This window comes from Podarcis erhardii, assembly GCF_964252035.2.
Source record: "Podarcis erhardii genome assembly, chromosome: 8".
NCBI lineage: Eukaryota > Metazoa > Chordata > Lepidosauria > Squamata > Lacertidae > Podarcis > Podarcis erhardii.
In genome coordinates this window covers 16,320,108-16,383,758 of record NC_138499.1, presented here as the reverse complement: position 1 = coordinate 16,383,758, position 63,651 = coordinate 16,320,108, and the positions used below count along the sequence as shown (strand labels likewise).

The 63,651-nt window shown below is 45.5% G+C and overlaps 1 protein-coding gene across 1 annotated transcript; it reads left to right on the top strand.

Moving 5' to 3' along the window:
* The first annotated feature begins 27,752 nt into the window (after positions 1–27,752).
* COLEC10 (collectin subfamily member 10) lies at positions 27,753–56,909 on the top strand. Its single transcript, XM_081874740.1, has 6 exons — positions 27,753–28,079; positions 37,161–37,232; positions 40,620–40,691; positions 44,833–44,886; positions 54,860–54,955; positions 55,505–56,909. The coding sequence occupies exons 1-6, from the start codon at positions 27,941–27,943 to the stop codon at positions 55,894–55,896; spliced, it is 825 nt and encodes a 274-aa protein (XP_081730866.1). The 5' UTR covers positions 27,753–27,940; the 3' UTR covers positions 55,897–56,909.
* Positions 56,910–63,651: the final 6,742 nt, after the last annotated feature.

The window sequence follows — 63,651 nt, the reverse complement described above, 5'->3', positions numbered from 1 at the left end:
AAACTCTCAGCTACTGTAGACACTTTCCCAGCACAGAGCAAGGCTATCCTTGTTTCAGAAAGCCTGCAAGCCTCAGGGGGAGAGAAACAGGGTGCCCATAAATCGCTCCACCAACTATTAAATTATAGCCAGCTACCCTTGAGAATAGCCAGGCTGTTCTAGGAACACAAGCAGCTATTATCATGGTGCCAGCAATACCACACAAATGGATGGGAAGGAAATAAAGACGAGCGAGCCCTGGCCTGCTAAAGCAATAAAAGAATTGAGGTGATTTTTCCATAGCGTGATGCTGGCCAGGAGACCAGGACAGACACGGCTATTCTTGCAAGCAGAAGTTGTCTGATCTCCTGTGAAGTGGTTTCGGAGTCAGGATCTCATTTTTCACAACTCACCTGAAAGTCGCCGCCCACCCACGGCAAAGCAAAGCAAAGGAAGCTGCCATTGCTGGGTTCATGTGGTTAGCATCTGAATCACCAACAGCCAGTCCATTAGGGCAAATGAGGCACTGCCACACCAACCTGTCTGCCGTCAGCCAGCCCCCACCTGCCTGACCTCTGACCTACAACCAGTCCAGGGGTTGCATTGCTTGTCAGCACCTTCCTCCTTAGTCTCAGTGTCGCCCCCTGTAGAATTCAGCAAGGAGGAGGAGGGTGGGGACAAAACTAGAATTAGCTGGCTCTGTCTGCAATTGCCTCTGGTGCCACCTACTGGTGGGTTCCTGGTTTTCTGCCCTACCAGACCCAACGAGCAATAGCCACCAATGCCAGCAGCTCTACTTCCTGTAGCACTGTTTTCTAAACCTAGATTAAACCCTTAGCTTAGACCATGTTCCTCAAACTTGGGTCTCCAGCTGTTGTTGGACTACATACATGGGTCAGCAAGGTTTACCTTGCCTGGGCTGGTTCACTCCAGCAGAGATCCCTCCGTGGGCTGGATCGTGCACGCCCCCACGATTTCTGGCGCCTGCGTCTGCACAGACGCGATTTCTGGTGCCACGAAAGCAAGTCCCCATGCTGCACTGCACCGATTTAGCACAGCATGCGGGAACTCACTGAGTGGGCGGCTCAGTTCAGGGGCGGCTTGTGAGCTGGTTAAATGACCCCCATTGGCCAGTGTGGTGTAGTGGTTAAGAGCAATAGACTTGTAATCTGGTGGACCCGGTTCGCGTCTCCGCTCCTCCACATGCAGCTGCTGGGTGACCTTGGGGCAGTCACACTTCTCTGAAGTCTCTCAGCCCCACTCACCTCACAGAGTGTTGTGTGGGAGGAAGGGAAAGGAGAATGTTAGCTGCTTTGAAACTCCTTTGGGATAAAGCGGGATACCAAATCCAAACTCCTCCTCCTCTTCTTCTTCTTCTTCTGTTGCTGACCCCTGGACTACAACCTCCAAAATCCTAAGCTAGCAGGACCAGTGGTCAGGGATGATGGGAGTTGTTGTCCAACAACAGCTAGAGACCCAAGTTTGAGAAACACTGGTCTAGGCCCTTAGTGAATGTGGTCCTCCAGTTCCCATTCAGCTCCAGCCAGCTTAGCTAATGTCCAGGGGTGATGGGTGTTACAAGCCCAACAACATCTGGAAGGAAAAGATTCATTGCCTCCTCCACCAATCCACGTAGACTATTTCAAAATAATGAGCTCCAGCCAGTTCATTCACATTAAATACCCACATCCTTAGGGACGCTTGTCCACATTAACAATGAATGTTTTCTGCTTTTCATACCATATCAGAGCCAAAAACAAGATGTGCCTGAAAGGATGCTAAGAAGCAAGAATGCTTAAGGGAAGGAAACCGGAGGGGAGCCAATGAACTGAAACAAAGGAAAAGAAGGATCTGTAGCCATTTGGAACACATTTGCCAGCATTTATATCTTATAAAATTAGACCTGCGCTGCAAACACTGCAAGTCTTCTGAGAAAGCATCCCTCTTGTGAACAAATTTAATTAGCCGTGCTGTATAAGTACTCCCCAATCATTGAGAAGTCCAAAGATAATTCTGTTGGGCTTCATTTGGATGTAGGAGAGAGAGCTCTGGAACAATGGTGCCTTTGTAATATTTGCTTAATTGGCAAATATATACAAAGAGAGCCTAAAGGGAGCAAGCAGGAAAGAAGCGCCACATTCCCAAAGCAGCTGGGTGGACCTCCTGCAGGGTCTCTGGCTCCTACCAGGCCAGCTAAGTGCTCTCAGCCTCTCCAAGTGCTTACAGTTGACTTTCTAGGCCTCCCTAAAACTCTCTAATGTGTGTTGCATTTTGCACTCTGGAACGAGACTCCACCAAGACCAGGAACATTTCTTTTGTTTTGTTATGTCCTTAAGAAGCCAATGAGAACTTTTGGAAAGGAGCAAACTAAGCCCCATATCTATGCTGGTGTGGGTTGCTATTTTGGAATTGGTTGCAGCTAGAGATGGAAGAGACGAACTTCCGCACAAATTGCATACCCACCCCTCAACTTTCTCAGTTTTATCCTGTTTCTTCATGTGAGAACAGCTGGGGGAGAGGCAGCTGGTGGACTGTTTAGGCAGCACGGAGCCTACACGCCCAAGCCACCGTGTCTCACCATGGCTCGGGCATGCTGCAGACCCTGCGTTGAGTGCCGCCTGACATTTTGTCACCCCCCGGGGTGACCCGCCCCTACCGCACCCCCTTCCTCCATCCCTGCATGAGAGCACAGTAGCCATTTTGGGTGTTGAGATCTTGCACTGTGATCTTGCTCTGAAAAAGCACTTTTAGGGGGGGCCTGTGATCTCATGTGAGTCACACGATTCACGCAGGAACGCGTCCTCAGAAGATGCGTATCCCGGTTTTTCGTTTCGGCATGTTGCAGGGTATGCAAACTGAGATCCTGTTGGAATAAGCAACAGCCTTTAATTGAAACCCACTGCACAAGGAAAGAGACAGACAGACAGACAGACAGACAGACAGACAGACAGAGTGAGTAGCAAACGTTATGAGAGACAAAGTAGTATTTCACTTCCCGATTTTTCTGTATCGTGATACTTCCCATTTAGAACAAAGTCCATTTCTATCATTTTAATGTAAACCCCACCTTTAGGTCTCAAAGATCTTATCTACCTATGGAATTACCCTTTCAGGCAGCTCTAATATTTTGTTCTTCAGAGTAGACAGAATGAACAACCCCCCGCCATTGTAGTCAGGGGCTACCTTGTTAGGGGGTGTCCCAAAGAGGGGACGACTGAGCTCCAGGTTTCATCTACTTGGGTCCCTAAACCTTTCTGGCTCCTTTTTAATTAGCTCACAGGACTGATGAACATGCTGCAAAAACAAAGTAACATGGAGAGACCCCAGCCACTCAGGGACCTTAATTTGTGTGTATACACATAAATTAGCACATGCAAAATTTATGCAACTATGTGCCATGGGCCTGTGTCCCGAGTATTGTCTCTCTCCTTCTGGTGTTGTGATGGATTATCGTGATTTTGCTTATTGCTGGTATGTTTGTGCTTCTGTGTTATTGAGTTTGCCATAGGGTTTTTGTCTTGGGATGTATTGTTCTTTTTCTGATTTTATGCCAGTGCTTTCAAAATGTTCTACGTTGCTTATAGCCTTTCTATGAGTCGAGTGACTAATAAATTGTAACAACCACCACCACCACCACCACCACCACCAACTCTATAATATAGCAGAGCATATCATTCATATCATATCCAGGGTTATAGCATTCTTTCTAGGTCAGGAAGCTGTGGTTAAGGCAAAACAATTGAAAGATAACTATTCACTGAATGAGAAATATCAGCTGGCTGATAGAAACAGGCCTCGGTGAAGCCCAGGCTGTATTGGGCTCCTGCCCGGCTTCTAATCATCTGACATATTCCTCTTCTAGAGGTCCTCTGGGAGCCAGCCTTGCATCAGCAGCAACACACAGTATAACTGGCCTTTCTCTCAGCTGGACAGGAGCCACCTGTCTATGAAAAGCTCCTGTGTACTTGGGCAAAGGTGTAAATAACCCTTCCAAACAGGCAAGGAAGGACTGCCTATTAGGGATGGATGAAACTGTTAAATTCACTTTCTCCTGAACATTTCCAGCATGTTAATGCAAATTTCCCCTACTTTTGACTAACACGTTTCTGCAAGCCACGTTGCCTAATATGCAATGAATATTTGTATGTTGCTTTCGCTAATACATGCATTTTATGCACTTTTTACCCTTACCTACACATTTTTCGTAACACACTGTTTGGTTGGAGAGATGTGAATTTGGAAGAATATTCGAATTCAGGTTCACGTATTCATGTCATGTCATGGTTCCTTATAATGCAAACAGAATTGAATTTCTCCCCCTGGTCCCTACTGGATATTCAGTTATACTGCAAAGCCTCAGGACCGTTCTGTGCCAGGGAGAGCAAATTTGACAAGAAAGACCTGATGTGTATCACTTCCCAGATAACCGACTCCCATGTTTTGGGGAAAACATCTAGGATGTGCTTGCACTAGTAAGATCTGAATGCTCAAATTGCTTAGGACGGAACGTGTACAATTTCAATGCTGTGTTTTAGATTTTGTGGGCTGATGGTTTTTTAAATGAAAACAGGTTTCGGTTATTACTGCAGAAATGTTGCATAACTTGGCGCAGGAACCTGGAGAGGAGCAAGGAAAATGTAACACGAGTAGCTGATCCGTGAAAACGAACCGCCCCCCTCCAGCCCATCGCTTGTGTTAACTGCATTTTACTGAATCCTCTGATCATATTTATTAGGACCCCAAGTTTTAATCAAGCATCGTGTGCAATTAATTAAGGCACCAATGCAACTAAGAGTTGAGCACACTTGACAATCCCATGCTGATATTATGCCATGTATCCAATGTGTGCTCAGCCCAGAAGGTCACACAAGTAGAAAATACAAAAAACAGCACAAAAACGGCAGGCATCTCTGTAAACTTTGCCAGTGCCCACCAATCAGGGACTGAGCCAGCAATGCCACCCACATATGAAGCCAATGAACTCATAAAGACGAGGTACACACCCACCTCCATCACCGCAGAAACACCATGCAAGATGCCAGACTGACTGGTCCCCGTGCTAATCATCTCCAGGCATCTCTCAAGCCAAGGGTTCAATTCCTCTTATGTTGTTCACAGACACTGTTTCAGAAGCATGCAGCACACAAAGGGAAGGAAGGATAGGCCACACAACATGACATTCGTACAGCTCACTGCGCAAGACACCTGCAGAGCGCATGCACACACTGTGATGGCCTGGGACTTGGGCTCAGACTCAGAACCAGAGGTGTCTCAGTCCACACTGGATCCTTTGCCTCAGGCGGCATCTGAACCAAGTCTGGGGCCTGCTTCTGAAGAGCCCCAGTTGCACAGGTTCCCCTGCAACAAGCACCAGCTGAGTCAAGTCAGGGGCCTGAGCCTGCCCTGGCTCCAGATGCTGGGATTACCTCATTGCCTTCAGCTGGGCAATCACTTCCAGCTGCTCCACTACCAGTTGGGTCAGGAGAGGCTGAGGCAGCCTCTGGCTCTAGTAACCCACTGACATCTCCCGAGCTGAAGAGACTCAGTTCTGAGAGAAGGAGAGACCTGAGTACTCGCAGGAGGAGTGCTCACCTTCGGGCGAGACAGGGTGGTGAGTCACCTGGGGATCAGGACCAGCCGTTACCCCGACAAAGATAAAAGGCTGTCGGGCCCCGCCTCAGGTTGCGGGAGTAACGTTGCTGTTTTCTAGAACCTGCCTGAGACCCTGTGCCTGACCTAGCCTAGTTTCCTGCCTTGGCCCGTTGGACTGACTCTTCGTGGAATCCTTGGATTTGGGACTGGACCTGGACTGCTCTGCTCAGGTTAACCCCTGGGCCCAGCACACACACACTTGCTGCCCTCTTAGGTCAAGGGTTCAAGACCCACACAGGGAAGAAAAGGCCAGGACACAAAATGTGAGTTGGAGGGTGCTGAAATCCCAAGGGAGAAGAAAAGACTATTTATGCATGCAACCATGGATGCAAGGATGTTATTGGTCCAGAGATGGAAAGAAGATAAAGCTCCTACCAGAGAAGAATGACAGATCAAGTTGGTGGACTATGCTGAAATGGCTAAAAGGACTGGAAGAATCAGAAATCAGGAAGACCAAAATTTTAATAAGGAATGGGGGAAATTTATAACTTATCTTAAAGACCATTGCAAGCCGTTAAAATTGTGAGTAGGATTGGAATATCGCTTGTACAGTGGTACCTCAGGTTAATAACTTAATTTGTTCTGGAGGTCTGTTCTTAACCTTAAACTGTTCTTAACCTCAAGCACCACTTTAGCCTCCTGCTGCCGCTGCACTACCGCTGCACGATTTCTGTTCTCATCCTGAAGCAAAGTTCTTAACCCGAGGTACTATTTCTGGGTTAGTGTAGTCTTTAACCTGAAGCATATGTAACCCGAGGTACCACTGTAGTTTAATGGTGAATTTTGGACACAATGGAGATGTAAAAGATTTGGATCATCATAAAAGATGCAGGAGGAAATGATTAAAAATAGGACACACAAAGGGGAGGGTGGAAGTCCAGAAGATTCCTTGGAATCTTGCTTTTATGATTTATGTTTGGTATATCTCTGTAAAATTTTAATTTGAAAAACCCAATAAAAATATATATGAGAGTTTGAGCCTCCCTAGAGATGTTGGGATGAGTGCCTACTCTTCGATACACTGCTTCCAGTTGTTGGGTGAAGGGATACAGAGGAATCAGCCTTATACTGTGTCAGACCATTAAAACAGCTGCCTCATACAAACCAGACGCTCAAAAGAAAGGTAAAACCACAAAAGATTTAACACCTGTCCCAAACTGCTCAACCATACCGTCAAAAACTGGTGGGCCTTGCCGAGAAATGAATTCAAAATTTGTGGTTTTGCAATAAGCCTACATTGCCTGCAATGGTGTCTGATGGGTGAAGAAGGACACCATACACCATACATGAGGAGGTTCATGTAATAGCTGCAGACAGTCTGTATCCTGAGCCCAGCCCATTTACGGAAAGAGCATTACTGATCCGATGTCTGATGAAAATTCGCCGTGGCGAAAAGCAAATTTTGAACTCTATAATTTCAAGGAAAAACAAAAGCGAGAGCGAACATCACGCCCCATTCCGTGAAAAGGAGCTTTGATGTCTGTGGAGGCATTTTCCCAAAGGCCAGTTCTTCTTACTTGGAACATCTCTAGGGCTTGCACAGAGACTCTCATCAGACAAAGACCAAATTCAGACACAAGAAAGGAAGGGACCGTCCACATTGCCGTTCCACAGATGATGTGGATTTTCCAAAATGAAGTTTAGAATTACGCTTTCTTTTTCCAGTGAGTTGGTAATGCTCAAATAATAGCAGGGAAGAAGAAACGTTGTGCCTGTCATTCTGGCTGGGAACATTTCAGTTCTTGCTGGGAAAGTTGTTTTTTGGTAAGAGGATTAGCATGAGAATGCATCTCTTGCTGCCAATAGTATATGGGGGTAGTGATTGAATTATAGAGGGGCAGAGCAGGGTATATACCCCACTTTTCACATGTGTCTCAAAGCAGCTTACATCATCCCTGATAACTAACCATGCTAAACTGGGGTTGATGGGATTTGCAGTCCAACAACATCTGAAGGGTTGCAGGTGTTTTTACCAGGTGGTAGGGATGTGGGGCATAGCTGTAAATTTTTCCCTTTTCTTGCAAGGAATCCTATTTGGAATAAGGGAATTTCCCTTTAAAAAAGGGAAACGTTGACAGCTATGATGTGGGGGGAAATCGGTTCAGTGTGTATTTAAAGCACACTATCAAATCTGTGGCTCTGTGGGTTAAACCACAGAGCCTAGGACTTGCCGATCAGAGGGTCGGCGGTTCAAATCCCTGTGATGGGGTGAGCTCCCGTTGCTCGGTCCCTGATCCTGCCAACATAGCAGTTCGAAAGCACGTCAAAGTGCAAGTAGATAAATAGGTACCGCTCCAGCGGGAAGGTAAACGGCGTTTCCGTGCGCTGCTCTGGTTCACCAGAAGTGGCTTAGTCATGCTGGCCACATGATCCAGAAGCTGTACGCCGGCTCCCTCAGCCAATAAAGCAAGATGAGCGCTGCAACCCCAGAGTCGGCCACGACTGGACCTAATGGTCAGGGGTCCCTTTACTTTTACCTATCAAATCTGCACTTTTTGAAACAGTATGAGAAACAAAACACAGTCATCCTTTGAAATCCACCCTTAGCTGAATTTTCCTGAATGAAGTTCTCCAAATAATTTTTACCCCCTCCCATATTAGGGGGCAATGTACACAAAAAACGAACAGATTAGTGAAAATAACATACAAAAATGCATGATATTAGGACAAATCACTAGTAAAAACGTCGACATCAGTCAAAACTGCATACCAAAATGTTTCAGTTAGATTGAATTCACCCTAAAATGCTGAAGAAATTCCATCGAGATTTTTTTTTTTTTTTAAATCAAATTGCTGCAGAAATTTTTTTTTTAAAATAATTTTTATTGATTTTCATAAAACAAAAAACACAAAATTAAACAAACAAACAAACAATACATGACTTCCCCATGCCTCCCCTTCACTGCACCCCTGTGTCCAAAATTTTTAGCAATCCTTCATTCCTTTTCAAAATTTGATTTCCTTCATAATTTTCTTAACTTAAATATTTCCAACTATAATTCTCTATTTCTTAACCCTTGACATTTTATCAGTCCAAAATTTTGCAACAGCTCTTAAGATATGATTTAAATTTTTTCCAGTCCTCTTCCACTGTCTCCTTCCTCTGATCACGGATTCTGCCGGTCATCTCTGCCAGTCCCATAAATTCAGTCACCTTCGTCTGCCATTCTTCCAGAGTAGGTAATTCTTGCATCTTCCAATACTTTGCTAGAAGTATTCTTGCTGCTGTAGTTGCATACATAAAAAAGATCTTATCTTTTTTTGGTACCAATTGGCCGACCATGCCCAAGAGAAAAGCCTCCGGTTTTTTTACAAATGTCCACTTAAGGACTTTCTTAATTTCATTATAGATCATTTCCCAGTAGGCTTTAACCCTTGGGCAGGTCCACCAAAGATGATAGAAAGTTCCTTCACATTCATTACATTTCCAGCATTTGTTACTGGGCAAATGATATATCTTTGCAAGCTTGACTGGAGTCATGTACCATCTATAGATCATTTTCATTATGTTTTCTTTCAAGGCACTACATGCCGTAAATTTAAGGCCTGTGGTCCATAACTGTTCCCAGTCAGCAAACATAATATCATGACCTAAGTCTTGTGCCCATTTAATCATAGCTGATTTAACTGTTTCATCCTGTGTATTCCATTTCAGCAACAAGTTATACATTTTAGACAAATTCTTAGTATTGGTCTCTAACAGTTCTGTTTCCAATTTTGACCTCTCTTTCTGAAATCCTAGTTTCTTGTCCTGCTTAAAAGTCTCATTTATCTGATAGTAATGTAACCAGTCTCGAACTTTGGATTTTAATTTCTCAAAGCTCTGTAATTTAACTTTTTCACCATCATATTCTATAATTTCACTATATTTTGGCCAATTAGAGTCCATGTTAAGTTTTTTTACCGCTCTAGCTTCCATTGGTGACAACCATCTGGGTGTTTTATTTTCCAACAAATCCTTATATCGATTCCAAACATTATATAAAGCTTTCCTGACAATATGATTTTTAAAGCCTTTGTAGATCTTTACAAATTGCTGCAGAAATGTTGATAACTAAATTTAAGACTGGGGAAATGAGATATGGAGAGAACGACAATTAATAGATCCTTTCTGTCAGTTTGCATTTCTTAGTGCAGAAAGATGTGTAGAAATCTTTCCTATTCTAATTAATTCAAGACGGTTCTGGAAGCTTCTCTGTGTGAAAGAAACAAACAGAAGGTTCGTAATGTTTGGGTTATAGCTTTAGAGAAGCTGAGTACAGCTGATTTAAACTGGTGCTCTTATATGCTGACTATAAAAGTAGGGCCAGAAGGAGCCTGGGTTTCACTTTCTCTTTCTATCTCTTTTCCGTCTGGTGTGGTGTTCCGTACATAGTATGCTTAGTGTTAAGATTTAGACTTATTATAAGTCATTGTAAGTTTAAGTTAAGTCTGCTGCAACTGGATTTCTTATGGACAGGGCCAATCCTGATTGTATTGGATTTGTGACCATTACACTCATTTGCCTTCAGTAGCAGTAGAGCTCTGCTGGATGAAATATAAATTTCCTCTGGTCTATTTTTTGGGAATCCTGCAATGTGTTTAGGTTTTTACTCTGCTAACTATACATTGGAATCTGCTTTGGATCAGTACTGAGTAGAATTCAATGACACTTTCATCTCCACCCAGGAGGCATTTGCCGGTATCCCATGAGTGTGCCAAACCCATGCACAAATTTACTGATTCCCCACCCACAATTGCGGATAGATGCTTACACACACTCTTGTTTGGGAATACATTGTTTTTCATAGCAACTGACCTTTGGGACATCTTGTCTGGAGGCCGGCCTACATTTCTGCATTTTCCACTGGCCTCCAGAACTTCTGACCTAAACTTACCTCTGATGCATGTGCTGTGTCATTAAGGACGCTTTTAGAACTTTCTTCTAACTGGGATTCATCCAGATGATTCTCATGGGTCTTAATGTCCTGTTTGCAATAAATTCTTTATTTCTGAAAAGAAAGAGGACACACACACACATTTCAGGCTGGTCCCAGACATTATGCAACAAACTCAGGATTCCTAATGCTGTGTTTTCTACATAATATAAGTGGTTGGTTAGAGTGCAAATACAATATCAGTTGGTTGGAGCAGGGGTCAGCAAACCTTTTCACTGGAGAGCCAGTGTGGTGTAGTGGTTAAGAGCGGTAGTCTCATAATCTGGGGAACCGGGTTCGCTTCCCCGCTCCTCCACATGCAGCTGCTGGGTCACCTTGGACCAGTCACACTTCTCTGAAGTCTCTCAGCCTCACTCACCTCACAGAGTGTTTGTTGTGGGGGAGGAAGGGAAAGGAGAATGTTAGCCGCTTTGAGACTCCTTAGGGTAGTGACCAAATCCAAACTAGTACTCTTCTTCTTCTTCTTCTTCTTCTTCTTCTTCCCTCAGACCTTGTGGAGGGCCAGACTATCTATCTATCTATCTATCTATCTATCTATCTATCTATCTATCATCTATCTATCTATCTATCTATCTATCTATCTATCTATCTATCATCTATCTATCTATCTATCTATCTATCAATCATCTATCTATCTATCTATCTATCTATCTATCTATCTATCTATCTTTGGGGGGGGGGATGAATGAATTCCTATGCCCCACAAGAGATGCATTTTAAATGAAAGGACACATTCTACTCATGTAAAAACACGCTGATTCCTGGACCGACTGCGGGCCGAATTTAGAAGGTGATTGGGCCGAATCTGGCCCCTGGGCCTTAGGTTGCCTATCCATGGGTGCTGATAATACCAAGGTTGCAAGTTTGATCTCTGTATGGGACAGCTGCATATTGCTGCATTGCAGTGAGTCGGACTACTGCAGGGTTCCTTCCAACTGTACAGTTCCATGATTCTATGAAGAGAGGGGCATTTGCAGGGGGAAGGGCAAGACGCTGGGTGCTAAACCTTCTCCCACCAGCAGCTTTTCTCCCATAATTCTCCTTTGAACCATTTTTCTTCTAGCTGGGATACTTCCCAGTCTCAGAGCCAGGATTCGAGGGAGCAGGAGAAAAGCACACAGAGGAAGGGTTTAGGGAGGGGAACGAGCAGGAGGAGTAGAAAGAAGGAAATGTTTGAAACTGGTTTATCTAGCTCAGCATTGTCTTCATCAGGGATGGAGAGCCTGGGGCCTTCTAGATGGACTACAACTCCTACCATCCCCAACGGTTGGCAAAGGTAGCTGGAGTTGAGGCGAACTGGGAGTTCGGCATGATCTGGAAAGCCACAAATTCCCCATCTCTGGTCTATTTTAACTGGCAGAGGGCAGCTTCCCAGGGCCTCGGGCAAAGGCAAACTCGGACCACCAGATGTTTTGGGACTACAATCCCCATGATCCCCAGCTAACAGGACCAGTGGTCAGGGATGATGGGAATTGTAGTCCCAAAACATCTGATGGGCCGAGTGGGCCTATGCCTGCGGTAGATCTTTCTCACTCCTATCTGTATTTTTGTGAAGTGCATTTAAGCTACAATCTTATGTCAATTTAGCTTTCTCAAAGTTTTATGTTTTATCAACCTTAGTTTCAGTTTGCTGAATTTATGCATCAATTTGGAATGTGTGTGTGTGTGTCCTCACAAAAATTCCTGAGAATTTTAGCATGCATTTCCCCTAAAATGCACATTTTGTTATGCAATTTTGCCTAATGGAATGCATTGTCGTATGCAATATTTTCATCATTATCTGTATTTTAAAACTAGCATTCCTCCAATATGCACACTTTTGTACACATTTCTGCACCGGGTAGCTGCATCACGAAAGGAGAGCATCAAATCCACTTCTTAAAAAAAGAACAAAAACCAGACATTGCATAGAGTAACAGTAGGGAGTTTATTGAGGACAGGCAACCTCTTGGTAGTCTTACCACATGAGAGACCCAGTGGAAAACCGAAAGCCACCAATGCAAATAGCTTTGGAACAAGTCGAAAGGGAGAAGTTGCAGCAGTAAGCAAAAATGGTCGGACCTCAGGCCTCCTAACCGAAAAGATAAAGTAGAAACAGACCAGGCCTACTGAGTGTAAGGAGCACGTCTTTCACCATCATAATGTGTTTCAGTGGTTTCCAAACAAGGCCATTTAGAGAATATTTTTTTCTATGAAAGAGTTGATTCTTAAATGATGGTGATGTTATTGCTGGATGCTGAAGCCTACCAAGCCCTTGCTCAGCTGGCATAAGCTTTGGACAAATCTCAAACAGACAGTGAGGAGCTTCAAAAGCATCTCTCTAAAATGGGAAACAGAAAAGAGAGCGAGGCTCACATATGCTCCAAATGAATGTCTCCATCTGCTAGGGTCAGTCCACTTATTCGGCATTGTACTCGTCTAGCTTTTGCTCAGAGTAGACCCATTGAAATGAATGAACATGGCTAAGCGCTCATCCAAACTCACGTTGTGCAGATGCTTGATTATCATCTACCAAAGCAACTGCTCTATTCCAAACTTAAAAATGGAAAGTGTAATGCTGGTGGTCAACAAAAGAGATTTAAAGACTGTCTCAAGGCAAATCTAAAAAAATGTACTATAAACACCGACAACTGGGAAACACTGGCCTGTGAGCGCTCCAGTTGGAGAACAGCCTTTACCAAAGGTGTCATGGACTTTGAAGACACTCAAACTCAGGACAAAAGGGAGAAACATGCTAAGAGGAAGGCACACTTGGCAAATCCACCCTATGATCCACTTCCACCCCGAAACCAATTTTCCCACTGTGGAAGGACTTGTGGGTCCAGAATTGGCCTCCACAGTCACTTACAGACTCATTGTTAAAACTGTGTTTATGGAAGACAATCTTACTCGGCTACGAGCAATCGCCAAAGAAAGAAAGAGGAAAGCAAACACGGGTCTGCACTTTAAAGCTCTGTGTCAGAACACTGCTTTTTTCATCCCAGAGCTTTCCCTATGAAAACCCGCTTGCTAAAACTGAAGCGCAAAGGACAGCAGTTCAGGTTTACCATGGGTTGCTGTTTGCTCTGGTTCAGCAGCAAAAAGCAGGGAAAAGCTCTGGAACAAAAAAGTGCTCTGATGTCAGGCTGGGAGCTTTTCTCAGTCCTATCTAGACATACCAGGAACCTCCTCAGCCTGTTATGGGCAAGATATATTCGAGAAGGAACTTTGGGAAAGATGTATATTGGACTGGAATAAATTTAAAAACATATTACACCTGTATAAAACCATGTCAATGTAGTGGCTCAGTAACTTGAGATGTTATTTTTTAGCATTATTGGATTGTTCCGTTCACAATGTTTGTTGTGTCTTCCTATGAATCATGACTGGCTTTCTCTCTGTGTGTATAAACTTATTTAAATAAAGCATTATATATATATATATATATATATATATATATATATATATATATATATATGTAGACCACTAGGAATTACTAGTAGCTGTGATGAGTAAAGGTTGGTCAAAGTGAGAGAACTTCTATTTGGATCAGGGTTTGTTTCTGCAAGGTCTGTTGAGCCTTTGCCACTGGGACACACTGAAGCTGTTATCCACAATGCAGTGGTATTTGCTGAAAAGTAACGGTAGGGTGACTCACACTGCTCTATGTTGCGCTCCAATTAAAAGCACTATAATTTGGCTGAGCGGTAGCTGTTTCAGTGGTTACCTTTCGGGCTCAAGGGTTTGTTTTGATGCGGCAGTGAAAGTTTACCCAAGCTGCATGCAGCTACTAGTCATGCCCTAAGGGACCATGCCATCTCAACATTGATTTCTTTCCGTAATGACTCATGCAACTGACTAACTCCAGTGTCTGTCCAGGTCAAAAAAATGCTGTTTGTTTGTTGTTGCTGTTTATTACTCTCTCTCTCTGTGAGATATATATAGCTATATATATCTATTTCTATATATAGATATATAGGTAGATATAGATATAGCTATAGATATGAAGAGTTGATGATCTTTAAAAGTTACTGTGTATTTTAATCATGGATGGATTTTATAGTTGTAAATGACTTCGAAGCCATTTTGGCATATAAGCAGTATATAAATTAAATAATATTACTAATCTGTCTTGAAAGTGTTTTAAAGATGTTTCTGAGATGTTCTTATTGTTTTATCACTTGTTGGTTTGCTGCCCCGGGGTGCTTTGGTAGGAGGGGTGGGATTTATTCTCAACAAATAAATAATAGAAATAAATTTCATCTGGCCTCAGGCAGTCAAATCAATTGTAATCAAGTTCTGGCAAAAAAAATGTCTTTAGTTTCACTCACAGTGAAATAAAAAACTGTTTTCTAGTAGTATGAAATAGAGATATTCTGCAGTTCATAATAATACATCTCTGACTGAGAAAAGTCAGCCATAGAGCTGAAAGTACTTAAGAGAACTTTTGAGGCTTCAATTTGGTGACTGAGCGGAGAAAATGTTACTAAAAGGTTTGCACAAACCATCAAAGTTCCCTTATACCCAGATGATGCCAGAGTGAGGAAAGGATATTTGATTCAGATATTTGATTCAGTTCACAGATTGTTCTGAAACAATACGTGAATGAAACTCAGCCATTCTTCTTAATTCACATTTCTCTGAATTTTGCAATGCAGTTCCCCAGCCAAGTAATGTGTGCAAAAGCATATATACTGGGGTAAAGTGTGCATAAGAATGCATATATTAGGAAAATTCCTTTACAAAGATGTGTATATTACAAATAAATGTGTATATTGTATTTGGAAAAAATTGCACTAAAATGCTAACAAATATTCATGAAGACTTAAAAAAATAAGTTTGCAAACTGCTGTGGAAATGTAGAGAACTGAACTTAAGATTGGAAAAATGAGAAACCGAATTTACAGATTTGCCTATGCCAAGAGCAGGAAGTTTTGTGCTATTCTGAAACTAGAGGGAGGACAGAAGCAGGAAATGGAACTATTGCTTCCTTCCTTTCCCCTGGTGTCTTCTGGGTAGAAGAGATTCCGAAGAAAACTGTCACTCAATAGCAGCAGGGAATTTGAAGCTACCACCCCTAAGTGGGACAAACACTTTGCCCTTCGTCATGCCCCTCCCCATCTCCAAAAACACCTCACCCAATTTTGCATCCCATTAAAGGTGTGTTGAAATTAGGAGAGGTATTGCAATTCTACTGTCCCTGATTTTTAGACTGGGAACAATCAATCTGAAACTCTAGGGCAGCCTTCACAACCTTGGGTTGCCTGATGTTGTTGGAGTACAACTCCCATCATCCCTAGTGAGAAGGGCCAGCAGTCAGGGACGATGGGAGTTGTAGAACCAGAGACCAAATTGCAAACATGCACTGGATTACGGAGAAAGCTAGAGAGTTCCAGAAAGACATCTACTTCTGCTTCATTGACTATGCAAAAGCCTTTGACTGTGTCGACCACAGCAAACTATGGCAAGTTCTTAAAGAAATGGGAGTGCCTGATCACCTCATCTGTCTCCTGAGAAATCTTTATGTGGGACAAGAAGCTACAGTTAGAACTGGATATGGAACAACAGATTGGTTCAAAATTGGGAAAGGAGTGCGACAAGGCTGTATATTGTCTCCCTGCTTATTTAACTTATATGCAGAATTCATCATGCGAAAGGCTGGGCTGGATGAATCCCAAGCCGGAATTAAGATCGCCGGAAGAAATAACAACAAACTGCAGATATGCAGATGATACAACCTTGATGGCAGAAAGTGAAGAGGAATTAAAGAACCTTTTAATGAGGGTGAAAGAGGAGAGCACAAAATATGGTCTGAACTCAACATCAAAAAACGAAGATCATGGCCACCGGGCCCATCACCTCCTGGCAAATAGAAGGAGAAGAAATGGAGGCAGTGAGAGATTTTACTTTCTTGGGCTCCATGATCACTGCAGATGGTGACAGCAGCCACAAAATTAAAAGACGCCTGCTCCTTGGGAGAAAGGCGATGGCAAACCTAGACAGCATCTTAAAAAGCAGAGACATCACCTTGCCAACAAAGGTCCATATAGTTAAAGCTATGGTTTTCCCAGTAGTGATGTATGGAAGTGAGAGCTGGACCATAAAGAAGGCTGATCACTGAAGAATTGATGCTTTTGAATTATGGTGCTGGAGGAGACTCTTGAGAGTCCCATGGACTGCAAGAAGATCAAACCTATTCATTCTTAAGGAAATCAGCCCTGAGTGCTCACTGGAAGGACACATCTTGAAGCTGAGACTCCAATACTTTGGCCACCTCATGAGAAGACAAGACTCCCTGGGAAAGACCCTGATGTTGGGAAAGATGGAGGGCACAAGAAGAAGGGGACGACAGAGGACGAGATGGTTGGACAGTATTCTCAAAGCTACCAGCATGAGTTTGACCAAACTGCGGGAGGCAGTGGAAGACAGGAGTGCCTGGCGTGTGCTCTGGTCCATGGGGTCACAAAGAGTCAGACACGACTAAACAACTAAACAACAACCATAAACCTCTGGGTACCCAAGGTTCAAAAAGGCTGCTCTCAGGAATATCTAAATTATGAAACAGTCCACTGGTCTTGTGAGTTGATGCGAAACAGATATTTACAGGTTAGAGGATGGGAGCAAGGACAGAAGATGTTGTGAAGGTCCTTTCAGTAAAATATTTGTGCATTGCTGGGTAAAAGCAATGTTTAAAGGTGAGGGAAGCTGAATTCTCATTCCTGACCATATAAGTCTCAAAGTCCATGTATTGCTACATCAATTTGGAATGCTACCACAGAGGATAAAGATACACTTTGTCAGAGTGCCCAGTCCATATGAAAGAAGTCCACATTAATGACGCTGCGATGGAGAGAAAGCAAAGTGCTGTGCTGTGGTGGGTATCCTGTCGCCCACACATGATGGGGAAAGACTCTGCGGGTTACTGACTCATGCCGGTTGTAGCTGATATTCTGTAGAGGAGAACACACACACTTGGAGAAATTCTTACTGGTGCTGTGCTTGCTTGTGAAGCATGCAGGAGGCCAGAGAACGGCTGAGCCACAATGGGTTGCTCTCGCTGCCGGTTGCCAAGCAAAATCCATCTCTGGTGGAGATCGGCACCCTACAGGAATTGGCTTACCACACTAGCACGAAGGTTTCATACCACGTTACCCGCCAGGCGTGGAGTGTGTCGCTCCATAGCCATATGTGGGCATTGCCTAGCGGCATTTGGGGAAGAGTTCCAAGCCCAGAAATGTGGCTGAAGATGCATGGATGGGTTTCGTTGCACATATATGGCCATTGACAGGACATGGCCAACAATAGCTGGGTAGCTGGATGCACATCAAAGCACAGATCCAATGTTCTGATTGGTCAGATCCACGCCACAGGCTTGCAGTGGTTTCGTGAAAAAGCTCAGTCATAGGAACTGGAGATTTCTAAGAGATAATGTGAAGGTAAAACATAGGCACCATTCTTAGCAGCTGTTTACAGCGTTATCTTCCATGGATTTGCCTAATTCACCTTGAAATCCATCCAAGGTGGTGGCCAACACTGCCCCCTGTAGGAGCATATTCACCCCATAGTTTAATTATACCACAATAAGTATTTTCTTTTATCCATCCCAAATCATCTTTTGTCCCTGCCATTTCCCCTTCTGCATATAATTTACCCCTTTGCTGTTCTGCCATCACCTCAGTCTCATGCCTCCACATCCAGTCTACTGCCTCCAAATGCCTCCTTTTCCTTTGCTATCTGGCCTCAGAATTCTAAAGGGAGGCCCCAACATGGCATTGCTGAATTACAACTTATTTAGGTCTGAACAGAGACCATGGTTTACTTTTCGACTCAGAGCCGGCCCACCCATGAGGCAAGGTGAGGTGACCTCCTCAGGCGGCAGGATTCCCAAGGGCAACGAGATCCTGATGTTGATATTTTTTTTCCCCTTGTTCCTGATGTAGATCTTTCCTCACCCCTTTTTCCCTGGCATGGAAGGGGCTGCCATTTTGGGATCCACCTTGTTGTTGTTTAGTCATGTCCGACTCTTCGTGACCCCATGGACCAGAGCACGCCAGGCACTCCTGTCTTCCACTGCCTCCCGCAGTTTGGTCAAACTCATGCTGGTGGCTTCGAGCACACTGTCCAACCATCTTGTCCTCCGTCGTCCCCTTCTCCTTGTGCCCTCCATCTTTCCCAACATCAGGGTCTTGGGATCCACCTTAGGTGCCAATTTGTCTTGGGCCAGCCTACAGATGCTAATCTGCATAGTCACATTGATTGTTTTGCCACTTAACGCTGCTGTGATCAGTTTATTACCTATCACACTGCTGCTGAAAAGTGTTGTCACACTGTAGCTAAAACTGAATTGTCACTATGTGTAATTTTTTGACATTTCGCTTCCCTATGAACCTAACTACTTACAGCTACCCACGACAATTTTACATCTGCCACTCATCCACTGAAGACATTTCAGAAGTTTCAGCTGGTGCAGAATTCAGCAACCAGCTTGCTCATTGGGACGAGATGGTTTGAGCACATTTCATTGATCGTGACCTGGTTGAATTGGCAGCCAATTTACTTCCAGGCCCAATTCAAAGTGTTGGTTTTGACCTCAAGGACTGCTTCTCCCCATATAAACTGCCCCAGACTTTGCGTTCATCATCTGAGCTCCTTCTTCATGTGCCTTCTCTGTGTGAGGTCCAGAGGGTGGCAACATGAGAATGTGTCTTTTTTATATATAATAATTTTTATTAAATTTTCTGTTTTACAATTTCAAACAAACATTTTACAAACTTTAAAATATCTTGTGGCTTCTTCCCTTCCCTTGGTTCATTTTGCATATCTTACATCCCTGACTATTTTACTATATAGCCATTCAAATCAATTTTCCACTATTACATCCATCAAGAATTATTCACTCTGTTGAATTTAACTTTAATGCTGCCAGTGTTTTCAGCTGTACACAGTTATTTTCCATATACTCAATAAACGTTTTCCAATATTCTTTAAAACATATGTTCTTGCTCTCTTATTCTGTATGTTAAATCTGCAAGTTGTGCATATTCTATCAACTTGAGTTGTCAATCCTCTTTAGTTGGGACCTCGCTCGCTTTCCATTTTGGGGCTAACAAAACATGGGCCACGGTTGTTGTGTACATGAATAACTTATTCTGACACCTGGGAGTTTCAGCCTGGCACCTTCATTATATATTTTTAGGCACCAGGCGAAAATGCTCATCTTCAACTAGGTCTTTGGCTGATTAATATTATAGCCTTTTAAATGTGTCTGAAGGAAGGGAGGGGTTATTGTTTTGGTTTAATTATTTACTTGTGTATTGTATTGTATTTTGTATTGTATTGTATTGTATTGTATTGTATTGTATTGTATTGTATTGTATTGTATTGTATTGTATTGTATTGTATTGTATTTTGTGAACCACCCTAAGATCTTCTGATGAAGACCTCAGTTCTCAAATGTCTCAGTTGACAAACGTCTCGTAAACTCAATGCCGAAAACCTGGAAGTAAATGCTTCCATTTTTGAACGCGCCTTGGAAGTCGAATGGCTCCCGCTGCGTGTTTTTTCAATTTTCCCAATTGAATTTGAAGACAGCCCTTTGCGCCTCGGTTTTTGAATGTTTCGGAACTCGAACGGTCTTCCGGAACAGATTACATTCAAGAACCGATGTACCACTGTATATAAATAAATGAGATGGATCCTGGTCCACAAATGATTGTGTAAAAATAAAATGTGTTCGTCTTTTAGGGTGCCACAATCTGACCTCTGTGTGACCTTCTGAATGAGCTCTGTAATTACAAGCTTCCTCCATGAATGCTCAGAAATAGCTCGTCTTCCAGCACATAACACCACGGCATGTGTGCTGATGATGCCATGCCCCCTGGGAATCCCTGTGCCATTTTAATATCCCGCCTCACACCACCAAAATGTAGTTCCCAGCACCAGTTGTGGCACACAGCCAATTAGAAATTCAACCACAGGGCCACCCCTCTCCAAACATACTCGGGAACAGCGGGAGGTCAGCAAGGGTATGGAAGCTGACATTAAAAAAGAACATTTGTGTATCTGCCTACAAAGCAGCGTTCTTTGGGCACATAGCCTACTGAATGTTACAAATGCATGCACAGAACCGAGACAGAGAAGAACTTGGGGAGCAGGGAGGCGAACGACACTCTGTGCTGGACAAATTGCTGCTCCAAAGAATTGGGAACATGGGACACTGTGCTGGTCCCGGGGGGGGGGGTTTACTGTGCGGCGAGGTCCGTGTCCAGTCCAGGGTCGAGGGTGTGGTGTGTAGGCTATCCATCAAGGCTGAAGTGGGATCCAAGGCAAGGAGTCGGGCGAGGTCAGGAACTCTGGCAGAAGAGCAGGACAAGGTGCTGGCAGGAACAGGTTACCAACAATGTTGCTCCCGCCACCTGGGACTGGGGCTGACTTGCCTCTCCTGGCCTGGAGGCGAGCACTCCTCCTGCAGGAACTTAGTTCCCTCCGCTTCTCTGCCCTGAGCCTCTGCAGCTCAGGAGAGGCTGGAGGGTTACTGGACCCAGGGGGAGGCTCACCTTCCCCTGATAGGGCTGGGAGAGGCGTACCTGCAGGCAATGGGTCCTCCACTACCTCAGGGGCCAGAGCAGACTCAGCTGGTGCCTGCACCTGAGGATCCAGCACAGCTGAGGACCCTTCAGGCTCAGGCCCCAGCCGCGGCTCAGCTGGTTCTGGAGGCGGGGACTCCTGTGCAGGCTGGGATTCCTCAGGTTCAGCCTCTGAGTCCGAATCCCAGGCCATCACAGACACATCAGCTAACCTTTAAATAGAGTCAAGGTGCTGCGAGGGACCTCAAAAGGCATGTGGTGAGATGGCTTATTAGGGGGATATGGAGACAAAACATTACATACCGAGGGGGCTGTTTATAGCACATGACGTCGTCCCCCCAAATCCTGAGAACTGTGGTTTGTTAAGGGAGAAACAAATTGTAGCTCTGTGACAGAGAAAATACAGTTACCATGGTTCTTTGCCATGTGCTTTAAATGTATGGTGGTGTGTAGGCCCCCCGCAGCCTGCACCTTACTCCCATGTTGCTGTCTGAGGCACAGGGCAAGATTGCACCCCACCCGCCCCCCTCCATGAGTAGAAGCTGACTGGACTAGCACTTGAAATTTACTTGAATGGGATGGCATCCCACAGTGCACATGAGGGCCGCAAGCTAGTTAAGGGAGTGTATGACTGGCATAAGGCACACAGAGCCACCTGAGGGTGGTTGCCTCACTTTGCCTAATGGTAGGGCCAGCCACACAAAACAGCAGCAGAGAAATTACTTGCAGGCGTCCCAGCTTGCTGCATCAACCAGCAGGTTGAAGGACATACTTATAAGTGGAACTACTTATGTAAAGGGCTCCACTTGCCCTATGGCCTGATAGCAAGAGTGTGTGGCGCTCCAGATGTGGTTGAATTCCCAACTCCCATCATCCACAGCCAACAAAGCCAATGGTCCAACATTAGGGAAGTTGTAGTCCAACAACATCTGGATTTTCAAAGGTTCCCAACCCCAGCTATACATCAAATGGAGCTTTCCATCATTTGATTTTGAACACATGCTCCTCTTTGGTTTCCAGTGGAAGGAAAATTACTGTCCCTGTGGGACCTAACGAAATCTTGGCTTGTGATACATAGCTGGAAAACAGATTTAACTCTGAGCTTCTCCTGTGATCTGCTGTTGTATTGAATATTAATTTGACCCTTAAGGAAACATTTTGAAGTTACATCTGCTATATCAAGGGTGGACAGATTTCAGGCTTGCGGGATACATTTGGGGTTTTTTAACCCAACTAGATCCACCAGCCAGAGCCAGGTGGAAAAGACTCCCCCCCCCCAAAGTCACCCAAAGATCTACCATTAGATTCATACCTACCTTCTGCTAACCTCTGTACTACAAGGGCATTTCCAAAATGTTTTGCTCGGTGGTCCTCCAATGGAATTTGGTATTTGCTTAAGGTTCACTCGCTAGCCTGCCAATCTCTCTGATCTGGTAAATATGAAAGTAAGAACTGCTTTGCTGCATCAGACAACCTAGCCCAATGGTGGCCAGGTAAACTGCAGCAACTGAGCTGGCCCAACCATTAGACAGAGTGAGGTGTCTGCCTCGGGCAGCTGATCCTGTTAGTCGTGTTTAATTTGATTTTACAAATTAAGTGCTGTGGGTGCCAGTCACAAAATGGATGCAATGGGGCATGGCACAAAAGAAAGGGGCTGCTCTCGGGGGTTGTTGTTGTTTAGCCGTTCAGTTGTGTCCGACTCTTCGTGACCCCATGGACCAGAGCTCGCCAGGCACTCCTGTCCTCCACTGCCTCCCGCAGTTTGGTCAAACTCATGCTGGTAGCTTTGAGAATACTGTCCAACCATCTCATCCTCTGTCGTCCCCTTCTCCTTGTGCCCTCAACCTCTCCCAACATCAGGGTCTTTTCCAGGGAGTCTTGTCTTCTCATGAGGTGGCCAAAGTATTGGAGCCTCAGCTTCAGGATCTGTCCTTCCAGTGAGCACTCAGGGCTGATTTCCTTCAGAATGGAGAGGTTTGATCTTCTTGCAGTCCATGGGACTCTCAAGAGTCTCCTCCAGCACCATAATTCAAAAGCATCAATTCTTCGGCTCTTGGGGGTATGAGAACATAAAAAGACCCTCCCTTCTGGATCAGGCCAAAGGCCTATCTAGTCGAGCATCCTGTTCTCACAGTGGCCACCCAGACGTCCCTGGGAAGCCCACAAGCGGGACCCAAGCTGGTGAATCTGGGAATCGGCCATCTGAGCTGGAGATCCTCCACACTGCAAGCTGCTGCTCCCGCCAGGTCTTCCCAGAGCATTTCCCCTTTAATGTTTACGCTGTCTTTGTATTTCTTGCACTGTTATCTATCTACCATAAACTGAAAAAGGAGGGGATAAAAATGTGAACATGAATAAATAACACACGTTTATTATTAGATTCCCTCACACGCAACAGCCTTCCAGCACCATCGCAAAATTTCTGAACCTGTTCAAGGTGGGCATTAACATTTGCCCCTAAATCTCCCCCAGTCTAAGCAAACCACTTCAAATCTAAACAGTTAACTCTGCAACAGGAAGACGTGTGTTCACTTTTCTCAAGGCGAAACGGGTGCTCCAGAAGGAATTGCATAAATATTTATGAAAACGAAGCAGGAAATATTTTCCCAGGGTAGTTTTTCTCTTCAGAGCTTTATCGGGTCGTGGAAGTTAGCGTTTATTTTAAACTTTAGATCTAAGAGCTCTGACACAGGAAAGAGCTGCCTTTTAACAAACTAAGCTGGGACGTGTAGATCGATTACAGCGGGGGTCGGCAACCTTTTTAGGCCTGTTTTATTTCGGGAGCATGTGGTTCTTGGTGCATCCACTGTTGTTGGTTGTTTTGACAACTCCAGTTGGAAAGCAGGATAGAATCATAGAATCATAGAATCAAAGAGTTGGAAGAGACCACAAGGGCCATCGAGTCCAACCCCCTGCCAAGCAGGAAACACCACCAGAGCACTCCTGACATATGGTTGTCAAGCCTCTGCTTAAAGACCTCCAAAGAAGGAGACTCCACCACACTCCTTGGCAGCAAATTCCACTGTCAAACAGCTCTTACTGTCAGGAAGTTCTTCCTAATGTTTAGGTGGAATCTTCTTTCTTGTAGTTTGGAACCATTGCTCCGTGTCCGCTTCTCTGGAGCAGCAGAAAACAACCTTTCTCCCTCCTCTATGTGACATCCTTTTATATATTTGAACATGGCTATCATATCACCCCTTAACCTCCTCTTCTCCAGGCTAAACATGCCCAGCTCCCTTAGAAATCTACTAAACCAGTGGTTTTCAACCAGTGTGCTGTGACACCCTGGGTTGCCTTGAATGATGGTCAGGGGTGCCATGGGCAGCACTGGCCTCTGTCCCTCTTTCCTTCCCACCTTCCTCTGCTGCCCTCTCACATCTCTGGCTCCTAAAGGCTTGCACAGCTGTTTGCTGCAGCAGCCCTGGCTACTTCCCCCCCCCCCAATTTTTAAAATTAATTTTCCATAAAAAAAATTTAAGACAGACAAACAAATAAACAAACAGACAAAAATACATCTCAACCGTAATTAAACCAAACTTCATAACATTGTTAAGTGACTTCCTCGTATCCCCCTGGTTGAATTTCAGTGTATATCATTTTAACGGTTTTCCAAAACCTAAATTCTTAAAAATTTAACTTAATCACTTAACATCTTTCTTTCTTTACAATTCAACTTTAAACATATTAATTCGTCACATTGCATATTTTAATCCTAAACCTATCTGGTATTTGCAAGCTTTCCACTTAAGTTAATTTAACATATTTAACTAAATAGTCTTTAAACAGCAGCCCTGGCTACTGCTGCCTCTGGGGCTGGCCAGGGCGTGCTGGTTGCCAGGAGCTGAGGCGGCTCAGAGACCAGGGAGGGGGGCTGCAGCGACTGCTCAGAGGGCTCCCAAGGAGAGGGGGCTGAGGGAGCACCCCACAAGGGACGGTTTTTGAAAAAGGGTGAGAGGCTGCCAGCTCAGCAGGCAGGGGGTGACATAACTGGGCTCCTGAGCCCCACAGGGGTGCCGCAGGAAGAAAGTAGGGAGGAAGCCATGGACTCAAAAAGGCTGAAAACCTCTGTACTGAACAAAAAACAGCATGTTCCTTCCTCCCCACATGGGGAAAACCTCCCTTCCCCCTTCCATCATCACTACAGTCATACCTCGGGTTACAGACGCTACAGGTTGAGTGATTTCGGGTTGCGCACCGCGCTGAACCCAGAAGTACCGGAATGGGTTACTTCTGAGTTTTGGCACTTGCGTATGCGCAGAAGCGCTAAATCGTGCTTTGCACATGCGCAGAAGTGCCAAATCGCAACCCGTGGCGCTGCAGGTTGCAGACGCTGCGGGTTGCAAACGTGCTTCCTGCACGGATCACGTTCGCAACCCGAACGTCCACTGTACTTCGTATGTCAACAGAAACAACATCACATCTCCATCGGCCCTTATTTGGTTGGACTGTGTGCCTACGGAGTCTCCATTTTATGCTTCTAAAGGAGAAAATAGCCCACAAGCAGAATTACGGAGGAAATGTGAACAGGCAGGCCTGGTTCAAGACGTTTTGCTGTCTGAGGAACAGCAGCAAATGCAAATATGCATTAAGGGGGCATCACACCCAAGGCCGGTCAAGTTATTTTGGCAGCTGAGGCCAAAATCGCAGAAGCGCCTCCCCTCACTTCTCAGGCAATAGAAATTATATATCCATGAATTAAATGACCATCAATTTGATACCCTGTCATGACCACCAATATCTGCTGCCTGAAGCAGCCGCCACACGCTGCTTATTTGTATGCTGGTCCTGTGAACAAGGAACTAATTATATTATTGAGTCCCTAGCGACACTATTTATAATACCACTTTGAACAGTCATGGCTTCCCTCAAGGCACCCTGGGAACAGAAGTTTGTTAATGGTGTTGAGAGCTGTTAAGAGAGTCTCCCCATTGCCCTCACAGAGCTACAATTCCGAGAATCTCCTGGCTAGAGGGCTTGTGAAATGCAACTCTCTGAGGGGAACAGGGGTCTCGTAACAACTCCCAGCATGCTTAGCAATCTACAACTCCCAGGATTCTTCAGTGGAAGCCATGACTAAAGTGTTGTTCTTGGCATCCGTCTGTCTCAAGAGGCAATGGAATGTGCCTCCGGGGGTGAAGGCAAACTGCTATGTTAGCAACACCTTCGTGGGGCGCAAGCCTGGGCAGTGTGTATGGAGGTCCTGAGCTGCCCAGATGACAAGACCCCACAAATACTGCTTAAAACATATTGTGCAGATGTGGTCTGAGTTCAGCAGGGCTTCCTGGGCCTCCCCAGCCACTCTGGGCGGCTTCCAACAAAATATTAAAATACAGTAATGCATCAAACATTAAAAGCCTCCTTAAACAGGGCTGCCAATCAAATCAAATTGTTATAACAAAGGGGCAGAAAACGCTATGTAAAAATTGCATATACGGTAATTTTTTTGCTCTCTGGCGCCTCCTGGTGTTGCATGTTTATAACGAATTCAAAATGTCATTTTTTGACTAATGTAGCTGAGTCCCCTGAGAACCAGCCCAAGCCATTTTGCAGCCTGAGGCAAAGAGCAAAATGGCACCGCCTCTCTCGCATTCCATGCACAGATGTGGCGGAATGGCAATGGGACTTCCACTGCACTTGAGAGGCGCAGGTCACCTTAGCAGGCAATGGCATAGGCAGCTCTGTCCTCCAACACCTCACTCTGCTCCCTGACTCTCCAGCATCCTTTTTTTTCTGAAGTGCCCATGTCTCTCTCCATCCAATTTTAGAGACGGCCATGTCAGCCTTACAGTGCAAGGTGTGTTTACACATCCTGGAGTCCCATTATCTCCAACAGTGGCGTAGCGTGGGGGTGCAGGGGGGGTCGGCCGCACTGGGCGCAACATCGGGGGAGGCGCGCTCGCCGCCTCCGGAGTCGCCGAAGAGCCTCGGGCGCAGGCTGTAGCAGAGCCCCATGTCTTGCGGAACCGACGAGCTGTGCGCGCGTCTGGGGTGAAGGCGTCCGGCAGGCAGCGGCTCTCAGCGCTCGCCGCGGTCCCCGCGCGTCAGGGCCGCGGAGGGCGCACCAGGCAGCCCCTCCTCACAGCCCTGCCGCCGCCGCTGCTGCTGCAGCTGCTGGGCCATGTTGCATTTTCCTCGCCTCTCTGTCCTCCTCCTCTGGGCAAGCGACGTTGTTTGGGCTGCAGCGCCAGCGGCAACTCGCCTCAGATCACCTGACACGGACCCGCTGCCGCCGCCGCCGTGGCTACCTTACCCTAAATACCCCAGCCCAGGCAGCAGCAAGAAGAAGCTGGCAGCGGCGCAGGTTAGGGGTTAGGGGCGCAAATTACTTGCCTTGCCCCGGGTGCTGACAACCCACGCTACGCCGCTGATCTCCAACAGGGATTACTCTCCAGGCAATGTCTTTAGAATGGCTGCCTTAATGCCTTTTCTATTATATTTCTCTGACGAACATAAGAAATCAGCTCTCAGATTCCAGCAGGCAAATACAGAGGCTGGCTTGTGCATTCAAGACATCTCCTCCGGCCAGTGCACTTAATTATTTCACAGCCAAGAGATAAACTTTAATAAACAACTGTCACCGCTGCATAAATATATTGCACAGTGTATGCTAACACACCCACACCCACCCACCCACACCCCACACACCACACACAGGGCCTCTTGATGGCCTTTCTCTATTTAGCTCTAATCAAGCGGGATCTTCAATTGAGCTTGCTTTCCAGAGTTATATGGGAAATCTTATTTTAGCAATTATTAAGGCTGGAACGAGGGAGGGCATTTCCTGTGGAGCTGAACGGCGCGAGCAGCATGAAGAACCAACTTTGGAAACACGAAACCTCCCTGTTGCTTTTTCTTGTCCTCCTAGTGCAGATTTTTGGTTTGGATGACGACAACCGGTCAGCGACGGAGATCTGTTCCACCCATACCATTCTACCAGGACCGAAAGGTGAGCCTTCTGTGTGCTAAACATCTTTGCTGTTGTTGAAGAGACACAGCAGTGTGTGCTTCAGGGGAAACCAACACACTGCTTATGATTCTCCCCCCAGCTCTTGTGTCACATAGAATTGGGGAAGGAAGGTTGCCAACTTTTTGGCTGCTTCTGCAACTGTGCCTTTAAGAGCAGAAGACCTTGCAGGCTTTTGCAGCTAATCATGGGGAGAGCTTATATTTTGGTGCATCAGATTTGGTGCCGCTGAAGGTCCAAGCTCAGGCATTTTGCTAGTCAGTTGGCAATCCTTCGCAGAGCAGGCAAGAGACTTATTTGCATTTTAATCTGATAGACAATGCCTGTTGTGGAAGAATAATTCAAATGTCAGTTGTACAACGCTTAATCAGTGTTTTATTATGTAAACCAGGGGTGGGAAGCAGGTGGCCCTCCGGTCTTGTTTTCTCACTCGACTACAACTCCCATCATCTCAGATTATTGGTCCTGCTAGCTGGGGCTGATGGGAGTTGGAGTCCAGCAATATCTGGAGGGACAACAGTTCCCCATCCCTGATCTAAGCAGCTGGTTGGGGAAAAGTAAAGTACTGTAAATTATAAAGGAGCAGAAGAAATATGTAGTGTTTGTTTGGGTTATAAAGGGTTAAGCACCTCCCCGCCCCCTGTAGTTGGAAATATTTTAACTTGAATTAACGCCAGGGCTATGCCCCTGGTTTGAGGAGCAGTTACTCAGTTTGTGGTGCGCTGCAAAACATGGGATTTTTGCTGCAAAACTGTTGGCACTGGTTTGGAGTGATTTGGACACTGATGGTGTTAATTACAAACCCTGTGTTTGATGTATCAATTACAGTGGTACCTCGGGTTAAGTACTTAATACGTTCCGGAGGTCTGTACTTAACCTGAAACTGTTCTTAACCTGAAGCACCACTTTAGCTAATGGGCCCTCCTGCTGCTGCTGCGCCACTGGAACATGATTTCTGTTCTCATCCTGAAGCAAAGTTCTTAACCTGAAGCACTATTTCTAGGTTAGCAGAGTCTGTAACCTGAAGCGTATGTAACCCGAGGTACCACTGTACCCAGTTTGTGGGGTGCTGCAAAACATGGGGTTTTTTCCTCTGCAAAACAACTGCAAAACTTGGGCACAGGTTTATAGGGGACCCGAAATTCTGGGGTCCGTAGTTAATTATCGTGCCAACTCAATCGGAGGAGAGAGACAACTATTCTCTTTCCCACATTGCCTCAGTTCCAGCAGTGTTCTATGATTATGATTTCGCTTCCACCGTATAAAAAAAGCTAGTGCAGCACAGTGGTGGCAGTGGCTGTTTGGTTAGCATATGAAACACTGAGGTTGGAAATCCCTGCCCAGTTATGCTGCTTGTTGGGGAACCCCATGAATCAGTCTGCCCCAGCTTGGACTACCTCACAAGGCTGTCGTGCAGATAAAAAAATAAGAGGGCAAAGACATGTGCTCACTGTTGCCCCACAGGGCAGGATTAGATCAAAGGGGTCGTTTTCAGTTGAACAAGAAGAGGAGAAATTTCTGAATAGGAAGAGCAGTCCCAGAGATACACCAGCACAGCTTTGTCATCTTGGCAAAAAAAGGACCATTCTGGGAATATGTCAGTATCAAAACCAAGCAGTGGGGCTTATGCAGGATCCTAACTCTGTTCAGCTCAGTCACATGACCTGGCAAATAGGGTGTTTTTACAGCCAAACTCTATTTTAAAGACGCTCTGAGAGGCTTGGAACTGCGTAGCCAGCAGCAGTCTCGCTCCTGAATGGGGTTTGGATCTGGCACAACTTTATCCTGGCTTACTTGCTTAATGCCAACTCCTCGTGAGTAGGAGCACTCTCACTGTGGAACCCTCATACTTTTATTTATTTATTTGCTTATTGAAACACATTTTAAAACTGCTTCGCGTTTTAAAATCCAGTAAGTGTATACATAAATACAACATAAATGCAACCGAACAGTCTTGTAAAGACCGAGATACAATATCAAAACTAGAATTTCCTTCCCATTTCCCGTAAGTGCTCCAGGTTCCACACCGCCCCAAGAGGAGCACAAGACCTCAGACGTTGAACAGCATCTTCCCCACCAGTTTCTGATTGTAAGCTCCTTGGGGCAGGGGACCTGCCTTTTGCTTACGTTTTTATTCTGCAAAGCACCACACAAGCTGCTAAACAAGGTGCATTTCCTCCTCAGTTCTGTGTGTTCACCCAGAAGTTACGGTTGTGATAAAAGTCGTGGGCTAAAAATACACTGCAAGGATTACTCAGGGCAGGCCTGATAATCTCAGTGGCCCACGCTGGCTTTAAAAGTCAGTCCTTGATAAGAGCAGATGGCTCAGGCTGCTGTCCTAAGTACACTAACCTGGGAGTCAACAGCACTGAATCAAATAGGACTGGCTTCTGAGAAGATATGGTTGGAATTAAAAAGTGCCTAATAAAAAGGACTGATGAAACCCCTTGCTTAATAGATATTCAAGGCTGCCCCCAGGTGGCCACGAGAGATACCTGTACTGCAGACCTTCATATCAACAGGCCTATTTCAATATTAAATGTGCTACTCTCACTTCCTGCAGGCAAGACCAACCTTGGCCTCTGCAGCTTTTTTCCAGGCTCATACAATAATTGTGAAATGATTAAATTCTTTATCAAAGAAATAAAATGACCGAGACTTTAATAAGGTGGGTTCTGCTGGTTTGATGTGTCTTTTCTATATTAGTCATAAAGGAAGCTCGGGTGTTTAATGCAGGTATGCTGCAGAAGACATGGGTGGCGCTGTGGGTTAAACCACAGAGCCTAGGACTTGCCGATCAGAAGGTTGGCGGTTCGAATCCCCGCGACGGGGTGAGCTCCCGTTGCTCAGTCCCTGCTCCTGCCAACCTAGCAGTTCGAAAGCACCTCAAAGTGCAAGTAGATAAATAGGTACTGTTCTGGCAGGAAGGAAAACGGTGTTTCCGTGCGCTGCTCTGTTTCGCCAGAAGCGGCTTAGTCATGCTGGCCACATGACCCGGAAGCTGTACGCCGGCTCCCTCGGCCAATAAAGGGAGATGAGCGCCGCAACCCCAGAGTCGGCTACGACTGGACCTAATGGTCAGGAGTCCAGAGCACCTGAATGAAGTTTGCAGGCCACTGGTGGTCTGGTGACTTCCACTGTCTTAGCCTAATTCTCAGGAATGCTATGAGGACGAAGAAATGAGCGAAAAATTGTACTTCATCCACTGAGAAGTACTTGGGAGATTATTAACACATTAAGGATCAAGCCAGAAAAGATCCAGGTCTCATTTTTCACCTAAAAGCAGCTGCAGGAGGGCCGGTTAACCCTTTCATCCCATCTTGCTTCCCTGATCTCACTCACCCTCAACTCCAAACTGCAGTTAGCCTCACATACAAGATTCCTTCATATGAACACACCAAGCTGCCTTGCATGGAGTCAAACTTTTTTTTAAAAAAACTTTTTTATTCCAAAATTAAAACAAAACATATTATCCAGAAACATAACATTCTTATTCCCCACCCCCATTTTTCCTCTTGTGTGTTGTTGGGTTACCAATAGCTGAAGGTACCATGAAAAGGGCCTCTGCGGAAGGTCTCAGTTCTCTCACAGGGTTACATAAAGTGCAGTGGTCCTTCAGGTAGCTTGGTCCCACCCAAGCAGTTTAGAACTCTACCTTGGTCCATCAAGCTCAGGAGTGTCTGCACTGACAGGCAGTGGCCCTACAGGATTTCAGTCAGGGAGTTTCTCCCAGGTTTACCTGGAGATGCCGGGGATTGAACCTGGGACCTTCTGCAAATAAGACCACCACCTTCTTAAAGATAAGCAGGTTTGGGTATGGGCAGGGCTTGGATGGGAGACAGCATTGGAACCACAGATGCACTTGGGTGAGAAGTGAGGTTACAGGCAACCAGGGAGAGGGTCTTCTTGGTAGTGGCGCCCTCCCTGTGGAATGCCCTCCCATCAGATGTCAAGGAGTTAAAGAATGATACATAATAATAACAATACCTTTATTGTCATTGAACAACCTGTGTACAATGAAATTAAACGAGCCTCCCCCCCCCCAACACTCAGTCTCTTATCAAACAACACACCACCTCACAAGTCAATTTCGCTATGCTGTTTTTCATTCAACGGCCTACCAGCCCACGGATAGAAGCTATTTTTTAGCCTGTTGGTATGGCTGATTGTACTTCTATATCTCCTGCCCGAGGGTAGAAGATTAAAGAGGTGATGACCTGAGTGTGAGTCATCCCTGAGAATTTTTCTCGCTCTCCTAAGGCAACGATCCCTTGCGATGTCATCTAGCGGACTCAAGGAACAGCCCATGATATCATGTGCTGCATTCACCATCCTCTGTAGAGACTTTCTGTCCGTGGCTGTCAGGCCAGCATACTACACTGTGATACAATATGAAAGGACACTTTCTATTGTGGTCTGGTAAAAGGAGTTCATCAGTTGTTTTTAGAAGACACCTGAAGGCAGACCTGTATAGGGAAGTTTTTAATGTTTGCTGTTTTATTCTGCTTTTATATAAGTTGAAAGCCACCCAGAGTGGTTGGGGCAACCCAGTCAGATGAGCAAAGTACAAGTAAAATAAAATCATCATCACCACCATCTAATGGAATAAACAATTGCCCATTGTGTGAAACAGGATGCTGGACAAAATGGGCTTTTGGTCTCATCCAGAAAGGCTTTTCTTACATTCATACAGCATCTTCAAAAGACTAGAATCAATTTATTTCACAAGTCAGAGCCCCCTTTTGACAAATGCATGGCATCACACAAAGCACATTTGCCACAATATCTTTCTCCATTTTTAATGGTGCCTCATGACTCCTTGCATGAACCAGCACAGCAACACCCCTAGAACATGTTGAAGGAGCCGTGTTGTTGTTCAAGCGCTATCCAAACTGCAACATGCTGCGTCCTCGTCGAACCCTCCTGAGGACATAGGAGAGGTGCGACTCCGGAAACATATTGAAGTAATTGCACGATCGGTTCACCGCGTCGAAAAGAAAAGGAATGGGTGACCTCAGCCAAGGTTGGCGGGCTTGTTGCTGAGAGCTTCAAAGGAATCTGAATTGGGTCCTATGTGTTCAGTAACTGGAATGGAAGGCAATTTGAAGGGGAATAATGGGAGTTCACCCTGCAGCTATGTGGTGTATTTTGGAACGCTCGCCTTTCATTATTTTGACAAATGTCAATTATAAACTCCTTGACATCAGTCAGTGCCTCCAAGCCCTGCTTCTTGTGGTCACCGCTGCTGCTGTTGACCATCTTCCAGACCTAATAGTGGCACTTGCACAGCTCTGCTTCTGGAAAAGGGCAAGCTCAGTCTGAAGCAGAGTTTGCCACATTCTGAGCTCCCTGTTGGAAGTGCAGAAGGACCTCACCCCACATCCTCAAGGACTCTTGGCCGGACTCTTGTTCCTGTCGTCTCTGTCATCACTCCCTTCTTTTCTGACCTATGTGTTCTCCATGCTTTAAAAAAGAAATAATTTAAAAAAATTAATTAAAAATCCGAATTCCGTGCCAAATTCTGCAACGAGAAAATCCATGTTCTGCAACCTGCAGTGGAAGAGCATCTGGCTTGCACACACAAGGTCCTGGGTTCAATCTCTGGTATTGCTACGTAATAATAATAAAAAATATAAAAAATATATATTTGTACCCCGCCCTTCCCAGTTCAAAAACCGGGCTCAGGGCGGCTAACAACAAATTTAAAACAATTGATGCAACAAAAAACAGCATAAAATACAGCATAAAATGTGAAGAACAATAAATTCAGAATTCAAAAATCACTTTAGGGGGGAAATCCATCCAATAAACATTAGATGATCACCAGGGCTAACTGGCTAAATTTGGCCCAGTGTGGAGACCAGGGGAGAATTAGCTGTGGGATCCCAGAGCAGGTAATCTTCATAAAAAGGGGAAGGGGAGGGAAGGAAGGGGAATAAAAGATCAGGCTAAGTTCAAGTTGAAAGCCAGGTGGAATACCTCTGTCTTACAGGCCCTGCGGAAGGAAGTTAAATCCTGCAGGGCCCTGGTCTCATGGGACAGAGCATTCCACCAGGTCCAAGCCATCACTGAGAAGGTCCTGGTGGAGGATAATCTGACTTCCTTAGGGCCCAGGACCTCTAAACTATGATTATTCATGGACCTTAAGGTCCTCTGCGGGGCATACCAGGAGAGTCGGTCCTGTAAATACAAGGGCCCTAAGCCACAAAGGGCTTTAAAGATCAAAACCAGCACCTAGAGCTGGGAATATTCCTCAGTCTGAAACCGTGGAGAGTCTCTGCCAGGCTGTGTAGTCAACACCAGGCTAGATCAACCAGTGCTCTGATAAGGCAGCTTCCTACTCATATTTTAATAACAGTCGTCTTGTAACAAGGATGCCTGTGAAATCAACTTTTTGAGTCAGGAAAAAACAAAATCAACTTCAGAGCCAGGTACAGGTTATTCTCAACTCTTAGACTACCCTTCCATGTGCCACCTAAATGGGACTTCCAGGCCACCTATGTTCTACAGATGATAGCTTGAGACCCTCTTGTGCAGGTGCAAGGTGCATAAGTCCCACCCTCCCTGCAATTTATCTTCACAACAATCCTGTGCGGTCGGTAGGTTAGGCTGAGGGAGAAAGAGTGCAGGCCCAAAGTCACGCTGGTGATCTTTGTGGCTTCGGCCTGGGTCTCCTTCCAACTACAGAAGCCCCAAGAGCAGGTAATGAAGGCTAACCTTTATTTTGGCTTGAGCACACATGCAAGTGCACAACACAGGAATGTGGCCTCTCTCCACAGCTGATCTGTGCAGCCTCTATGCCTTGGGTTGGCCAAAGGCACAAAGGCAACAGTACTCCCTCAATGTCGCTGTCCCTCCTGCCCCAGGAAATGGTATTCAGTAGCATACTGGTGTTGAGATGAGCGGTGTGGGTGGGTGTGTGCACGCGTGTGTGTGTGCCTCTTGGCAGTGCAGTTGCCCTCAGAAACCATTGGGATAATTTATTATTTATTTATTTAGTCTATTTATTTATTTATTATTAATGTTGCAATACATATATGAGATCTTTACATAGTGATACACATACATTATATCATTAAATTCACATTTTCACATTTCATTATGTACCAACATTTTATCCATTTCTTATTTCTTGCCCTGTGTCTTCCCTCCACCCGTGCGTGACTTCCTTGTTATTATTTTGTAACTTTATTATTGAGATTGTAATTTTGTATCTTAATAATTAAACATTCGATCTTATATATCTGCTTAGCTTAGCTTAACTTTGTGACAGTGGCGTAGCGTGGGTTGTCAGCACCCGGGGCAAGGCAAGTAATTTGCGCCCCCTAACCCGTGGATTTGCGCCCCCTAACCCTACCCCTAACCCTAACCCCCAGATGTTGCGCCCGGTGCGGCCGGCCCCCCCTGCACCCCCCACGCTACGCCACTGCTTTGTGAAATCAGTCTATACATATCAATAAATTCTTCTTGGAGCATCTTTTGGTCATGTATTGTTCTACGCATTTCCATTCCTGTTTGAGATTTTGATTAGATTGTGTTCTAATTGTTGCTGTCATTTTTGTTAATTCAATCATTTCAAAAAAATTACGTTGCCAATCTTTCAATTTTGGTACTTCTTCTGATTGCATATAAAAAGATTCTCTTCATGTCTTTGGGGATGTCATTTGTTATAATTCCTAAAAGGAATGTTTCCAGCTTCTTACCATTTTTTTTTTAAACATGTATATTTCCCCAAAAGTTTTTAATTTTATCACATCCCCACCAGACATGATATAAGGATCACCATTGGGATAATTTATTATGCACCTGGGGAAATGGAGTTCTACTACTTTCCTGCTACCAATCTGCCAGCAAAGTGGGTGCAGGCAGTGGCAGACCTACATTTGGGGGGCCCTGAAGCTTGAACTGTCATGTTGACTAGATGACCCTCATGGTCCCTTCCAACTCCATACAGTGGTGCCCCGCAAGACGAACGCCTCGCAAGACAGAAAACCCGCTAGACGAAAGGGTTTTCCATTTTGGAGGCGCTTCGCTAAACAAATTTCCCTATGGGGTTGCTTCGCAAGACGAAAAAATCTTGCGAGTTCCCGCAGGGTTTTTTCACTCCCCCCCCCTTTCCTAAGCCGCTAAGCCGCTTATCAGCTGTTCCGCTGATAAGCCGCTTAACAGCTGATCGCTAAAAGCCGCTAGACCGCTAATAGCGCTAATCCGCTAAGCTGTCAATGGGCTTGCTTCGCAAGACGAAAAAACCGCTAGACTCAAACTGGGTCTAGTCTTGTTGTTGGCATCTGTTGGTCTCGGGAGACAATGGAGGACTGTGCCTTTGGGGGTGAAGTCAAGCTGTAGGCAGACTAAAGTCACTTATGGGCCCCCTCTGAGATCAAAGCCCCTGAAGCTTAAACTTTGTTAGGTTCATAATAGATCTACCCCTGGGTGGAGGATTTCAAGGAATAATTTTACACAGCTCTAGAAAAAGCAAATGGGTGAGTTTTGGACCAACAAAAGACACCACGAGAGGGCAGCAAGAGTCAACTCTTGGTACATCTTCAAACGCTGTGTTGAGAGAATGTTCTTTGGAGAGGATAGTTTTCCATGGACAAAAAAATCAATTCAAGGTGGTCATAGTTTAGTCTTTTTTCTTTTGCTGACAATAACAACTTGGCTAACACACTGCCAGCAGGGTTGGCACCTCCTCTGTTTGCCCTGATCCTCTACCTTAAACCATAGCTGTCAACTTTCCCCATTTTTTAAGGAAATTCCCTTATTCTGAATAGGATTCCTCTCAAGAAAAGGGAAAAGTTGGCAGCTCTGCCTTAAACAGTATGCTGTTGTGCAAGAATTAAGACAGCACTCTAAGGTGTCTGATTGTTTCCTTTGCAGCTATGCCTTTACCTGTATCACACCTGACATCAGGTGAGGGCAGGTGAGCAGGCCAGTGGTTCTCTGCAGTTTCTCCTTTCAAAATGAGGCCTGGATACTCTTTCCTAACCTGCATTGTGGCTTGTATCAGAGTGTCTGTTTTCTCCCTCTCTGCCCACTCACCCTGTGTGTTTGTTTTTGAAGGAGATGAAGGCAAAAAGGGAGACCAAGGAGAAATGGGCAAGCATGGGAAACTCGGCCCCACCGGATCCAAAGGTAAAGATGTGCGTGGTTATTTGCTGGGCCCTGAAAATGTCTTGGGCTCCCTCCACCTTCCCATATTCATTTCGTCTTTGGAATGCTCTCACAAGTGCCCAGTAATGCTTCTGGATTAATGGAAAAAAGAATAAACTCTGACCCTGCAATCATCATCTGAGGCCCTTTTCTGTGTGCATTAGGATGCAACTTCAGAACGGTGACTTTTCAGCGGTGGCTCCCTGCTTGTGGAATGCTCTCCCCAAACCTGGTGCCATTGCTGCTGTCATTATGCACCAGCAAAAACATTTCTTTTACACCAGCCATTTGGCTTTTAATTCTCTGTGACCTTCTTCAGCAGGTGAGATGCTCAAATTCAGCACCAAAAGCAAGCCCTGATTGTAGAGGAACAATCAAACACACTTTAAGCCTCCCAGATGTTTCCCTTGCAGCCATGGCTGTCCCACATCTGATGTCATTTTGGTGTGGGGCAGGTGGGCAGGGCTTGTGGAGAACAGCTCCACGGGCCAAACTGAATGGGCCTACTGAGACTTGAGAGCAGCCTTCACCATCCTGATGCCTTCCATTGGCATTGTGTGGGCAGGGCCACAGGGGTGGTTGCCCTGGGCACAAAATTCTTAGGGGTGCAAAATTTCAAAAGGAAAAAAGAAGAGAGAAAATAGTAATTAAAAAAAAATAATAAAAAGCGCACCCTCCCCCTCACACAGTAAATCTCCCAATGTTTGCGTGGATGGACTGAGGAATGGATTTGGGTGCCAGCCAGTTGCTAGGGTGCCCTCTGCAGGGTTTTAGAAAGATACCCACTCCTGACCAACCCCCCATCCGTCTCTCTGGTGTGCTTGACATTCATGGGGCACTGCGACTGCCACTTGGGTAGGTTGCCGAGCTATTGACACTTCCTTCCAGCCTATCAGCAGGCGGTACCGAAGAGCCCCGCCCTGCTCTGTCACCCCTTACCATCTGGTGCTGCTGGCAGTGCCAGCGACAACATGGAATAGGAGGAGAAGTTTGTGCCGTGGGAGAATGAGCATCCCTGCCACACCAGAATATCTGCAAAGGGAAGCTGATTCTGGCTCTGTAGAGCTGTTGATCTCTGGGGGAGCAATACTCGTCTGGCCCCGGACTCTGGCAATCCATGCTATACCACTGGGCCAACAACGTCTGAAGGACACCAAGATGAGGAAGCAGCTTGTTTAGAGGAAGCAGCTGGCCACATACTGGGATGCCCCACGGTGGATACAGAAAGGGAGCACCCATCAAATACATTACGCATCAAGGTGTGGGGAGGAGGTGCCACAGTTTGAGCTATTAGGAAGTTGGATAAAATAGGGCAAAGGGTGATCAAAGAACATAAGGTGCTAAACAGGCCATTTATTGTACCAATGGCCCCCATGCCAGCTCCATAGGCTGGCTGTGGACTTCAGCGTAAAATTTCGCGGCAAAACTGCTTCGTACTTCAGACAGCTAGTTGGGCGCAAATAATGGCCGTATAAATTCTGTCCACACATTTATAATGGCCTAAACGCTTCAGGTTTTTGATCAATAAGATTTTACGACCGAAATACGTTCAATACGCAGCTATAATAAAACACTCTCTGGTACAACGCTGCTTCATATTTGATGTCGGGTGGGGGCTGCCTGCCATACACATTTATTGGCTCTTAAAAGAACCTAAATTGCCGCCTCTACAAAAACAGGGCTGCTCCATTTATTCATGTGGTTTGCAGCTTTAGGAGATGCTGAAGGAAGACGCTGGGACATTCCTCTCATGTGTTGTGAAACTAAGGCCCCGTCTGCACTATATGTTTAAAGCAGTATCATACAGCTCTTGAACAGTCTTGTCTTCCCCCAAAGTATTCTGGGAACTGTAGTTTGTTAAAGGTGCTGAGAGTTGTGAGGAGACCCCTATCTCCCCCCGCCAGCCTCACGGAGCATAGTTCTCAAAGTGATTTAGCAATCAACCCCTCCTCTCAGGAAACCCTGGAAATTATGAGGGGGGGCGGGTAGAGATCTAACAGCTCCCAGCACCCCTGAACATAACACAGTTCACAGGATTCTTGCAGGGGTGGAGCCATGACTGTTTAAAGTGGCATGATACTACTTTAAAGTACAGTCGTACCTCGCGTTAAGAACGTAATTCGTTCTGGAGATCTGTTCTTAACCTGAAAGTGTTCTTAACCTGAGGTACCACTTTAGCTAATGGGGCCTCCCGCTGTCACTGCACGATTTCTGTTCTCATCCTGAAGCAAAGTTCTTAACCTGAGGTACTATTTCTGGGTTAGCGGAGTCTGTAACCTGAAGCGTCTGTAACCTGAGGTACCATTATATAGTGCACATGGGGTCTAAAGTATATTTTTAAAAGACATAGAGCTGCCATGGAGTGGGGCAACCATCCCTGCATTAAGGTCTCCCTTTCCCCCTCCAGAAACACAGCCATCCTTTGAAATTCCCACTTATCCAGTTTTTGCAAAGGGTGGCGCAAGACTTTTAATCTCAATGGGGTTTGCTTCCAAGGAGGCATGAATAACAGCCTTCCCAGCTTGGTGTCGTCGAGATGCTTTTTGGACTAACAACGCCACCCATCAGCCTTGGCCATTGGCAATATTCCTTTTACACACACACACACACACACACACACACACACACACACAACCTGAGCATCATCATTATGGCAAGCACATTGCTGGTAATCAGTAAGCACTAGAGGGGCTTGTGGATTAAGACTGTCACATTCTGGTTTCAGCATCGTCCTTAAAAAAGAAAAAAGAAAAAGCTTTATGAAACAAAAACATAACAAAACCAAAAAAAGATGCCTCCAGGCTCCTCAACTGGGAACTTTTAGTTTGGCAAATAAGCTTTGAAATTTCATACTGTTTCTTCTGCAAGAGTGCCGGCGGCAGGTGCGCAGAGCCATCTGCTGCCAGTCGGCTCAGAACCTCCAGTGCCGGTGAATCAAAGACAGTCCCTCTGTTGGATTGGGCTCTCAGAACATATGGGAAACCTACTGTTCGGCTGGGAAACAAGGGAAAGCATGAATGTTCACAGCTTCAGCTCTACAGATGGCTTCAGCGTCATGGCTGAAGCCTTGGCTCGCTGGAGGAAACTAAATGTCCCCACTTCTTAAAAAAACAACAGTGTTGTTGTTGTTGCCACCACCACCCCTTAAAGGGCCTCTGAGCGACAACCAGACATGTAACAAGGGAAATCTTTCCCATCACTGCACTGAGGAAAGATTTGCCCTGATGAATTTCTGCCTGTCACATGGCTATTAACTAGAACAGCAGTCCTCTCGGAAGAAGGCGGTAAGGTCATCTACTTACACAAGGTCATATGAAAATAGCGTGAGAATGAATAAAACGGGAACTTGTCACTGTATTTCCTTTGCAGGAGACAAAGGAGCTGTTGGCGATATCGGCGACCAAGGGATCATGGGTAAAATTGGACCGATTGGCAGAAAGGGTAGGTTTGCCTTTAATACTTTTGGAATGTGTTGTGATGGCGCAGAGCAAAATGTGGAACATCTGCTATTTACGCTTCCCAAATTAGACAGATGGCTTTTATTGCCAAAGAAAAAAAGAAAAAAGCAAGTCGTGAATTACATTAGGTCTTATGCCTTCAACCCATGACTGGCAGAGTAGAAGACCTGAGATTTACCAGGGTTGCCTAAAAGTTTTCGAAAATACATCTTATATGAATTCATTTATTCATTTCTTTGGAATTTCTATGCAACAGTCAAGCACACAGTGACCATTCATGACACCAGTGATTGACAATTACACACTTTTTGCGTGTTCAGACCCAGAAACCTCCCCCCTAAATAAATTCACACTTGACTCAAAATTTTGGTTTGGTTTTTGGCAGAATTTAGGCCACAACTTTATTGATTACAGAAAGTGACTGGTTGAAAAGGCTCTGGTTTGACTAGTTCCCTGCCATGCAAGTAACGCTGACTCAGGGCACCAGCATAGGTCAGTCAAGGGTGAACACCCATAGAATCATAGAATCATAGAGTTGGAAGAGACCACAAGGGCCATCGAGTCCAACCCCCTGCCAAGCAGGAAACACCATCAGAGCACTCCTGACATATGGTTGTCTTTCTTTGGTGGTTGTCTCCAAAGAAGGAGACTCCACCACACTCCTTGGCAGCAAATTCCACTGTCGAACAGCTCTTACTGTTAGGAAGTTCTTCCTAATGTTTAGGTGGAATCTTCTTTCTTGTAGTTTGGATCCATTGCTCCGTCTCCGCTTCTCTGGAGCAGCAGAAAACAACCTTTCTCCCTCCTCTATGTGACATCCTTTTATATATTTGAACATGGCTATCATATCACCCCTTAACCTCCTCTTCTCCAGGCTAAACATGCCCAGCTCCCTTAGCCGTTCCTCATAAGGCATCATTTCCAGGCCTTTGACCATTTTGGTTGCCCTCCTCTGGACACGTTCCAGTTTGTCAGTGTCCTTCTTGAACTGTGGTGCCCAGAACTGGACACAGTACTCCAGGTGAGGTCTGACCAGAGCACAATACAGTGGCACTATTACTTCCCTTGATCTAGATGCTATACTCCTATTGATGCAGCCCAGAATTGCATTGGCTTTTTTAGCTGCTGCGTCACACTGTTGGCTCATGTCAAGTTTGTGGTCAACCAAGACTCCTAGATAAGTGGAAAGCCGGGCACAGGCTAACTTCACCACCCAAATGTCCCCCTAGACTCAGGCACGGGCACAACCCCCTCACAGGGGTTTACCAAACCATCGAGTCCCTGAATTCCTTCACGTACAGATGGCGAGAGCGTTTGCCCATCCCTATCACCTGAACCAGAGGCTATCTGCAACCTTACAAGTTGTGATGATTTGCTACGCAGCAGGCAAAACCAAAATGGCACCAGCCAATCGGGGAAAGCTCCTGCCGTGCCCCTGTCCCAACAACAGACAACACACAACGGCATAGCAAGGTCAATTGCATAGCCCTAAAAGTAGGGAGAGGTGGGCGGGTCTTCTGAATGCATGCGCCAAAAGAGGAAGCTCTGGGTAACATGCATGGGCATAAATAGGTCCCTCAAACCATTTAGACTGCATCCCATTGGCCAGATTGTACCCACCAATCAGGTGTTGTGGCTAACCAATTGTACCCACCCAACACAGGGTGTCGGTTGTCCAGGTCTCACCTCAATACATGCCCTCTTTAAGGGAGGACCCAATTTGCTAGCTTTAGTGTGCTAATTTAATACCTGTGGTCAGAGAGAAACTCTTGGTTGAATCCTAAATTAATAGAATCAAACTAGCTAACAATGCCCATTCAGCACACTCAAGCTGAAGTATTCCTCTGAAGGTCTTCTCTTGGAGAGTGGTAACTTTAGAGCCACCAGTGGCATGTCCCAAGAGAGGTCCTGCTGTTTTCTGAACTTTTTGATTTTCCATGTATTCTGCCCCCTTTCCCTTATGGGATATTCCAGACCCCCTATAGAGTCGTTAAGTGGGTTCCCTATAGGTAGGAGAAAATAACAGAGGCCAACCAGAGTATATTAAGAAGCAAAGTGGTTAGTAAGCCTGATCTTTATTCAAGGAACTGTTGCAACTCACCACACACAGGAGGGAGGAGAACCGTGAACAACTTTTGAAATTGTCCACCCTGTAGCCCAAGACCACTCCCCAAAACATCATACATACATCACAGAAGGAGGCGGTCTACAACAGAAATCCTGCCTGCCAGGATACCTGGAAATGGTCACTGATTGCATTACCTGGGCGGCCTGGCCATTCTTTTGTGATGGTTAATACTTTAGTCCCCGAATCCAGGTCACAGGCTCACCTTATTCAAACACAAATACGCCCTTAAAGACAGGATTTGCAAGCAAAAAAGACAATGGGAAGGCTTTCCCCATTTGCCTCCCTTACTGCAGAGGAATATTTGAGGTTAAATGAGTCAAAATGACTTCAGGATTGCTCCCCCATACTATTTCAGACACATGGTTTATATATTTAAATATGTGTGCATTTATGGATATTTATTCTGTATCTGAGACCTTGAAATTTATTCTGTATCTGAGACATTAAAATTCTTATAACGCATACCAGATGTGCCTCCCTGCTTGCCCTTTACAGGCAAGAACTGAGCAGGAAGAGGAAGCAGTTTCTCATGCGCTGTGAATTTGTGAGGGAATATTGACAGAAAGCTTTCACAGGCACCATAGGAGGTGCTACTGAGCTTCCTCATACCACCAGGCACCACATTGACAATCCCCTTGTCAGAGACAAACCAGACGTGGCCCTAAGCAGGTACAACAAACCACATCTGTCTTTCTTAAAAAATTAATAGTATGCACTGGGGTGGGGGGCAATTTCCTACAGAACACCTGTGCATCTGTGGTGGCATCCTCCATGGGGGACGCCTTTAGGGGTACGCTTGGCACTTCAATCATCTTTCATGTCAACAGCACCAAGCGGAAAGCCTATTAGTTCACCCAGCCATTCATAGGCTGTTAGTTTCAGGAATGAAGGGTGCCTGTTTGTAGTTTGCAAGGATTTGTAGGGGTGCTGTTTTTTAAAAAAAAGAATTTCTAGTTTTAATTACAGGTGTTTTTACCTGTTTTTGCACTTCACAGATTTCAGGTTTGTAATCATTTTAATGAGATTTATCTCATGGCATAACGCCATTGTACTCTACCCTGAGATCAGTTCTGATGAAGGACAGGTTCGAAATACCTTAAATAAATGACAAATAAATAAATAAATGGATACTCCTATTGGGCAAGTGGGACATTTTTACCCCAGGGCTAATAACAACTGGGGGAGGGTTTGTTTTTTTCTGAGGTTGCAACAAGGGGGGGGGGGGAATCTCCCCATCCCACACACTGAGGTTCCAGCAAATAACAACAACAAAAAACCTTCCCACTAGTGCCTGCTATTAATATTTTAAGAAACACAGGTGTGGTTTGCAGTCATGACACATTTAGCAACATGTCGGGTTTGGATCGGGATGCTTCAGAACTCTTCAGCTGGAAACGATAGCGAGATTCCCAAGAAATGGCTGTGTGTGTTTCCACATCGCAAGCAATTGTGATTCTCTCACAATACCCAAATCAACTCTTCGAAAAACTATTATCGGTCTCCATTACTTGCTGCTCACGCGTGCAGGAAGGCAGTACCAGGCGCCATCCAGCCACGAAGCCTCTGAACTTTTAATGGGTCAGCTATTAAAAGCTCACAGCTTTGTTCACTAAAACAAAAGCCCGAGAGAGCTATTCCATGTGTGTTTACTCAGAAATAAGTCTCACTGTGTTCAGTGGAACTTACTCCCATCCAAACGGGCAGGTAGGGTTGAAGCAGACCTGTTTAATTTGGCACATCCGCTTAGTCCTGTATCGGGAAAGCTTTTAATGTTTGACGTTTTGCTGTGTTTCTATTATGTTGGGAGCCTCCCAGAGTGGCAGGGGCAACCCTATCAGATGGGTGGAGTATAAGTAATAAATTATTATTATTATTATTATTATTATTATTATTATTATTAGCCCTGTCCATCTCTCAAACCCACTCAGCAAACATTACTCAACAGAGCAGTTCTGTTTTCTTATGTGTACACCCTGTGTTTTCTTCCTTTAATCAGGTGACAAAGGACTGAAGGGGTTATCTGGTGTATCTGGAGGAAAGGGCAAAGCAGGTAGGCCGTTTCAATTTATTTTTGGCTTCCCAAGCAGCTCCTGTCTGCGGGCAGTGATTCCATAGGTGCGTGTAAGCCAGGGATGGTAGCTCTCCCAATCTGGCCACCCATCTTCCATCAGCCCAGTTAGCCTGGCCAATGGTCAGTGATGATGAGAGTTCATACCGTCCAGCATTCCTCAGGTGAACTTCTCACGCCCCACAACTGAAAAATACACACCAACAAATACAGTCATACCTCGGGGTGAAGTAGCTTCGGGATGAGTATTTGTGCTCCGCGGCAACCCGGAAGTAATAGAGCACGTTACTTCTGGGTTTCACTGCTCGCGCATGCGCAGACGCTCACGCGCATCCGCGGAAGCGGCGAATTGCGACTCACACACACGTAGACGCACGGACGTTGGTTTCGTTCGCTTCAGGATGCGAACAGGGCTCCGGAACGGATACCGTTCACATCCAGAGGTACCACTGTAAACTTTAGAAAGAGACAATATCAGATGCGGACACACAAAACATTTTAAAATAAAATCAAGACTCCTTGTGCTCCACTCTGCTTCCCTTGTTTTCCTGCCCTCTGCCTGGCCCTCATAGTCGTAGGGCTGGGCCTCAGTGGCTACAGCCTCTCTTCCTCCTCCTTGCCCACTCGCCAGCAACTGCTCCAGGTTGCCCACGGGAGGTGGCCAGCGGCAATGGCCAAGCAGAGGCAATGGGATTGTCAGGAAAGTTACTTCCCAGAGTGACAGCGAGGGCTCTGAGGACTGAGGGGGGTGGCAGGCAGAAATAGATGGAGGCCTGCTTTCTTCACATGCAGAGAGTGAAGTAAGTACCTCCCATTCGGGAATGCAGGCTGTAAATTTTCAGGACAGCATAAGGCAGGCAGAGGGGCCATGGCTCTCAGACATGTTCTCAGGGGAAGAGGGGCAAACTGCACAGTCTGCTTCTGAGTCTCCTCGTACTAGGAGGATGGGGAGAGTCCAGGCTTGGCGTCAAGCCCACAGAAGGAGGAGCAGCCAATGGCGTATATCCTGTTGGAAAAGAACCCACCCTTCAGTGGGCTCAACTGACCCATCTAGTGAGGAAGACTGAGCTGTGTGCTCTGACTAAACTACTGTGTAAAGGTAAAGGGACGCCTGACCATTAGGTCCAGTCGTGACCGACTCTGGGGTTGCCGCGCTCATCTCGCTTTATTGGCTGAGGGAGCCGGTGTACAGCTTCCAGGTCATGTGGCCAGCAGCTTCTGGTGAAGCAGAGCAGCGCATGGAAACGCCGTTTACCTTCCCGCCAGAGTGGTACCTATTTATCTACTTGCACTTTGACGTGTTTTCGAACTGCTAAGTTGGCAGGAGCAGGGACCGAGCAACGGGAGCTCACCCCATTACAGGGATTTGAACCACTGACCTTCTGATCGGCAAGTCCTAAGCTCTGTGGTTTAACCCACAGCGCCACCAATAAATCTGAAAGTTATAAAACTGCCAGCCTGCCATGTCTTGGTGTGAGAGGGAGGTCATAAATCCTGACCGGGATGCTCCCTCGCCACCACTTAGGGCAAGCGCCAGCCCCTTCTCCCCCCGAGCTCAGCAGCGTCAGAACTGGAAGAGGAAATAGGGACATTCCAGGATCAAATCAGAAGCTGGGATGGTTTTTGCAATTCCAGGACTGTCCCAGGAAAATTGGGGGACTTGGGAGGGTTTGGGAGTTGTGGTCCATCAGCATCAAGAGAGCTACAAGTTCCCCATCGCTGGTGGAGGAGAACATAGGAAGCTGTCTTCTACTGAGGGGTGGCTTCTGTACCATAATAAAAGACAAAAGTGGAAAGGACCTAACAGAAGCAGAAGACATCAAGAAGAGGTGGCAAGAATACACAGAGGAAGTATGCCAGAAAGATATGGATGGCTCGTACACCCCAGGTAGTGTGGTTGCTGACCTTGAGCCAGACATCCTGGAGAGCGAAGTCAAATGGGCCTTAGAAAGCACTGCTAATAACAAGGCCAGTGGAAGTGATGATATTCCAGCTGAACTATTTAAAATTTTAAAAGATGATGCTGTTAAGGTGCTACACTCAATATGCCAGCAAATTTGGAAAACTCAGCAGGGGCCAGAGGATTGGAGAAGATCAGTCTACATCCCAATCCCTAAGAAGGGCAGTGCCAAAGAATGCTCCAACTACTGCACAATTGCACTCATTTCACACGCTAGCAAGGTTATGCTTAAAATTCTACAAGGCAGGCTTAAGCAGTATGTGGACCGAGAACTCCCAGAAGTGCAAGCTGGATTTCGAAGGGACAGAGGAACCAGAGACCAAATTGCAAACATGTGCTGGATTATGGAGAAAGCTAGAGAGTTCCAGAAAGACATCTACTTCTGCTTCATTGACTATGCAAAAGCCTTTGACTGTGTTGACCACAGCAAACTATGGCAAGTTCTTAAAGAAATGGGAGTGCCTGATCACCTCATCTGTCTCCTGAGAAATCTTTATGTGGGACAAGAAGCTACAGTTAGAACTGGATATGGAACAACTGATTGGTTCAAAATTGGGGAAACAGTACGGCGAGGCTGTATATTGTCTCCCTGCTTATTTAAATTATATGCAGAATTCATCAAGCGAAAAGCTGGGCTGGATGAATCCGAAGCCGGAATTAAGATCACCGGAAGAAATATCAACAACCTCAGATATGAAGATGATACAACCTTGATGGCAGAAAGTGAAGAGGAATTAAAGAACCTTTTTAATGAAGGTGAAAAAGGAAAGCGCAAAATATGGTCTGAAGCTCAACATCAAAAAAATGAAGATCATGGCCACTGGGCCCATCACCTCCTGGCAAATAGAAGGGGAATAAATGGAGGCAGTGAGAGATTTTACTTTCTTGGGCTCCATGATCACTGCAGATGGTGACAGCAGTCAGGAAATTAAAAGATGCCTGCTCCTTGGGAGAAAGGCGATGGCAAACCTAGACAGCATCTTAAAAAGCAGAGACATCACCTTGCCAACAAAGGTCCGTATAGTTAAAGCCATGGTTTTCCCAGTAGTGATGTATGGAAGTGAGAGCTGGACCATAAAGAAAGCTGATCGCCGAAGAATTGATGCTTTTGAATTATGGTGCTGGAGTAGACTCTTGAGAGTCCCATGGACTGCAAGAAGATCAAACGCATCCATTCTTAAGGAAATCAGCCCTGAGTGCTCACTGGAAGGACAGATCATGAAGCTGAGACTCCAATACTTTGGCCACCTCATGAGAAGAGAAGACTCCCTGGAAAATACCCTGATGTTGGGAAAGATTGAGGGCACAAGGAGAAGGGGACAACAGAGGACGAGATGGTTGGACAGTGTTCTCGAAGCCACAAACAGGAGTCTGACCAAACTGCGGGACGCAGTGGAAGACAGGAGTGCCTGGCGTGCTCTGGTCCATGGGGTCACAAAGAGTCGGACACGACTAAATGACTAAGCAACAACAAAGCTTCTGTCCATCTAGCTCTACAGGCCTCAGCAATCCTGGGTCTTTAGTCAGGGACCTTTTGTCTATAAAAGGATGTCACATAGAGGAGGGAGAAAGGTTGTTTTCTGCTGCTCCAGAGAAGCGGACACGGAGCAATGGTTCCAAACTACAAGAAAAAAGATTCCACCTAAACATTAAGAGGAACTTCCTGACAGTGAGAGCTGTTCGACAGTGGAATTTGCTGCCAAGGAGTGTGGTGGAGGCACCTTCTTTGGAGGTCTTTAAGCAGAGGCTTGACAACCATATGTCAGGAGTACTCTGATGGTGTTTCCTGCTTGGCAGGGGGTTGGACTCGATGGCCCTTGTGGTCTCTTCCAACTCTATGATTCTATGATTCTATGATTCTATGATTCTAGTCCTACCGGGAGATGCCAGGGATCAAACCACAGCCCCTCTCCAGTGTATGCATTTGTCCAGTGTGATGTAGTGTGTCTGTGTGTAGTGTGGTGTAGTGGTTAAGAGCAGTGGATTCATAATCTGGGGAACCGTGTTCACGTCTCCGCTCCTCCACATGCAACTGCTGGGTGACCTTGAGCTAGTCACACTTCTCTGAAGTCTCTCAGCCTCAGAGAGTGTTTATTGTGGGAGAGGAAGGGAAAGGAGAATGTTAGCCGCTTTGAGACTCCTTTGGTTAATGATAAAGGGGGATATCAAATCCAAACTACTACTACTACTACTACTACTACTACTACTCTTCTTCTTCTTCTTCTTCTTCTTCTTCTTCTTCTTCTTCTTCTTCTTCTTCTTCCAGTGCTATGTCCTTCCGACAGGCTGTCCCCCCACCCCTTTTGCAATTATCTAGCTTGTGAGGACACCACACTTGACTGAGTGTGTTATAATACCAGTTACAGATGGGTAGCCGTGTTGGTCTGCCATAGACAAAACAAAATAAAAAAAATCCTTCCAGTAGCACCTTAAAGACCAACTAAGTTAGTTCTTGGTATGAGCTTTCGTGTGCATGCACACTGAAGAAGTGTATCGGAAGAAGTGTGCATGCACACGAAAGCTCATACCTAGAACTAACTTAGTTGGTCTTTAAGGTGCTACTGGAAGGAATTTTTTTTATTTTGTGTTATAATATTTAGCCATTCAATGGTGTGTTCGAATGTTCAAACCACTCCTCATAAAGTGCTTTCTTCTAATCCTTTGATAGTCCGGAGAAGCAGATGAGTATTATTATCTCTCTAGTCAAGGTGGGATGGGTGAGTTCAAACAAAAATCATGGAAAGGGTGAGGCTTTCTGATTTGTTTTTCTGTTTCTTAGCTGCTATGCTGCATCATGCACATTGTGCACACTGTGTTGTACACTGATCTGAAAACATAAGAAGAGGCCCGACCAAAAGTCCACCCAGCATCATGAGAACATCCATTCCAGCATCCTGGTCTCACGTTGGCCAACCATATGCCCTCGGGAAGCCCACAAGCAGGTCATGCACACATCAGTAATCTCCCTCTCATGATGCCCATGGAGGTATTATTCAACTAGGGACATAGGTGGTGCTGTGGTCTAAACCACTGAGCCTCTTGGGCTAGCCGATCAGAAGGTCGGCGGTTTGAATCCCCACAATGGGGCGAGCTCCTGTTGCTCTGTCCCAGCTCCTGCCAACCTAGCAGTGTGGTGTAGTGGTTAAGAGCAGTAGTCTCGTAATGTGGGGAACCGGGTTCGCGTCTCCGCTCCTCCACATGCAGCTGCTGGGTGACCTTGGGCTAGTCACACTTCTCTGAAGTCTCTCAGCCTCACTCACCTCACAGAGTGTTTGTTGTGGGGGAGGAAGGGAAAGGAGAATGTTAGCCACCTTGAGACTCCTTAGGGTAGTAATAAAGCAGGATATCAAATCCAAACTCTTCTAGCAGTTGGAAGCACGCCAGTGCAAGTAGATAAATAGGTCCCGCTGCGGCGGGAAGGTAAATGGCATTTCCATGTGCACTTGTTTCTGTCACGGTGTCCTGTTGTGCCAGAAGTGGTTTAGTCATGTTGGCCGCATGATCCGGAAAGCTGTCTGTGGACAAACGCCGGCTCCCTTGGCCTGAAAGTAAGATGAGCGCCGTACGGACGTAACCATCCAGGCGTCCTTTACCTTTTACCTACCAAATGTGCAACGTATCTGTGGAGAAGGAGGAATGAGGCCACCCCACCCCAAGGGTGTGACCAACACCCCTGACACCATACAAGAGGGTGTCAGAAGCAGCGACAACAGTAGGGTTCCACTCCCTCTCCTTCTCTACTTTGAATGGAAAGTGAGTGGAGAAGACTTTGGCCCAAGTTTAGCAAGTTTGGGTCCAAATAGGGGTGCCGACTTAAATAAAATAACGGGGGGGGGAGGTATGCCCTACCCTGCACAATCAATCACATGACACAGAGCACCCACAACATATGAATGGCGGTGCCCATCAACTTTGGGGGGAGGGCAAAGACCTCTCCGGCCCCCCGGAGTTGGCTCCTATGGGTCCGACTAAATATTATTTATTCAGTTTCTATTACTCCTTTACTCCCAGGGCAGTGAACAGCAAAGCAGTCAAACAATAAAAACCATTTAAAAGCATTAAGAATGTCCAAAAGCATTTTAAAAAACAGCCACGCACCCTCATAGCTAATAATTTCAAGGCTTGCTGGAGACAGTATATTTCCGCCATTAAAAGCCTAGGTTGAACAGGGTTGTGTTTGAATCCCTTCTGCGTTTTAATGAGGGAAGTAGACACACTTCACCGGGAAGGGCATTCCGCAAACAAACCCACCACCAAGAAGGCCCCGTCATGGCTCAGCAGTAACCAGGCAGCAGCCAGTGATGGCACCGCCAAGAATTCAGCGCCTGGAGTTCCATTGTGGAGAAAAAGGAGAGAGAGTAAATAAATAAATAAATAAATAAATAAATAAATAAATAAATAAATAAATAAATAGTTATATACAAAACCCCAGGTCAGTGATGCAACATTAAAACCTGGCACACATTAAGTCCTGATTTCTGTTATCTTAACACACTGAAAACTTTTGTTAAAGAAAGACATAACTCTTTTTTGTTTTTGTCACACAAGGGCTTTTCTGTTCTAAATCCAGTTTTTTTTCCTTCTTAAGGGCACCAAATTATTTTTTAAAGCACATATTGACATTCTCCCTAAAGCAGAGAGAGTACTATGCAAACAAAGGAAAGATCCTTGCCTAACGTAACTCTAATCCTTCTCCTTTCAACAGGGGAATTAGAAAGAGTTCAGGAGTACAGGTTGCCGGGGTGTTTTCGTTTTGGCCTTTTTTTTACCAGGCCCAAACAGAATCCAAGGCCAGTTTGCAAGGTTGAATATTTTGGGTGTTTCTTGCCAGCCCAGCTGAAGCACGTGCTGAGGACTAAAGCAGTCCAGCGAAAAGGCCCTCAGCATTTTGCAACAAGCATTCATCCCGAATGCATGGCTGTGATAAACTGTATTTGAAATTACAGTATGCTAATAGGCTCTAGCTGCAAGATGACAGAAACCCACTAGACAAAACAGCTGCAAGAGAGGACAGTTACCAAAGAGTCATCAGTACCAAAAACTCTACAGCAGTGTTCCCCAATCTTGGGTCTCCAGCTGCTTTTGGACTACAATTCCCATCATCCCTGACCACTGGTCTTGCTAGGTAGGGATGATGCGAGTGCTGGAGACACAAGTTTGGGAAGCCCTGCCGCAGAGGAAGAGTGAGGAACCTTTGTCCTCCCCGAGATGTTGCTGACGTGAACTGCAACTACCATCATCCCTGGCCATTGGCCATGATTGCTCAGCCTGATGGGAGTTGTAGTTCAGCAGCAACATCTGGAGGGGCAAAGGTTCCTCACAGCTGCTGTAGCATGTGGTCAGTAACAGTGGACAAAAGCCACCCCCACAAAAAAAAAGAAATTACTTGCTCTCCTGTAGCCTCACCTGACTCTAGCAGACAGAGCAGCAAAAGTCAGCAGAACGCAGGTTGAGATTGCAGGTGGCAGAAAAGCAAATGCGCTTTCTGCATTTTCCTCCATAACAGCTTGCCTATTTTCCCAGCCCACAAAAAAAAGTATTTTTATCCTCCCTACTCCCACAGGAGCTTGAGGCAGCTTGCATTAAAAACACGACTGTAAAATAATCACGTTGAAACCTATAAAAGACAGAGGACACACAGCGGCAATAAACATGCTTTTGCCAAAACATTGACTAATGCCGCTGGGCTGCTGCAGGAGACAGGCCCACGTTAAAAGTTCTGCCATATTTCAAGTCAGAGGCCTGGTTCATATATAATGAAAAAGCATATTTTCCATTATGTGAACATGCTGTGATGAGCATCATGTCTGCAGGTCCACCCCCCTTCACATACCAGAGGAGAGTGGAAGTTTTTGCTGCTACTGCTGCTGTTGTTATGGAAGCCACAGTTTCCTGTTACGTCCAAACATTTGTGAGAACAAACCAGAATCAAACTAGCCCTATTCGGGCTTTCACTTCCAAACATGCAAAGAGGCCCGTTGGAACGTGTGTGATTAATTCTGTGCCTCTCAATGACATCAAGTACACTAGAAGTATTCCCAATCCAGTGTGTCGCTTGCTGAATCTGAAAGGAGCAACAGAATTCCTGACATGGGGGCAGGAATTCTGGCCAATCAGGGTTTTCGTGATAACTCTGCCATGATGGTAGCCTCCTTCAGACTTGCCCAATCACGTGTAGCCTCAGGACAGTGTCACCAAAGGGGCAGAGCTAGCCCTGCACATTCCTTCAGGGCCCTTCGCATTTCAGGCTGAGCACCTGAAGAGGGCTCCTTTGGCTTCCAAGTCTGGTTTGCGCCCTCACTAGAGTTTAAACAAACCATAGTCCCCTGACAAAATGTGGAACCATGAGTTGTTTAAAACTGGAAGCAGGAGCCTCTGATCTCCCCTGGTGGGTAAAAGAGAAGAGTGTGGACATGTTAGCTGGAGCCTCATCACGGCTCATTCCCAGTATGATGCTCATTCCTGAATTAAGAAGCAATGGCCGAATAAGCCAGGATTGTTACGTCCAAATTGTCCCATTGCACATTCTACCCCTGACCTTCCAGTGTTAAACAAAAAGGGGGCTTCTGTGTGCATTTGACTGAACACCCTTAGAAGTATTATAATGATTATTTCAATTCCTTAGCTGCCCTTCGCCATAAGGTCCTGGATTGGGTTGCAGCAACTTAAAAATGCAATATTAAAAAGAGTTTTAAAAAATTTGCAGTCACAAGGCGAGTCTGGATCCTAAAAAAAAATGACTTTCAGGTGTCAAAGGATGAGGTAAAAAGGTGCACATTCACCATACAACAGAAACTGCGCACTGAAAGTGCCACATGCATTGTCCTGTCTAGAGGCAATTCTACAATTTAGGAGGTGCCACAGGGAATGCCTTTTCCAGGGACACACCCACCCATGAAATTCTGAGTGTGGTAAAACTACCACGACGGCCCTTTCTGCCAATTTTAGTGCCCAAGAGGGTCTGTGGAGAATGAGGTCTTACAAACGAGGACCTTCTGTTATAACGGTTCCCAGTCTCAAGACTGCTTCTAAATGCAAGCTTTGTCCTCTGCTTCACAACTCATGGTTTGGCCAGGAAAATGGACAACATGCTACAACAAACGATGGCTTAGCTCAGTGCGGCACAGTACCAAAATGGCATGGGAGGAGTGAGGCGGCCTCTATTTCCCTTCCCAGAGCCTGTATGCTTCTGCATTCATGCTTCTGAGCCATAGTTTGGCTTTGCATGGCAAAAGTCCCCTTTGTTGTTGTTGTTTAGTCGTGTCTGACTCTTCGTGACCCCATGGACCAGAGCACACCAGGCACTCCTGCCTTCCACTGCCTCCTGCAGCTTGGTCAAATTCATGTTAGTAGCTTCGAGGACACTGTCCAACCATCTCGTCCTCTGTCGTCCCCTTCTCCTTGTGCCCTCCATCTTTCCCAACATCAGGGTCTTTTCCAGGGAGTCTTCTCTTCTCATGAGATGGCCAAAATATTGGAGCCTCAGCTTCAGGATCTGTCCTTTCAGAGACCACTCAGGGCTGATTTCCTTAAGAATGGATAGGTTTGATCTTCTTGCAGTCCATGGGACTCTCCAGAGTCTCCTCCAGCACCATAATTCAAATGTCCCCTTTAACCCTAGTTAAAGGTTAGCCAACATGTCTCCATGCTTTGGGTGCTGCAAATGGTCAGTGCAATTCCATGGGATGGACTCAACTAACTCATTTCACTAGTGGAAATCAGCACAAGGACTTCCAGTCATGCAACAGGGGTTTTCCTCCTTTCCTTTGGGCATTACCCCTGCAACCCCAAACTGACTCAGGCAAATGGGTTGTGAGAACCTTCAGAGCAGCTTGCATGGGGAAAACTCCTTCCCGGGAGTTGTGTGGGGCATCAGACCACACCCAGCTCCTTCCTGACTTTATCATATGTATATTTGTTTTAAACAGCTATGTAATGCTTACCCACTTTGATGCTTTGGGTAGACTATTTGATTATATACCTATATGGGGTTAGGTGCTGTCTGTGACTGCGGGAAGTATCGCAAAGTCGTTGGACAACTGGACATCAACGTTGCTCGGCTCAAGAGTTCCATCAAGTTTGTGAAGAATGGTATGTTTCATTTCCTTGGTTCTAAAACTGCCACTTGGGAAAAGTGGCATAAAAATGTAATTAGGCACCAGGCAAAAACATACCTCTTCTTCCCTGCCTTTAGCTAATTAATCAACTTATGGCCTTTTAAACTGTGGGTGAGAATTTATTGCTTTTGTTTGTGACTATACCATAGCCTTTTATATACTGACCTTTTATGCTCTTCCACATCCGTTTAATGCTTCTAACCCTTCTTTTACATTCTTTTAGCGTCTTTTAGAATACAATAGTCTTTTATATATATCTTCTATTTTAATAATTTTAGCTTTCCAAAACATTTTACAGATTTTAAATGATTGTTCCCCACCCTACTTATGCTGGTCTATGACCGTAATAAATATTTGATTGATATGTATCTTTTTGTTTTTATATTGTAAATCTCCCTGCTATCCTCGGATGAACGGTCGTGTAGAAATTTAATAAATCACAACAATAATGATTCGGGGCTTTTGAGGATATCCTGAAAAAGTCTGCTTTGTTAAAACGGGCTTTTTGTTTTTCTTCTCCAAGTGTTAGCAGGTATCAGGGAAACAGAGGAGAAATACTATTACATCGTACAGGAAGAAAAAAGCTACAAGGAAGCACTCACTCATTGCAGGATTCGAGATGGGGTTCTGGCGATGCCGAAGGATGAGGCTGCCAACGCAGTGATCTCTGACTATGTATCCCAAAGTGGCCTCTTCCGAGTCTTCATTGGCCTGAGCGACATGGAGAACGAAGGGCAGTTTGTGTATGCCGACCGTACTCCATTGCAGAGCTACAGCAATTGGAAGGAAGGAGAACCTCAGGACACCTCCGGGCAGGAAGACTGCGTGGAAATGCTCAGCACCGGGCAGTGGAATGACACGGAGTGCCATCACACGATGTACTTTGTCTGTGAATTCCCAAAGAAGAGGAAGTAGGCACCAGAGGGAATCTGTGGCACACCCTATGATCACCCTGTGCTGGTCAGCTATTGAACTAAGAGTCTAGGAGAGGAATCTGCTTCCAATACACCAGGTATACAGAACTGGTGGCCCTCCATAAATTGTTGGACTCCAAATCCCCTCATCCTTATGTTGGCTGGGGCTGATGTCCCTTGGAGTTCAACAAACTCTGGAGGGACATTAACGATGACACTATAATTTGGATATTGCAATATTTACTACTCAATAAATCTTTTAGTACTGGAGCTTGAGATCTGGGCCTTCTGCTAGGTCTCTGCATTATCTTCAGACACAGCATCCTAAGCTGTTGCCTCTCATCCTTTCTCCTTGCTTCCAACATCCGGAGCTCATCCACAGGCCTGATTATAGACAACCACTGGCAAACACAACGAGTGCCAAAGTCACAAGAGATAGAAGAAAGGGCATCCTTGATGTATGCATGTCCTTATCTGGCACCAATCCTCAGAATACTTACAGGCCAGTCCTAAGCAGCTTTTCTTGGGGGTACATACCACCGAGTTCAATAGGCTTGGTCTACACATATAGAAAAATGAGAATAGAATACAGCTTCAGAGAGCAGGTGGTGGAGTTAATGCTTATGAATTCTGCTCCCCTCTTAATTATTGTATTTTAGGAACTCCAGCAAATAGAGAACCAGTGTAACAAGTAAAGATCTGGTTTTCTGTTTGGAGGCAGGATTGATTTTGTTTTTCTACACAGAAGCAATCAAAATTGCTATCCCTTACTGGCTGTAGCAGAGTCTGTTCAACCACCACACTTGGAACTCATTCCCCTGCATGTTGGTTCCAGCGTAAGTATATTTAGGACTTTACCCTTCCTCCGACACAGCAGCCTGGCTGCTTCTGATAAATTTCAGTGCAATGTCAGTGAGATTATTCCTGGGGCTTCATTTCTCATGCCATGTACTATATCACAGAATTGTTGTGAAGGTTAAGACACAATAAAGACTATAGCATGGTGCACTATGATGTACTGCATGATAAGTAGTCCTCTATAGTAATCCCACTTCTTCTTCTTACAATCACCAAAAAAAACAGACACCCACCTCCCACTCGTCTCCCTGTTCCAACTAGAGATGGAGGGGAAATTTTATTCAGTTCAAATTTCAAGGCAAACCAACATACTTCACATTTTGCAAAACAATATGCAAAACTGAAACACTCCCAAAATTCACACTTCTCCGAATCTTGCGACACGGTTTTCCAACCAAGCGATGTGTACAAAAATGCATTTATACTGGCATAAAAAGTGTGCATATTTATATACTGGTGAAAATAACACAAAAAAAATGTGTTAGGGGAAATTGCTTTGACAATGTCTATACAACGGTACCTCTGGTTACGAACTTAATTCGTTCCAGAGGTCTGTTCTTAACCCAAAACCATTCTTAACTTGAGGTGAGCTTTCGCTAATGGGGCCTCCTGCTGCGGCCGCGCCACTGGCACACAACATCTGCTCACATCCTGGGGCAAAGTTCGCTACCAGGAGCACCTACTTCCGGGTTAGCAGAGCTTGTTACCCAAAGCATTCATAAGGAGGACAGTACGTAACCTGAGGTTCCACTCTATTTGGCAAAAATCATGATAAAACCCTGATCAATTTTCACAAGGACTTAAAAAAACCAAAACTGCAGAAAGATGTGGAAATGCGGAGAACTGAAGTCAAGATTGGAAAAATGAGAAACTGAGAGAAACCAAGACTGACAGACTCATCCATCCCTAATTCCAACCCTCGTGGGTGGGGAATGGGTTATTAGTTTCCTGTTCTTCTTAGGGACTTTTGCCAAGAGCTAGTTAATGAATCACAATAATTGTGAGTTTAAATGAGCAGAGAAACTTGATTCACAGGTTAGTTCAGGAGATATCACCTGAGTCACGAGCTTCCTGGGATGGGTGTTGACTAGTAGCGGGTATGTGCCTGCCAAATTAGCACCACTGGCAGTAGAGATGATGAAAGAGAAGATAGGAATGGCCCCATGGCTTGCAAAAATGACAAAATAGCAAAGGTCCAAGTACTGTCCAAGTCTAATTGTCCTTTAATCAGAAGGACCCCATTATGACGCACCAAGAAAACACAAGAGGGAGAGAAATTAGTACATCATCTTTGGATACTGAGTTGTCCATGCCTATTGCAACTGGATCTGAAGCATGCTTGCTCAACAGAAAATCTGAGCGCTCCTTTTGTAAGTTGTACATAAGATTTCTGCCTTGGGCTACTTTCACAGGTCATATAACCAAGAGCAGTGAAGCCAAAGGTAAATCCCTAGAGGATCATGGAGCAAGTCTAAGATATATAACCAAGGCCTTTACCATCCAAATATTGGAAGCTCTCTCTGATGCATTCACCAACGTGAGTGGCTTCGGATATAGCTGCGCACTTTGTTCCTCAAACACAGGAGCTGCCTCTTTCGTCAAAGGCATCAGCTGTCAGTTTGGGGACAGAAGAAGAACAAGGGTGAAGGCTCTTCAGTTTTGCACAGAGCCTTTGGTTCCAGTGAATCACACGCCTCATTTCTGCAACCATACCAATGAAATACAGTCATTCACAAACAGCAGAAACAACTGAGTGAATGGGCTCTCAAAATTCGTATCCTATTTTTGGGCAGAGGAACTGGAGGGGCCATTTCACCAAATTTCTGCAGGAAAATGAGAAATTCTCCAAAAGTGTCCCTGGGGTAATGGCAGAAATAGCACAGCTTCTTTCTCCTCCCCCCCCCCTGTTTTCTTTTTCCTTTTGAGCAAATAACAGTGAAACAGCATCCTCCACAATGCCCTAGGCAAAGAAGTTTAGATGCAATTGTTTTGTGGAGTATCTTCTACTCAGTACATGAAGGTAGTCAACATGGTGTCTTCCAAATGTTGTAGACTTGTAGACCACAACTCCCATCATCCCTGACCATTAGCCATGTTGGCAGAGGCTGATGGGAGCTGTAGTTCAGAACAACTGGAGGGCAGCACCGGCAGAAGTACATATGGTACCCCTGCAATCTGTGTTCAAACTCAAAAACACTAGGGTTGCCATATTTCAAACAGTGAAAATCTGGACAGAAAAGTTGTTGAGCTGTGTTTTTGTGTGTGGTTTTTTTGGCCAAAGTTGTTGAGCTTTTATGAGTTTTGCCCAAAGTTGTTGGGCTTTGTGGACAAAATCGCTTATAACTCTCAGTCTTGAGCTATTTTTACGGGGAAATGGCAAAAAATGGCACTGCCGACGTCCACATTGTCCCGGAAATTTTCCTGATTTCTGCCCAGACACTGCTGCCAACTACAGTATTCCAGATCTGTCCAGGAAAAGCCGGAACAATGGCAACCCTGAAAAACACACTAATGCTGGGCGGGGGGGGGGGGGCACTCATTCCTTGGTGTTAAATATAGCCAAGAGGTCTTCCAGCTCAGTGATGGTTATACAGTGGTACCTCGGGTTGCATACGCTTCAGGTTACATATGCTTTAGGTTACAGACTCTGCTAACCCAGAAATAGTGCTTCAGGTTAAGAACTTTGCTTCAGGATGAAAACAGAAATCGTGCTCTGGCGGCGCAGTGGCAGCAGGAGGCCCCATTAGCTAAAGTGGTGCTTCAGGTTAAGAACAGTTTCAGGTTAAGTACGGACCTCCGGAACGAATTAAGTACTTAACCCCAGGTACCACTGTATTGATCTGTATTGATGCTAGATTTGTGTGGTATGTGAGAACTCCAGGGCAGAGCAAATGCATTTTCCCCTCAAGTGTTGTTGCTGCACCTTGCCTGCCACACCCTTAGCCATCCCCAAAATATTTCCCCACTGCGATGTTGCACCATGCAGTTTCACAGCCCGTGTTTTACTCTCTTGATTTTCATTAGAAGGGTGGAATCTTGGAACGACTTGCAGAGTCCTGTTTAGCAGGAAGAAACAATGATCAACAGAGAAACCCTTAACAAATATTATAATGGAAGGTGCACAGGTCTGTACAAAGGCATGTCCATTCTTAAGAGATGATTCAGCACTTAAGCCTGTGTTTAATTTTAAGTGTGCATTTGGCATCCCAGTGCCAAGCATTCCAGTCCTATACAGCCTCGGTGATTTTGACCGGAAGGTTAAACACAGGCTGAATTAAGAACTCTCCAACTGAAACCAACAGGACTTTAAAAAGGGCTTAATTGAGCAAGATCGTGTCCATTGTGTAGAAGTCATTCCTGCTGAAGTTTATATGGCATGCCTACATAACAAAAGGTAAAAAGGTAAAGGTAAAGGACCCCTGGACGGTTAAGTCCAGTCAAAGGCAGCTATGGGGTTGTGGCGCTCATCTCGCTTTCAGGCCGAGGGAGCTGGCATTTGTCCACAGACAGTTTTCCGGGTCACGTGGCCAGCAGAACCGAACAGCTTCTGGCACAACGGAACACTGTGATGGAAGCCAGAGTGCATGGAAATGCCGTTTACCTTCCCGCCACAGCAGTACCTATTTGTCTACTTGCACTGGCGTGCTTTTGAACTGCTAGGTTGGCAGGAGCAGGGACTGAGCAACAGACAGAGCTCACCACGTCACAAGGATTTGAACTGCGGACTTCCAATCAGCAAGCCCAAGAGGCTCAGTGGTTTAGACCACAGCACCACCCTCATGTCCACTATGCTTTTAAAGAACTATGATACAGTCATGATTTCCCCGAACAAATTCTGGAAGCTGATTGTGTGGCATCTTTAAAACTTTGCTCTCCACCCATCCCATCCCACTGCAGTCCCAATCCAGATCAGGGATTTTGCATTGCGAAAGGGTCCTTTTTTCCAGGGGGGAGTTCAACATGGACTGATGGATGTTGTACTTCAGCATCATCTGAAAGAGCCAAAGCTTCCCCACAGCTGGGTTAAACGAAACAGTGCACTTTGTATGCACAAGGAAGAGAAGTTTCAGTCACAGTGAACTTTATTCATTTTAAAGGTAAAGGTAAAGGGACCCCTGACCATTAGGTCCAGTCGTGGCCGACTCTGGGGTTGCGGCACTCATCTCGCTTTATTGGCCAAGGGAGCCGGCACACAGCTTCCGGGTCATGTGGCCAGCCCAGCATGACTAAGCCGCTTCTGGCAAACCAGAGCAGTGCACAGAAACACCGTTTACCTTCCCGCCAGAGCGGTACCTATTTATCTACTTGCACTTTGACATACTTTCGAACTGCTAGGTTGGCAGGAGCAGGGACCAAGCAACATGAGCTCACCCCGTCGCAGGGATTCAAACCGCCGACCTTCTGATCGGCAAGTCCTAGGCTCTGTGGTTTAACCCACAGCGCCACCTGCATCCCTTTATTCATTTTAGGTGTCTGCAAAATCTCGGCAGGGTACTGGGTCGCCATTAAATTTTGACGTTGATGAGATGGCTATCTTTGACGAAAGCAAAATCTGGCAGGGACTGATTTGTGGCTGTGCCGCTTCACTGCTGCAGAACTCCAGCCCTGCTGAATTTCAGGAGCACAAAACTGAAATTAAACAGCCGTGAATAGAAGCACGGAGGACCAGTTTCTCTGGAACACACCATCTGCATGGGACTATGGTCTGAATGCCCCAAGCGTGTTCCTGGCTTAAATGCCCGGTTGAAAAAGACTTGCAGCTGCGGTGTGCCAGCAGAGGACTACAGAACAGCTGCCACCTGCAAGGGAAACCTGTCTAATGACATTCCTCACTTGCCTTCCTTCGTAGAAGGACATGATCCAGCAAGCATTATTGCTGAAAATCTGCAAAGATGAATTCAAATTCTATTGGAGCAACCCTTTTGCTGTTGTTGTTCTCAATAAACTGGGACTGATCAATGCAACCAACACATAGGCAACACCATAGCTGTGCACTGAGGCAGCACTCAATTCCATTCCATTTCCATTCCATTTAGTGCTCATATGCATATTAATGGGAAGGGCAGGGGGAGTTTGCAACTTGGTTAACCTGGAAAATCGTGGGAATTTTGTGCTGCAATTTCCCCACTGCTTTTATGCACCCTGCCATGCAACAAAATTTAGGGTGGTATTCCAGCATACAGATGTTTCCCATGGGTGATTCATGGAGGCACAGAACGGTGGAGATTGATGCCCGCTGTTGCATCACACCAAGCCCACCTGGTGGGGTAGAATGGATTTTCACTTGGAATGAATTTTAGGGCAACATGGTGGCATATTGATCAAAAAGCCGCAGTTCCATAATGCCGCAGGCACTGCCGTGTAAACAGAATGATAGAAACCAGAATAGAGGTGGCAGCAATCTAACCAGGAGACAAACACAATAATCGCAATCTTTGAATCAGGCATAGGCAAACTTGGCCCTCCAGATGTTTTGGGACTACAACTCCCATCATCCCTAGCTAACAGGACCAGTGGTCAGGGATGATGGGAGTTGTAGTCCCAAAACATCTGGAGGGCCGAGTTTGTCTATGCCTGGTCTGAATGCATTCTGAGTGGTGCTTTTGCAGTAGTGCATTCCAGACGATCAAGCCCCATCCTATGCTCCTTTAATTCTCCCCATCCTATTCCTCCTTTGAGGTCCAGCTCCGAGGGCCTTCTGGCGGTTCCCTCACTGCAAGAAGCAAAGTTACAGGGAACCAGGCAGAGGGCCTTCTTGGTAGTGGTGCCTGCCCTGTGGAACGCCCTCCCATCAGCTGTCAAAGAAATTATCTGATGTTTAGAAAACATCTAGGCAGCCCTAGGGATAGGGAAGTTTTTAATGACTGATGCTTTAATGTATTTTTAATTTCTTGTTGGGAGATGCCCAGAATGGCTGGGGAAACCCAGCCAGATGGGCAGGGTATAAGTAATAAATTATTGTTGTTATTATTAGTATTAGTATTAGTATTAGTATTATTGCTCCAAAAGGGTTGCCTTTTATCTACACATAAGTGTATTTTACAGCCTCTGCTTAAAAACGTAAGAATAGCCCTGCTAGAGCAGAGCAAAGCCTCATCTAGTCTGGAGCAAGCTCCGTTAAATCCTTTTTCGAGCGTTGACACAATTTCATTGTTGGCGGCTCATCTCTGAAACCCTCCTACACCAGAAACCAGTTTCTACGTCAGGGTAATTCCTATCCCAGTTCAGGATCAGACCTATGCTGTATCATTTTTATTACTACCAAGCACCTCTTTCATGCTTGAAAATTGCAACATGACTCCATAGATAGTTGCAACTATGCAGTCCAACCAGAATGTGGTGTGCTGGTTTGGCACGAGTAAGATGAATAAAGATTTTTTTTAAAGGATCTTGAAACCTGATACACAGTCACAGGCACTTATTATAGCCACACCTACTAGGGTGTGCGTGTGTATACTGGGTACAAAAATGAGAAATCCTATTGGAGGTTTCTGAAACCTAGCAGAATGCTGCAAACAGGATTGGAGAAGAGGCCTCTGATTATCTTCCAGGAGTCTTTTTCATTCCATTTAATGAGAAAAATAGCCCAAGGCTTTCAAATTAATCCCATTTCCCTTCATTTTGTTGAATGTGGCTAGGCAGAGTATATGCATTATACACAGATAGAGAAAGAGACGCAAACTCATTCCAGCTCTCTGAGTAGCAAGAAGTTCCAAGGACACAAAACTTACCCAGGTGTGGCATCCATTAGAAGATAGTGGCACCCGCCCTGTGGAACACCCTCCAATCAGATGTCAAAAAAATAAGCAACTATCTGACTTTTAGAAGACATCTGAAGGCAGCCCTGTTTAGGGAATCTTTTAATATTTGATGAATTATTGTATTTTAATATTTTGCT

What these genes read in the sequence shown, in the direction of transcription:
- COLEC10 (XM_081874740.1), top strand. Translation starts at nt 27,941, where the DNA reads ATGAAGAACCAACTTTGGAAACACGAAACCTCCCTGTTGCTTTTTCTT. An exon ending in TGGACCGATTGGCAGAAAGG is followed by an intron (nt 40,692 to 44,832) that starts GTAGGTTTGCCT and finishes TCCTTTAATCAG; the next exon opens with GTGACAAAGGACTGAAGGGG. An exon ending in CATCAAGTTTGTGAAGAATG is followed by an intron (nt 54,956 to 55,504) that starts GTATGTTTCATT and finishes TTCTTCTCCAAG; the next exon opens with TGTTAGCAGGTATCAGGGAA.